This window comes from Anastrepha obliqua, chromosome 5, assembly GCF_027943255.1.
Source record: "Anastrepha obliqua isolate idAnaObli1 chromosome 5, idAnaObli1_1.0, whole genome shotgun sequence".
NCBI lineage: Eukaryota > Metazoa > Arthropoda > Insecta > Diptera > Tephritidae > Anastrepha > Anastrepha obliqua.
The window spans coordinates 53968705-54040793 of record NC_072896.1 but is presented as its reverse complement, the minus strand read 5'-3'; the positions used below and the strand labels follow the sequence as shown (position 1 = coordinate 54040793).

Sequence of the window (72089 nt, the reverse complement as noted above, 5' to 3'; positions counted from 1 at the left end):
CTTGAGATGTGTCCACGAACATATTTATTGTAGAGAAGCCGCTAAGGAGGTGTGGCCCATAATCCTTGGAGCTACCTATGACGGCAGGTAGCCGGAAAGCAGGGGAAACGGAGGAATGTGGCGTCCGTTGGTACTTTCAAGCGGATTGTATGCGTCGATTAACGGTTGGCTTTTATGTACATGGTGGCAGTAAAGCTAAACTGGAAGCGGTGAAAAAAAGGGTCTGTCTCTGAAATCCGAGTATCCTTTTCGCCAAGTGCTGATTCTGCTAAATGCAGAGTCTTTAGCACCTCTCGCTGAAACTGAAGGGACTATCACCTATGGCTTCGAGAGTGTATTCTTAAAAGTCTACCAAACCAATGCAAAGGGAGATGCCATCGTAGTCCTGGAGGTCCTGGGGGTGTACGCCTATGCAAGAGGAAGCTCAATTGAGCCAGCACATTGAATCTGTTATGCAAGATGGCGGCGGTGCTGTCTTCTCTCTTCAGTCCGCCCCTGTTCGACAAGGCGGAGGCGGAGAGGCTAGTGGCCTCGGATAGTATAGATAGATAGGGTGCTGACCAGGTGATATTGGATCGGGTTGTTGAAGAAGAATATTTTTCACATAAACCTTCAGATCTATAAGGCAGCTATTAAATTTACTTTCAAAACGTCAAATTACTATTGGAATCAGGATGAAAAGCCATTTACTGTTGGTGCATTGCGTGAAGGTTAACTCAGATCCTCCATGAACTAAAACCATTTAATTTGCGTAATTTCCGCAGTGGAGACATTATTACTGCAAGCTTCGAGCCTATACACAGTGGTCCCGCCGCGTAGGAAGAGCGGTCATAAGAACTTTTGGCGTGATAAATGACTTTTTAGTACGTTTTTAAGTTGAGAAATGTTTTTATTTGTTAAAAACGCATTAAAACATATAAAAAGTAATATATATATAATATAATAAGAATATATATGTATAAGATATAATAATAATAATATGCAAATTACAAATTAATTTCAAGGGTACATAAGATGTAACAATTAAACTTCCATTTTCCGTTCTCGGATCAGAAAAACTTTGCTTGTATTCGCTCTGTCCAGTGCTGAAACCCCATTTACCTACTAATTCATACTCAGTGCAACTTGATTGAGATATATTTACCAATACTGGTTTTTGAGATTCGAGAATTCGAGAGCAAGTGTGGTCCAACAAACATTGTAAATTAATTTCCGCAGATGATTCTGTAACGCCAATTCCTGTTGGGTAACACTGTTTTTTTGCGTCAAGAACTTTTTTATAAGATGATAAAGCGTTAGGCAATTTTGAATGAATAAAGTCTCTTAATAACAAATACTGATGTTTGGTGAGTTTTGCCTCATTAAATAGAGACAAAACTTCGTCCGTATTGAATTCTAAAGAATTTGAATTTGATTGGTACTATCAACATTAGCTAGATCGGACAACCTGCGACGCTTTGTCCTCTTGCTGCAATCCTCAAAATCTTTTCTGTGTCTCTGCCTGTGTTCGCTCGAAGAAGGATTCGTAGAGTTTGTCACCTCGCCCGACTCCCGCTTTTTCAACACACATAATTCGGTTTCAGTTAACCAATTACTGTACTTGACAATCAGCCTTGTTTTTCATCTTTGCACTTTTTTCCAGAGAAATCCGTGAACAGATCCAAGAAACACGATTTTCAACGTCTTCTAAGGTTAAATTTTCAGAGTTTGGTAAAGCTTGAATTATGGTCTTCAGTACGTGGCGTCATCTATCAACATCATTTTTAATTCCTATTTAACATAACCACGTGCCCAGAATATGCATGCGCGTAAATGAGCACTTCAAATTTACACCTAAAACAAAAAAAAATCTTTATTAGCAATCTGGGTAGAATCACAATCAAAATCCTACACATAGGTACAGATTAGACCCTATATCAAGCGCAATCGCAGGTCATCGCAGCTGGAAATTATTTTTCCTTAAAGAGGACATACGTAAGAATATTTTAATGTATGTTTCATTTGTGAAGATTCGTGCGAACTTAGTTAAAACTTTACAAACTTCTTATAAAAGAATAAACGGCAAATTTTAAAGTACGTATCTCGTACGGTCTGAAAACCTATTAAATAATAATTAAAAAAGATAACAAAACGTTTAACATGTCGTACATACCTTCAACTTGAACTTCCATTGTACAACAGGTCATAAACACAGTAATGCTTAGAAAAATAACACTTCCCGGAACTGCGTAAGTACGGAGCGGAGACCACGCTAACTATCACTTTTCAAATTCTCTTACTTTGGAGGCACAATTATAAGTGAATTGTTTGATCAGTTGAAATTTCTTTTATACTCTAAGTTACTATGACTAATGAACTAAAACTGAAAGCTAAATATTGCTGCATAATTTTAACATGACTATTCTCATCCAATGTCATATGGCGGAACCACTGTGCTATGTGACGCACAATGACTTTTCCCTTTGTTCTGTTTTTCCTCTTTGCTTTACTCAGTATGACATCACAAAGACGAATCTGATTTTTCGTAAAAATGGACCCTTGCAAGGGCAAGCATTTAACCTAACCTAGCCGACGTAAAATTTTTCAGCGATAATTGGTTCGCATCATTTTCTCATCTGCTGTTTCAAACTCATATGGAAATTGTATGTTATTTTTGATTATATTTTGCTATATATCAATTTTCTATCGACAATGGAACGCCGCGGTAAGCGTACAAGTAGAAGTATTCGAAAATTTATAGTTAAACAAATATAGTACCTATTTAGAAATTTGTCGAAATTATGTTTATCAAAATTTTGTACCGTTGTACCCGTATGTTTTTTAAAGTCAAAAGAAAATATGGTTCCACTGTGGCCAAAACGCATAATTGCGGCGGCACATCAAAAATTACACCAAACGGTTTGAGCATTTTGTATATGTACTTCATTAAGGATAAAAGTTCGGTCAAAAATGTGTCATGCCTAAGTTCTAATAAGATCAGGAAATAAGTGGGCCGTATAGAAATTTAGAAGCATATCTTAAGAATTGAATGGCATATTTTCAGCGCCAAAAATAAGTTCTTAACAGCATATTTTCAGTTGTCCTAAGTTTAAGTCTCCAGCGCGGCAGGCTTTTGAGAACATGTGGGGTAAAATGGGTTTTCACTTAAAATTCTCTCAAAATTATGAGCACTTTTGAACTCCAGCGCACCAAAAAAAAAAAAAATAGAAACCAGCCTCATATAGAAAACAACAAACAAATTGAGTATTGTAGACCTGTGTAATGAGTTGTTGTATGCGTTTGTGAATTTGTGGTAAACTGTGGTGTTTCTTTGCTTTCTCCTTACACACAGAAATAATTTATATATTCTAATCTCAAAAGAATAGTCGCATGAGCCAATATGAGCTCACACTTTTTATTTCGTCTAACCAAATTTCCTATCAACAGATCTGTTTGCCTAAAATGTATGATTTGTAATTCAGGTGTGAAATAAACGAATCTTGTAGAAAAGCCAAAGTTGTTTTGCACATTTATGACGTTGGTGCTAATATTTTGAACCACTTGTGTCAAGTGGTGAAAAGAGAAAACAAATTTCAGTACTTTTCTTTGACTGAAATAATAAAAAAAAAATTAAAAGTAGTCATGCGATAGATCCGAAAAATTTACTTGGTTGTCTCAAATTTTCCTTAAAAATGTGAATTGAATTACCGAGGTACCAATATTTCATGGTGAACAAATTTTAAAAGATGTGGCCAATATCAGACCGTTAACCGACTCTCAGCGAATTTGAAAGAATCAGCTGATTGATAAACGTCACCGGCGTCATGACAACCGTTTGTTTACGAAAAAACTGGGATTGTGTTGGTGATAAGCGAAAAAAATCAACGCAGTTTTCGTTCATCTTCCTTCGTTGCTATCTGAACAACGACTGATAGGACGAGTGTGTGATACGTGTGAAATAACGGGCAGAATTCGGCTGCCGAGTCCCTCATACGACGTGTCAGCCTAAGTTCCCCTCACAATTTTCTTTTTCACCACAGCTAAAGAGCAACCCTTGTATGTGTATTATTCGAGTCGTCTTCGCTGAAGACGAGTATCCAAGCAACTTATCCAATTTGTAAATGCAATTTAAATATACAAACTCAAAGATTTACAGAACAACTAAGCGGTTTAGGTTTTAGGATTAGCAGGATACGAAGACTAGGACGACAAGGAGGACCACGGGTGGTTGGTAAGCCAGGTGGTGCTCCTGGTGGTGGTCTAGGTGGCGTTTCTGGTGAGATCCAGGCGGTCTTCCACCTCCACCTTCATGTCCACCCTCTAATTCAACTGCCTTACCCTCGGAATCATCAATGTCATCTTCGACTGACAAATCCTCTTCTTTGACACCCTCTGATAATTCATCTTTAACAACGACGTTACATAATTCTAAAAAATACATTATAGTACCTGTTTTTTAAATCAAATGTTGCTTTAATAAAAAAAATTATTATTGTATTACAAAGGAATTCTTCTTATATCTAATACTAGCACACCCCGCCCCCTTCGCTGGGCACACTAAAATAGAATAGATATGGTTTAGAACAGAAAATATATGGTTTTCATATTATTTATTTCTTTATTCTTTATTCAATCGCTTTGGCATAAACAATATTTTTTGTTTTTCTATTTGTTTTTGAGTAAATATAAAATACAAATTGAAAATCAGGAAAAAAGAAGATTGTTTTTAAATTTCAAATCAACGCAAATGAATAACTAAGAAACAACCGTCTTTTTCCTGATCATCCATGAATTTTTCGTTTCAATTTATATGTTTTATTAAGCATTGGAGCTTTTTTAACCATTATCCATTTATATTTTTCAAAAAAAAAAAAACGAAAAAAATTGTTTTTTCCACGAACACATAATTTCATTCGGATTTCACATTAAATTCTCAAATTTCGTAAGAAATTATTCACTGTTCCAAAATCCACTCCAAAAAAATTCACAAACAATTTTTACATGTTGCACTTACGCTTTTTCCTTATGGCATCCAAATCAGAAAGAAATATTGACACATTGTAACTCACACTGTCAATTTGACAGTTCAGTTCCGCCCCAAGCGTTAAAAAAGTAAGCGACATTATGGCTGGCTCAAAAGAACGCTGTACCCGTTGCCAGTGCTCCGAATTACAACCAAACTTTACGAAACCCATTTTCAATACTTACTTAACAATGTGCGTAAGTTTGGTTTAATTCGGTGCAAAGACACGGCGGGTCCACGTTTTGGCATATATTTCGAGACCCTAGTCATCAATAGGTATGAAAATTACCCCGTATTAAAGCACTTATCAACAGCTTTCATTTGATATCCATATTGTACAAACACATTCTAGGGTCCACGTTTTGGTCTCTATCTCGAGACCCTAGTCACGGAGCGGATGGAAATACTCTGAACTAAAGCATTCACCAACAGCTTCCATTTGATACCCATATTGTACATACACATCCCAAGGTTACCCGGGTCCACGTTTTGACCTATATCTCGAGACCCTATCTACCAATAGGTATCCATACTATACGGAAACCATCTTCAATACCTCCTTAACAATGTGTGTAAGTTTGGTTTAATTCGGTGCAAAGACACGGCGGGTCCACGTTTTGGCATATATTTCCAGACCCTAGTCATCAATAGGTATGAAAATTACCCCGTATTAAAGCACTTATCAACAGCTTTCATTTGATACCCATATTGTACATACACATCCGAAGGTTACCCGGGTCCACGTTTTGACCTATATCTCGAGACCCTATCTACCAATAGGTATCCATACTATACGGAAACCATCTTCAATACCTACTTAACAATGTGTGTAAGTTTGGTTTAATTCGGTGCAAAGACACGGCGGGTCCACGTTTTGGCATATATTTCGAGACCCTAGTCATCAATAGGTATGAAAATTACCCCGTATTAAAGCACTTATCAACAGCTTTCATTTGATATCCATATTGTACAAACACATTCTAGGGTCCACGTTTTGGTCTCTATCTCGAGACCCTAGTCACGGAGCGGATGGAAATACTCTGAACTAAAGCATTCACCAACAGCTTCCATTTGATACCCATATTGTACATACACATCCGAAGGTTACCCGGGTCCACGTTTTGACCTATATCGCGAGACCCTATCTACCAATAGGTATCCATACTATACGGAAACCATCTTCAATACCTCCTTAACAATGTGTGTAAGTTTGGTTTAATTCGGTTCAAAGACACGGCGGGTCCACGTTTTGGCATATATTTCCAGACCCTAGTCATCAATAGGTATGAAAATTACCCCGTATTAAAGCACTTATCAACAGCTTTCATTTGATACCCATATTGTACATACACAACCAAAGGTTACCCGGGTCCACGTTTTGACCTATATCTCGAGACCCCAGTCACGGAGCGGCATGAAAAATACTCTGTACTAAAGCATTCACCAACAGCTTTAATTTGATATCCATATTGTACAAACACATTCTAGGGTCCACGTTTTGGTCTCTATCTCGAGACCCTAGTCACGGAGCGGCATGAAAGATACTCTGGACTAAAGCATTCACCAACAGCTTCCATTTGATACCCATATTGTACATACACATCCGAAGGTTACCCGGGTCCACGTTTTGACCTATATCTCGAGCCCTATTTCCAAAATAAAATATGATCCATGTTACTCGTGGATGATGTAGCTTTCGAATGGTGAAAGAATTTTTAAAATCGGTCCAGTAGTTTTTGAGCCTATTCGTAACAAACAAACAAACAAAGTTTTCCTCTTTATAATATTAGTATAGATTAATATTACTAGAGAAGTTGGAAGCTCGGAAACGAGCTGAGCTCTTTTCTTCTTTTATGTTTCACAAGATCTTCTGAAATTTCTGATCACTCGGATAGTGGCGCCTATTCCATAATTTCCTTCGAAACATTACCAATTTGTAGAGCCTGAATAACTGTTCGATTACACTTATCATTTATTAGCTGTAGAAAGATCCAATACCACCACTATCCAGTTCCGATGTAAGATTCACACCTTTTTTTTTGTTGCCTTCTTCCTCTCATAGGAAATTTTAGAACTTTACTTAATCAAGAGCGGTGGTCTTAGACGAGTGAGTTCAAATGTGACTATGAACATGACGAATCCATAAAAAGGAACATTTCTTTCTAATAGCACCCGACTTTCGGCAATCTGCGCTAACTATCACGGAATTAGTCTTCTAAACATCGCATATAAGGTCCTACAAGGCTTAACGAGTGGAAAACTGAAGACCACCATCCGCTAACTGATTGAACCTTTTTATTGCGACTTCAGATCTAAAAATCAACTATCGAAATAAGAATAATTTCAGAATCATCAAAGGTATTATATCAGGCCATTGTGGATTGAATCGAAAAAGATCAAACTGCCAAACATGTGCTGCCATCGTGTCCAGCACTGATTTATAAGCGGAACAAACACCTGAGTAAACATATCTTCCCAGAGGAGGAAATAAAACTCGTTAAAATAGGGTAGACACTAAAATTTATTGGGTAAGTTGGGCTCATATAAATACTCTGAATCTATAAAAAGGGTAAAATAGATCTTTCAGGTCTCAATGCCAAATCGTGTCATAATAATAAAGTAATCAGAGACTTTGCATTGGAAAAATCAGACGAAGAATGACTCCTTTCACTTGGTGTGCCCCACTGGAGCCGGTTAACGTAAGAAAGAAAATATTTGCACGGTTTGTTAATCACGATCAAAATGGCTTTAACAGTTATCGCGCCATTCAAGCGGAAGAGGGGGCCAATGACCAGCTCCGAGTATATTTCCGCCATGACAAAAGCTTCTCATAAAAAACTATAGTATTTGGCTTTCGGAGGCGACGTAAATTTGTATGTCCCTCCTTCTGTAGAATAAGATCAAGATGCTCACAACAAATTGGAGGAGGAGGTGGAGAAAAATATAACATTTTGGTCTTCTGTTTCTTTCTTGAATGTTTATTATTTTTGTAAAAAAGTGTAACTCATTGTCTAACATCAACCATATACGTATGTATGTGTGCATGTAAATCCAATATTCTAATTTTATTATTCTCTATAAAAATAGCGAAATTCCACAAACTATTTAAGAATTTCCTGAAAGTTTTTTGGTATACAGTTTTACAGTTTTTTTTATTAAATTCTGGTAGAATGTAGTGCAAAATTAAAGTGGATTAATTAAGTTCCGTTGATTTTCTATAAATTTCTTCTTTGACGGCTTTTGCGTATTTTGCGCTATGTAACGAATGTAATTTTTTTATATGAAAAAATTGGGTAAAATGTTGATGTGCTACCATTTGACGCGAGCTGTGTGCGAATACATCAAATATTGTTCCGACATGTTCTCTGGCATGTGATGATCACACCGAAGCTCTAAGATCAATCTGCACGTTCTTCTCTTGATATTCTCTTGAATAAGAGTTCTTTTTCGATTAGAGGTAGGACTAAATTTAGGTTAAGGATATCTTCTCAATTTTTTTTAGCTTTATTTCGACGATAAAATTAACGCAGTTGTAATTATCATTTGCAAATGGTTCCAATTCGTTTTCGTTCTAATTCCTGGCAATGGAATAAGAGCTCACATTTCGGTCCGACTCGAACTCGGTCCGACTGATGAACTCATGGAAATCAGTTCATCAACATTTTGAGCGATTGACCCAAGAGAACATTCCTTATCTGTGATATCGTTTCATATCATCATAACCAGAAGGCCTTCGTTGAAATCGTCGCTTTGGTGTTGCATTCGGCTCTGTTTTGGACGCATAAGTAGGAAACAGTTGTTGGGCACCATCTCCGACTTTCACATTGGTGGTGTGGATTTTTTATTATTTTACCTCAATTCTGGTAAAATAATAAAAATGTCGGAAATCAATGTTTACTTACCTAATATTTCACGTGAAACGGGAATGAGAATGAAGTGTGAGTTAACCCTTTGGGGACGCGTGTCGGCATATAGCCGTCCAAATTAGGCTGCAAGGCTCGCAACGTCTGTTGTTCTGATACGTAAAATACGTAAAAAATCACGTTTTCATTCAAAAACATTAGAGGCCATTAGCGATGAAGTCTTATCTTCCTTATAATGTAAACTTACGACGTTAGGCGACAGTAGAGTCAGAACGAATTTAAGTCATTCAGTTCAGTCTCTCAGTGTCACTGCCAGAAGAACCAGCAGGCTTTTTATATATTTTGTCCCACGCACGATGGCTAAGCGATCTAGAGATTATACGTTAGATAGTGACAGTTCTAAGGAATATTACTTTGAATCTGAAGAAGATGACTTCGTCAAGTGTAAGTGAAATATGTGCAGTACGGAATCCACTCAGGCATTTCAACATGAGCAGTGATAACAGTTTGTTTATAATTATTTTTTGATTTTATGAAAAATTTTTGTTGTTTTAATAAAGCCTTAGTTTTTATAACGTTCAACGTATTTATTTTCTTTACTACGCGCTCAATACCTCTCGTCCTCAGCGACGCTCGCCCGTCGAGTGGCTCCGTCCTCAAAGGGTTAAAGCACATTCACGACAAAAGACAAAGCTTATTTGAACACTTCTGACGTCGTTGCTTAGTAGCTAAATTCCGAACCGCGCGTGTGTCCTATTGAACAGGAAAAATGTGTTCAAAGCTTTTTTTGTCTGCAGTTTATTTGCATTGCAGTATTTAAGTTTGTTTTAAGAATTTGCCAAAATAAAGTTAAATAACTATTAAGTTGTTTGCTTACTCTTTCCTAAGTAAAATTATAGTATATAAGGCTTCCTAAAATAAAAGTGAGTATCAATTAGGAAAAGTTGAAATTCGTGGAAAGATGAAATTATTTACGGGACTATTTGTTATTGCTTTAGTAGTCGTCCTCGCTGAAGGTGAGTTTCCCAACATCTTATTCTTTTCGTAAAAGTAATTTAAGTTTACAATCTCAAATATTTTCAGGACAACGAGGCGGTCCAGGTGGACCAGGAGGCCTAGGAGGACCAAGAGGACAAGGTGGCCCAGGAGGCCCAGGTGGACCAGGAGGAGTTGCTCCTGGTGGTATTCCCGGTGCTGCTCCTGGTGGCAGCCCTAGTGGTGCTCCTGGTGGTGGTCCAGCTCCTCCTCCACCTCCACCTCCACCTCCACCCCCACCATCAAACTCAACAGTTGCTCCCTCAAGCTCAACCACTGTGGCGCCTTCCAGTAACTCAACAACTGTGGCGCCTTCCAGTAACTCAACAACAGTTGCATGAATGGTTGCTTTAATGCTTTTGATGGATATATGGAATTTTTATGGGAATCTGAAGATTATGTAAATCTAAGTTACGAAGAAGCACTTTAAATAAAAGAAATATCTAACTAACTTAAATAACGATCAATTAATTAAAACGTCCACACTTTCCCCTCAAACCTTACCAGCTCTTGCGTAGTGTTCCGGAATGGAGGAAAGTAACCTCCGCCGTATCTTTAGTTGTTATGAAGGCGGTAAGCGAAAATCTTAAACTTTCACCTTTCTGTGAGGGTGGCGGCTGTTACTGTGGTATTTACAAGCAATCTTAAAAGTTGACTGAGCCAATGCAAAGGGGATTAAATGTGCTTAGTAACTGAATCTGTAATGTAGGATGATACCACTTTTAGTGAAACCCCTAGTGGACCCCGTTAAGTCCATCTTTGGAGGTCGGAGAGGGTCGTGGTCTCGGAGACTAAGGAGAGGGTCGTGGTCTCGGAGACTAAGGATTAGCGTTCGTCTATTTTCTACTCAACCTTGAGCAAGGTGAAGCCAATGTTGCCCTGTTCCATGAGCGGTGGCTGAGTAGTAGCGGTATTTATGGATTTAGGACAAAAAACTATTTACTGTTGGTGCTTTGTGGCGCAGGTAAACATGGATCCTGCATAAAAAAATGAATAAAATAAATAATTGACACGGACACTTTTGTTATTTGTGACGTGTTATTCCAAAAATGGAGGAATTTACAGTTTTAAGCCGACTCCGACCGGCAAATGGTTTTTTATGAGAAACTTTTTCATGTTTCATGCACTTCCGAATGTATTCATGCACCAACCCATTCGACTTTGGCGGCCAACAGATCCTGCATACTCATCAGAAAAGAACGAAAACCATTTAATATACACAATTTCAGCATCAATAACATCATTACTTTCAGTTTGGAGCCTTGGAAGGAAAAACAAAATCGTCATTTGTACCCACGCGATTTTCTACCGCATTACATTAATGCAAGAAATGAGTGCCTTTTTGATTTTATTCTAAGTGAAGACTTGAGTATATGTAAAAGGGATAAGTACCCCACTTTCATTTCAGGTGAAAGTACCGAATGTAACGTGCCTCATGTACCGAATAGCTGATTAGAGGAATCCTGTGGCTTATTCCTTTTCGGGCCACAGGTATATTCAGTTCGCTTTCAATGAAAATAGAACGATAGATCCTCCTACAGGAACCTTAGTAGTACGGACTGGGATTTATACTGCAGAAATCAGCAAAAGAATTGCGCCGGATTGTAGAAACTGAGTAAGGTCGGATGCTCTTTGGCAAACACAAGACGCCGTGCTGCTACGTGATTTTTTTTTAAGAGAGCAACCTTACGAGGACTGCGAGCATATAATATATGTAATTTTGTTTTCGTAGCCTTCTTTTTACGGTATGAATACCGTAGGGCAAATTTAGTTCGACTCGCGTCGCCACAACCGACATACATAGTTGATCGATTTTTAACGAACTTAATTATTTTCCGTTCGTAACTTCGGAAAGTTTTTGTTTACAAAATTGCATTACGGATCATGGTGGAAGAACAGCTGATGTGCTTTTATATTTTCTTGTAGGTTTTATCACTTTGATAAAACAATTCTGCACATAAATGTTGTCCGTGGCCACCGTGGTTGAATGCGTTTGTGCATGAGAATTAAAAGCACGCATTTATGGGGCTTCACTTAAAATTTTCAAAAAACATGATATTATGAGCATACATTACAAACCGGACCCGTATAAAAAAACCTGCATAATGAATTGTTACACGCATTTGTAGTAAACTGTGGTTATTTGGAGGTACCTACAGTTTCAAGCCGACTCTGAGCGGCAAAAAATACACTCGGCGGTTTGCCATAGCCTGCCGAAGGGCGATAGCTGTTAAAAAAAGTTTTCTATCATTTTTGCTGTTTCGTGCACTCCCGAATGGTAGTCACGCGCCAACCCATTCGGCTACGACGGCTGCCGTATAAAAAGAATACTCGCATGAGCAAATATAATATAATATTTATTTTGCTCCATGTTTGCGACGCTATAACTCACGAACGACTAAAAGCAAACAACAATTAATCAAACACGTGTTAGCACGTGAAAAGAGCTTTCCAAAAAGCTCTAGCGTGAACCGATGCGACGAATACAACTAGAACTACGCGCTTTCAAAGACAAGCTTGCGGAAATACCGCAAGACTTTTTTGACAACCTTATATAAGACTAAACTGTTTATTTCGTCTAACCAAATTCCTTATAAACAGATATATTTGCATTAAAGGTATGATTTGCAATTCAGGTGCGAAACAAATTAGTTTTGCCACAAAGCCGAAGTGGTTTTGTATATTTATTTATGATGCAGACGCTATTATTTCGAACCACCTGTGTCAGCTGGTGAAAAGAAAAACAATTTCAGTACTTTTCTTGTCTGTTATTTATTTCTGCTGTCGTCTGCAAATTTGCACAAGGATTTGTTAGAAAAATAAATATTATGCTGTTAATTTTTTATTATACTTAGCTAAGTAAAGTCAGAGGTTTACCCAAGTGGACTTATGTATCAATTAACGGAAGTGGAACTACTTGAAAAGATGAAATTATTTACAGCACTAATTGGTATTGGCGACAGTCGTAGCCAAATGTGTTAGTGTGTGACTACCGTTCGGGAGTGCGTAGTTTCGAGTCTACGTGCATTTTTTTTATTTATTTTTATTTTAATTTTTTATTGCAACTAGCTCATAAATATTTACAAATGACTAACAAGCAACTTAATTATGATAACATTACACAATTTTCACTCTACATGACATAAAGCATTTCTATGGAGGTATGAGATCGCTGGGTTTAGTGCGTCTGAGCCTTCGTATTAATCCGTTGGTTTCAATTAAATTAAGTGATTCTTCATTGATGTGGTTTATTAGCCTTTCTTTATGGGCAACTGCAATCTTTGCGATTTCAGTGTTGACGGAGTTTATTTTAAGGTCGCGCTCAATGTCGGAACTTCTGCAGTACCATGGTGCTTTGGCAATGCACCTAAGGACCTTATTTTGGAAGTGTTGGATTTGGTTTTTCGTACTTTGACTGGCGCACCCCCATAGCTGCGCACCATATCTCCATACTGGCCTTAGTATCTGCTTGTAAATTAACAGCTTGTTTTCTATCGTGAGAGCTGATCTGCTACCATGAGCCATTGCATGTTTTTGAGTTTGATGTCCAATTCTTGCCTCTTTTTCTTGACATGCTCTTTCCATCGAAGTTTGCAGTCAAGAGTCATACTTAGGTACATACTTCGCATAGTTTGAATATGGGACCTGTTGATCATCTATGTATATTGTGTGGGATCCAACGCGAACAAATTTTTTTGACAGTCAAATGTGTATGCAATATTGTATGTATGCTGGTCCCACTAATGCCTAAGATTGTCTCAATCTCACGATAGGTCACATGACGATCTTGCAATATCAGTTCGCGTATAGCATCAATGGTTTTCGGAACAACAACTGATTTTGGACGACCTTCACGAAGTTCGTCTTGGAGTGAACTACGACCACGATTGAATTCACCATACCATCGATAAACACTGGTCCTTGATGGAGCTTCATCGCCAAAAAATGAATTAAGTTCATCCATGCAATGTTGCTGAGTTAATCCACGTCGAAAGTTGTAAAAAATAATTGCACGAAAATGTTCACGATTTAATTCCATTTTTGGACCGAGATGAATCTTTTAAGTTACTGTAAACAACACAAATAGAGCGGGTATTTCAAAACGTTCTGAGTACGTAAAAGCCAAAAAATTTCAATTGCGATACAGCTGTCAGTTGCCAGATTGCAACACTAGGGTTGCCAAATCCCGAAATATAAAAGGCACCCCTCGTATATATATATATATAATAAATACAAATAAGCTTAGCCCTGCCATAAGTTCTATTACAAGTTAAGTTCGTTATAGATATGAAGTTATAATACTTTTTTAATGATTTAAGTTTTATTTAATCATTTAAATATTAAGTAAATAAATTTAAATTTTCATTCCGAATGGCCACCAATTGCTTTAACACAAGCCTTCAAACGATTAGGCTATTCAGCTATTGCAGCACGCACAGTTGCCATGGATATTGACGTCGCTGATCGAATCAATTCAGAACTGTACTTCCAAACAGCCAATCTTCTGCAGCTATGAGCCCAGGCATATTGTTTTTTAGCCACCGCTGGGTGGTTTTTGCCGTATGGGCTGGAGCGGAATCTTGCTGGAAGATCCAACGCTCTCCATTGAAGAGAGTACTGCTCAAATGCTTCACCACGTCTTCTAAGACATCCTCCTGGTACACATTTGCCTCGGCATTAACCCCTTTTTCGCAGAATTGAAGAGATGTAATGTCTTTACAAGACACTCCCCACCAAACCATTGCGGAGGCTGGATGGGGGCCCTGCTGAACACTTGGAATAACATTTTTTGCGTCTTGATGTTTTACCATAGATTTTATTAAATACTTCTTCAACAGTGAACATTTTCTCATCTGTGAAAATAATATTTTCATGGCTGTTGCCGCGTTTCTCCAAAGAAGCCGCTTGCAATTGTCGAGTCTAATTTTCTTCAAGCGGGTTGTCAAAAAATGACCAGTTGAGCAACGGAAGGCTTTCGTGTGGATCATCTCTAATTAGTCTTGAGATGGATCTGGTCGATACATTCATTTCCCTAGATATGGTTTTCTGATTTCTAAGAGGATTTCTGCGAATTCTTTCTCGCACGGCTTTTATGGCTGCACTGGGTCGAACCACGCAAGAACGACCACTTCTTTTTTTGTCTGTCACTTCAGACGTTTGATCGTGCGGTAAACAAACATTCTCGAAGTATTAAGTTTTTTAAGCAATTCGCAAATCTCACAGTTTTTTTCCACAGTTTTGTAATGCAATCAGTGCAATGCGATTTTCCTTAGCTCCCCACTCCATTGTTAACAAAATTGAGTATAATTTGTGAGTAGACAATGCATACAAACGAAATCAAAAATAACGGAAATTTTTTCTGTCGAGTTGTTTTCGCCGCATGCATTGTACAATAAAATTTGTCACAGAATGGCAAAACAGTACAATCTCAAATATTTACAAGATGGAATAGGAAGACCTGCAAGACGGTTAAATCTACGATGAAAAGGAGGACCAGGAGGAGTTCGTGAACCAGTAGGGGCTTCTGGTGGTACTCTTAGTAGTAGTCGGAGGTCTTCCGCTCCGATTGGCCTTCAGCCTCCAACCCTATATCCATCTCCATCATTTAGTACGGTACCTTCAAACTCAAAGAAATCTCCATCGAAATGAACTGTTTAATCCTCAGACTCAGTAGCATCAACCTCCGCTGACGATTCCTCATCTTCAACAGCGGCGTAATAAACGATGGATAAAATAGTTTAGAAGGATATTTTTACTATATGTACCTGCTCTCAAAATCGTATTATAACATAACTCTAAAAATCAAATGTTTGCTTAAATAAAAAGTCGTTATTATTGTATTTCTAATTAGTTCTTATATTTACAGTTACAGTTTCCTGACACGAGCTGAGCTCTTCACGTTTTCTAAGTTTTATAAGCTCTTCTGAAACTTCTCATCCCTCCGAGTGGCGCCACTTCATCATTTCCTTGGAAATATTGCCAATTTGTATAGCTCTAAAAACTGTTCGATTGCACTTATCACTTATTACCAAAAGGTCCGCCAGAAAGAGCTTCACTATTCAATTCCCATGTAAGATTCACGCCTTTTTGGTACATGAAATTTAGCGATGGCCTTAGCTGAGCTGATGTGAATACCATTCAGTGGGTCTCGTTGAGTTCGAATTCGAAGCATGACAAATCAATAAATAGAAACATATAGTCCTATCACCACCACCAGACCGCAGCAATCAACTGATTCGACCTTATCGGTGTGCTTTCAGACGTGAAAACCAACTATCGATCATAGAACATGCGCTAAGTCTTAGAAAATATCCATGAAGATAATCAGCACGCGCCATCTAATGACGATTTTAAAGCAAGGAAAAGGAGATAGTCTGAATTTGGTATATCCGCAAGACTAATTTAGTTGTATACAATAACATTGTGTAATCGGTCAGAATTGTGAATGACTTCTCCCAGCCGTTTGAAACCAAACGAGGAAAGATTGCTCAAGCTGTCCAACGCAATCGATTAGGGGTTTGTTCTGCCGCTTTAAGCTTACGAAGTAGACCGGGTGAGTTTGGTGGTAAACGAGGACATGATGAATTGCCTTCTGGACACCAACGTCACTAAGGAATACCCTTATAGGTTCGAAAAATCAGGCGGAGACGAACTTGGTTTCACTGGAGGAAGAAACAACTGTCGCGCTTTGTTACACTCCATCCAAAAGCATTAAAATCGTTGCAGCGGTTGTCGCCTTAATCAAGAAGAAGAGGAAGCCTCTGAGCAGGAAATGACTAACTCCGAGCATGTTTCTGTCATGACAAAAGCTTGTCGTTCAGAAGGGATATGAAACTATGAGCCCTTCCAGGACTACGTAGGTCCACGGCAAGACGCACACCAACAATTGCAGGATAGGTATAAGTAAATTCACATTCTAAACAGGATTTAATAATTTCAGTAAATCTCTGGTTAACCTAAATTTTCGAACCTCGCATCGATGCAAGTAATCTAATTTGTGTTAAGTTCCATCAGCTTTGGACCCATAAAGCCATACTTTATAATGGCATCCTAAATATTTGTTTGCCTATATCTATGTGGCTGCCTACACATGCTGGATTCCTTTAGTCTAAGTGTCTTCGTCAAAACTATAAGTGGATTGAGGGGACAGATCATATTCATCACTTCCTGCTGCGTATTCGTCATATACTCTGACATATCGAGACATGCTTTTAGGAAGTTTCCCTTCTTATACCCACTCATAACTGTACCAATTCGGTGCACGTATTGTTTCCCATCTATTTTGTATCCGTAAACAATACTATTGAGAGCGGATAAAAACCACGCCCACTTTTTATATATTAGAACGTCCGACTGTCTGATGTTACAAGCTAAACTTCTCATGGTCTATGAGTTTGTTTGGTTAAAAGAATCAACAGTCAGCCCAAATTAAATTTTAGTAAAATGTGAGATGGGACCGGACCGAATTTAGTACTTCCTCATTTTTTGTAGTTGATTTTAGTTGAATATTATGATTTCAACTAACTAAGGAAATAAGAGAAGCGTGGGAGGAGCTCATCCAGGAGTTCCATATGTAGAAGTCCACGCAAGTTGGGAAATCACTGATTGTCATTCACTTGGGAGAGGCCAGGACGATTCTTCTGCATTCTTCTTCTTAGTCCAAGTATCCTTTGGGTAGCTTCCGAACAAACCTTCGAGAGCGAGCTATTGTGAGAAGGCGGAGCAACCCATGATAGATGGTTGTACGTTGGGTTTGGGACCCGCCACGTAAAAATCCCGCCCAATGAAAACGAAGCCTCGAATGAGAACTACCTATACTGATGAAGACCACTGCGAATGAGCTCCATGTCACTATTGACAGTTACGATTTCGAGGTTGTAGACGACTTGAATTATCTAGGAGCCAGCATTAACACCGATAACAATGTCAGCCTTTATAATCCAACGGGGAATCTCTCTTGCCAACAAGTGCTACTATGGACTAAGTAGGCAATTGAGTAGTAAAGTCCTCTCTCGACGAGCTAAGCTAACACTCCACAAGGCTCTCATCACGCCCGTCCTAACGTATGGCGCAGAAGCGTGGACGATGGCAACATCCGATGAAGCGACGCTTGGAGTGTTTGAGGGAAAGATTCTGCGCAAGATTTTTGGATCTTTGCAGGTTGGCTGTATGAGATCGATTCGGTACCAGCTGGTGGTAGCAGAAAAAGAGGAAGGTCTCCTCTGAGTTGCAAGGATCAGGTGGAGAAGAACTTGGTGTATCCAACTAGCGCCGGTTAGCACGAGAAGGAAACGACTGGCGCGCTTTGTGAAACTCCGCAAAAATCGCGTAATCCTCTATCGCTCCAATCAAGAAGAAGAAGCCACCTCCTCCAAAGTTATCAATTTTTTATAGACCATTTGATAAAGACCATACATTTTCAATAGGAATATTTGAAATGAAAAGCCCGAAAAGGGGTTCAACATCGCTATTTCATACTTTTGCAGTCTAACTAAAAAATGAATGTAGCGTTTTTCTCTTTCTATTTCATTTCTGTTCTTCAGAAACTTCGCCGGACTAACGTATTGTGAGGCCTTTGAACTCCAAAAAATCTCAATATTTGTCATTTCTGTCGGAGCCATTTAAATTAAACCTCTTCTCGTCCAAAAATACTACATAAATACTTCTCTCTATTCTTCATCAAATTTGTATTTTACCAATAGCCGGCCGCCGTAGCCGAATGGGTTGGTGCGTGATTACCATTCGGAATTCACAGAGAGGTCGTTAGTTCGAATCTCGGTGAAAGCAAAATTAATAAAAACATTTTTCTAATAGCGGTCGCCTCTCGGCAGGCAATGGCAAACCTCCGAGTGTATTTCTGCCATGAAAAAGCTCCTCATAAAAAAAAATCTGCCGTTCGGAGTCGCCTAAAAACTGTAGGTTCCTCCATTTGTGGACAACATTAAGACGCCCACCACAAATAGGAGGAGGAGCTCGGCCAAACACCCAAAAAGGGTGTACGCGCCAATTATTTATTTTTTTTTTTAATAGAAAAGACTGGGCAAAGCATACAGTCTTGACTATTTGTTCTCCTATTTTTCTTAATGCTCATTTATCTTTTTAAAAAAGTAAAGATTAGTGCCTAAGAAAAACCATATAAATTCACATTTCAAACTTTAAACAAAAGTAGAAAAAAGCCGCCAGATTTTCCCTACAGTCTCTCGGTTTGTAATTACAATTTCTAGAAAAATATTTGGTATGCAGTTTTATACTTTATAAAATTTTAGTCCAATAAAGTGCAAGTTACGTGTTCCTTTTTTTATAATTTTTTAGCTGTTACGTACTTTCTTCCATATAAAAAAGTAGGCAACGCACTTAAAAGCCACGCGATCGACGTGATAATCTTATGAATGCTTACAAAAATAAATACAGCTTTTATAATATTTAATGCACGTGCTATTAGTTGATCTAACTTCGTTTTATAATTTCATTCAATTATTGCCGAATTTGGCATTAAGCCCACCAAAGACGTCAGCACGAAATAATATTTTCTGCTACTAGTGCGAAATCGCGTCAAGGCGCCACGTTTTTTTTTAAGTTCAAAAAGCAAAGAAAAACAAACCAAGACGGGAACTCATTGCACAACCAGGTTGAAAATAAGTTTTAGGATAAATATACCCAAGTGTTTTGCGAACGAAATTTTTTGCAAATAATTAACTTATATAAACAAACACGAGCCAAATCATTCGCATATAAATTAGCTAGAATCCATCTTAAGCTCAAGTAGCTTCCGTAACTACTACTTCCAACACAATGAAATATTTAGTTGCCGTTTTATTTTTGGCCTACATGGTAGCTGCCAGCAACGGTAAGTTGAATAAAATATTAAAAATATTTATGCTAATATATCTACTTTTATGTTTTAAGGCCATCCTTCAATACAGTCCAGACAACTTAGTGAATATCAATTGAATGGAGAGCCCAATCAAGATAGAGATCCTTATGCTGCTTCAAATGTAGATGAACAACAGAGTTCATTACTTTCTAATTCGCCAGTAAAAGCAGAATTACTTCCCCCTCAACAACAGGGACCATTGGTTCCGAATTCGGGAGCAAAAGTTCCCCCCAAACATGAAGGTATTATTCCTGAGATCATTGACTCATGGAAAAGATGGTTCGATAGGCATAGACATCATAGCCGGAGGCCTGATAAGCCACCATGCGACCGCAAACATCGCCGTTGTCCTGATTGGCGCCATGAAACAACTATACCTGGACCTGCGATAAATACCACTGTTGTTACTCCAGCGACAAGCCCATCAACGGACGCTCAATCATCAACCAAAAAATCCGCAGAAACCACGGCTGCCTCTAAGGTGGAAACTACCGCTCCCGATGTAAGCTCGACAGCAGTTCCATCAACAACTAGCAAATCCAACGAAACTTCGGCTGCACCTGAGCTAAAAGGTGTTACACCTGATGTAAGCTCGACAGCAGTTCTATCAACAACTAGCAAATCCAACGAAACTTCGGTTGCACCTGAGCTAGAAAGTACTACACCTGATGTAAGTTCGACGGAAGTTCCATCAACAACTAGCAAATCCAACGAAACTTCGGCTGCACCTGAGCTAGAAAGTACGACACTTGATGTAAGCTCGACAGCAGTTCCATCAACAACTGGCAAATCCAACGAAACTTCGGTTGCATCTGAGCTGGAAAGTACTACACCTGTTGTAAGTTCGACGGAAGTTCCATCAACAACTAGCAAATCCAACGAGACTTTGGTTGCATCTGAGCTAGAAAGTACCACACCTGATGTAAGCTCGACGGAAGATCCATCAACAACTGGCAAATCCAACGAAACTTCGGTTGCACCTGAGCTAGAAAGTACCACACCTGATGTAAGTTCGACGGAAGTTCCATCAACAACTAGCAAATCCAACGAAACTTCGGTTGCACCTGAGCTGGAAAGTACCACACCTGATGTAAGTTCGACGGAGGCTCAATCAACAACTAGCAAATCCAACAAAACTTCGGCTGCACCTGAGCTAGAAAATACTACACTTGATGTAAGCTCAACGGAAGTTCCATCAACAACTAGCAAATCCAACGAAACTTCGGTTGCACCTGAGCTAGAAAGTACCACACCTGATGTAAGTTCGACGGAGGCTCAATCAACAACTAGCAAATCCAACGAAATTTCGGTTGCACCTGAGCTGGAAAGTACTACACCTGATGTAAGCTCAACGGAAGTCCCATCAACAACTAGCAAATCCAACGAAACTTCGGTTGCACCTGAGCTGGAGAGTACCACACCTGATGTAAGTTCGACGGAGGCTCAATCAACAACTAGCAAATCTAACGAAACTTCGACTGCAACTGAGCTGGAAAGTACTACACCTGATGTAAGTTCGACGGAAGTTCCATCAACAACTAGCAAATCCAACGAAATTTCGGTTGCACCTGAGCTAGAAAGTACTACACTTGATGTAAGCTCGACGGAGGCTCAATCAACAACTAGCAAATCTAACGAAACTTCCACTGCACCTGAGCTGGAAAGTACTACACCTGATGTAAGTCCGACGGAAGTTCCATCAACAACTAGCAAATCCAACGAAACTTCGGTTGCACCTGAGCTAGAAAGTACTACACCTGATGTAAGTTCGACGGAGGCTCAATCAACAACTAGCAAATCTAACGAAACTTCGACTGCAACTGAGCTGGAAAGTACTACACCTGATGTAAGTTCAACCGAAGTTCCATCAACAACTAGCAAATCCAACGAAACTTCGGTTGCACCTGAGCTAGAAAGTACTACACCTGATGTAAGTTCGACGGAGGCTCAATCAACAACTAGCAAATCTAACGAAACTTCGACTGCAACTGAGCTGGAAAGTACTACACCTGATGTAAGTTCGACGGAGGCTCAATCAACAACTAGCAAATCCAACGAAACTTCGGTTGCACCTGAGCTAGAAAGTACTACACCTGATGTAAGTTCGACGGAAGTTCCATCAACAACTAGCAAATCCAACGAAACTTCGGCTGCATCTGAGCTAGAAAGTACTACACCTGATGTAAGTTCAACCGAAGTTCCATCAACAACTAGCAAATCCAACGAAACTTCGGTTGCACCTGAGCTAGAAAGTACTACACCTGATGTAAGTTCGACGGAGGCTCAATCAACAACTAGCAAATCCAACGAAACTTCGGTTGCACCTGAGCTAGAAAATACCACACCTGATGTAAGTTCGACGGAGGCTCAATCAACAACTAGCAAATCCAACGAATCTTCAGCTGCACCTGAGCTAGAAAGTACCACACCTGATGTAAGTTCGACGGAAGTTCCATCAGCAACTAGCAAATTCAACGAAACTTCGGCTGCACCTGAGCTAGAAAGTACTACACCTGATGTAAGCTCGACAGCTGTTTCATCAACAACTAGCAAATGCAACGAAACTTCGGTTGCATCTGAGCTAGAAAGTACTACACCTGATGTAAGTTCGACAGCTGTTCCATCAACAACTAGCAAATCCAACGAAACTTCGGCTGCACCTGAGCTAGAAAGTACTACAAGCAAATCCAACGAAACTACCGTTGCACCAGGAAGATCTACCACTCCTAGGCCTCACCACGGCCCGCCAAGGAACACCTTGGCATTGCTGATATATTCATTCACTGGTGGTAGTAAAGGTGGATTTATGGGCAAAGATCCGTATAATTTATTTTTAAAACTTATATCTAAGCTCAAATTGAACTAAATTGGTCGTTGGCATATTCAACTTTTCCTAATTTTGTTTTTCTATTATAATAATACCCATCATCAAACAGAAATTTAGTTTTTTATTTATATTTTTGTGCCTACGTATTGGTAATTGAACTTTGGATATTTACAAAGAGTTTTGTTCGTTGATTTTTGGCAGAGGGGAAGGCGTTTAAGCAAACCATAAATATATTTTAAAGATCTCTATTTAAAATAAGCTCTGAGACAAACACAAACAGACTTAGCGAGATGTAAACATAAAATTGAAAAAATGCAATAGCCTACTAAGTATCGGTTATAAGCCAGTCAATTATCAAGCTGTTTTCTAAAGATGTGGCTTGTTCCTGGCGTTACCATCAGGCGTTTAGGTATTGCCCGATATAACAACTGTTTATAGACTTCTAATTTGACCGCGATGAAATTTCAGTAGTTTGCTGGAAAGATTTACGAATTCATGAACTCCCATAAGTGACGCTGTGGTCGAGATATTAAGAGAAAACCTATTTATGACACCAATTTGCTCACACTCGGATGTGTCTAGACACTCTCCAGGAATTTGAGGAGACAGAAGGATAAGCTTGTTGCCCTAAAATATTTTGAATTCACATGCGAGGGCCTGTCTAGCCTGTAGCAAAGTTTGAAGCACGCTTTGTGAAGGGTGATCAATTCCGAGGTATCGGATTTCAAATTGAAATAAAACAACGAAAACTCAAACTGATTGGGCAATCTTCATTACTTTTGTATAGAACCATTCATCACATTTATTTTTTAAAGATACTCCCTTTGAAATGTTGGCTGCAGCTGCCCCATAATTCGGTCATCCGTAAACATCGATTTTGAATGACTAGCTGGAGCACTTCATCCGGTATCTCGGGAATAACTTTAGTATTATTGGCTTCCAATGCCTCAATCGAAGCTGGATTATCCACAAAGCATTTAAACTTTACATACCTCCACAACTAAAAGTCTAAAGGTGTAATATCATACGATGTTGATGGTCAATCCACAAATCCCATGATGAGAGATAAATTGCTCACCAAAACGACGGCTCAGTAAATCCATTGTCTGGCTGTATGGCAAGTTTCGCCGCCTTGTAGGAACCAAGATCATGTGTAGCTCAATTCAGACTTGAATTTCCGGCATCAAAAAGTCGTTTATCATAGCGCGATAGCGTTGGCCATTCACTGTTACATTGGCGCCAGCTTCGACCTTGAAAAAATATGGACTGATGACCGCGCCAAACGACTGCTTTCAATGAATGTAATGGCTGTTCTTGAAAGGATTCGGGTTACTCATCAGCCCAAATATGGCAATTTTGCTTATTGACGCAGCCATTAAGCAAAAAATGTGCTTCATCGCTGAACGCCATAACTTGGTCTGATCGCGCAATGAATACTTTTCAGAGAGCATCGATTTTCATAATATAATTGTACGATTTGTAATTGTTGTTGAGGTGTCAATCAACGTTGTTGAAATGTCAATGATATCTCAAAAAAATTATGTATTTAATTTGACAGTAGTCATGCGTAATCTGTCAAAAAACCCTGTCGCAAAAAGTACCTCCAATCTGATCTCCCTTTACTTCAAAACGTAGTTTAGCTAATATTAATATTTATACTTTTGGGACAGTTTCTGATTAGAAACTTGGTGTTTAATTTGGAAGAAAAAATGTGTTTACTAAACTAGGTGCAAGGAAAAAGTGATAATATCTTAAAAGAAAATTCTTTGAGTTGAGGATGCAAACTGTTACGTAAATTTCTCCAGAACTCAATTATATTGCTTCCATTATAAAAATGTATCTCGCTTCGTAGGATTATTATTTATATTTGAATTTCAAAATCATGCAAACGGCATTGCATATCACCAAACGCATTTGAAATCATAAAATATCTATTTTTCAATAATTTTATTCATACATCCAAGCACCTATGTCTACTGTATCATAAGAAACTTATGTACCAGCATATCCACTACTTATGCTGCTTTGGGCCTCTTTTTTCGTCAAAACTTAGGAAGTAGCGAATAGATGAAGCAAATGAACATATGTCGGCAACACGGTAAGAGAGCTGCCTTAAATTACATGAGCTGGTAAGGCAGTGCGGCCTAATGAGCTATAGCCATAGCTATTGTTGTTGCTATCGCATGCAAATTTTTCGTTACGTTGATCAAGCATAGAAATAGCGAGCAGGGAAATGACGAATAGAAGAGGCCTTTTGCTGGTGTCAGATTGATTTTAAGAGCATAAGAATACGTGGTGTGTTGAGTGTACTGCTAGCACGAGTAAGCTTTGTCGTCCTCTGGTTTAAGCTCTCTTTGTATTTTCTGTAGTTATTTGTTGATATTATTCTGTCTAGCATTGCGAACAGAAACCCTTCAGTTTCCGGAAGCAGTCGGTCTTGTGCACCTGCAGTCCATTTCTGTAGGAAAGTTCTGTGAGTATTCTTGTATTGGTTTATGTTTCCATGTTTGTTTCTTTGTTTTAGTTCTTATTATTATATAGGGTGTTTTTTTTAGAGGTTAGGTTCTTAAGTTGGCACTACTTTTTTCGTAGATGGTCTTTTTGACAGATGTCACTTGATTTGTACTCAGTTTGGTTTGCCATTTCATAATGAATAGACTTACACCTGAACAACGTTTGCAAATCGTGCAAATTTATTACGAAAATAATGGTTCGGTTCGCGCGACGCATCACAAGAAAATTTTGTTCAGCGATGAAGCTCACTTTTGGTTGAATGGGTATGTCAATAAGCAAAATTGTCGCATTTGGAGTGAACATAATCCACAAGCCATTGTTGAGACGCAGTTACATCCCCAAAAAGTCACTGTTTGGTGTGCTCTATGGGCAGAGGGAATCATTGGTCCATATTTCTTTAAAAATGAAGCCGGCCATAATGTTACAGTCAATGGAGAGCGCTATAGAGCCATGATTAATGACTTTTTCGTGCCTGAATTGGACAATGTTGATGTGGACGACCTTTGGTTCCAACAAGACGGCGCTGCATGCCATACAGCCAACGCAACAATCGATTTATTGAAGGAAACTTTTGGTGAGCGCATTATCTCGCGCCGTGGACCTGTGGCGTGGCCTCCAAGATCGTGCGATATAACACCGCTGGACTATTTCTTGTGGGGCTATGTGAAGTCGCTTGTCTACGCAGATAAGCCCGAGACGATTGACGTCTTGGAAGAGAATATTCGGCGCGTTATTGCTGACATACGGCCCCAATTGCTGCAAAAAGTGGTCGAAAATTGGGCCTCTCGGCTGGAATTTATTCGAGCCAGCCGCGGCGGCCACTTGCCCGAAATCATTTTTAAAACATAATGGCATGCCCTTATCTTTATAATAAAGCTAAATTCTTGGCCATAACATTAAATTATATACGTTTTATTTCATCTTGAAAACCTAACCTCTAACAAAACACCCTTTATTTGTCTAGTGATGTTTTGCTGTTTTAAAGTTAGTGCAGTGAAATCATCATCCGATTGGGCTATTGCGTTTGCTCTTCCACCATCATAACTGAGCAGGTATCTATTAAAACAGATCTCTATATTAATTCGAATTTGTGCGAAAGATTAAAAATTTTGAGTTTTTAATAAGTGATTTTGGTATCAGCCTGGTTGCTTATGGTTATGAAAAGAGTTATGCTGACGCGTTCGGCTCTGTACATCTGTTGCATCTCCATTGAACGAACGGAATATTTACTAAATTTGGCAGAATAGGTCGACTGCATATTGCGATTAAGTAGTATGGCTACATGTACGACGTGTGTTCACAAAAGTTGAATTTTCATTTCTATTTTGTCTCCTTCAAAGTAGTCTCTTTAAGATACTATATAATACCCTTGTGTCAGCGTTTTTTCCAATCCTCGATCAGCATTATCTGGCTGATACTTAAAATAAAGTTGATTTTTATGTACAAAACCATATCGCGTTGCGAGTTCCATATGTATAATTTTGGCCAAATTGTTGTGACGAGATGTATGTTCCTGATCGTTTCTCCCCTTAATCCATATCTTCCGCACTTGTCCTCAACTCGTCCTCTATATATTGCTTTGCAGAAACCTTTTGACCTTGCGGAAATCTTTTGTATATAGGTATTACTTTATCTTGTAACGCTACTGCAAAACCTTCTGTTTCTCTAAACAGTTTTCCTTCTCTAAGCCAGATGTCTGAAGAGCTTAGGTCGATGTAATCTGTTTTTATCTCATGGGAATGCGTCTGCCTTATTTTATTGAGTTGAATTTTTCCTCTACATAGTAAAATATGTTTACTCAGGTGTTTGTCCCGTTACGCTTATGCATACACCAGACACAATGCCAGCACATATTTGGCAGTTTTATCTTTTTCCCTACAGAATTTGCGAATTCCATTGAAGTATATCCCCCGGTAGTGAGATGCTGAGTCAATCTGTAAAGCGCTGTTGAGAATTGTAATCGAAAATTTTTAATGCTATAGAAATTGGTAGAATTTCGAAGGAAGTCATGTAAAGGGAGCTACTATCCGAGTGAAGAGAAATTTAACACAATCTTGTGACTTCTTCATTAGCTGAAATAATATAAAATAAATAAACTCATTTGCAATACAACAATAACGTTTTTTTATTTAAGGAAACATTTGACTTAGCACACAGGCAATGCAATGTACTTTTTAGAATTATATATCCATAGGATTCTGAGAACAGATACCTATAGATACACCTTTAAACCGTCATAAGCCACACTTTATTCGTCCGCTGGTGAAGAGGGTGCCAATGAAGAGGATTCGGCAGCCGGAGATGACTCTGGTGGGGGTGAGCTTGATTCTGGTGGTGAAGCAGATGAGTTGGAGGGTGGAGGTGGAGGTGGAGGACCGCCATGACCACCATGAGGACCACCATGTGGACCACCATGATGAGGACCACGTGGACCACCTGGACCTCCTAGTTTGCCTACCAACCCTGGTCCTCCATGTCCCTGTAGTCTTCCTAGTCCACCTAGACCGCTTAGTTGGCCTGTAAATATTTGAGATTGTATTTTTAAATTTTATTTTGAATTGGTTAAGTTGCTGAGATACTCGCCTTCAGCGACAACGACTACTAAAGCAATAACAAATAGTGCTGTAAAGAATTTCATCTTTCCAAGTAGTTCACCTTTAGTGAATTGATACTAAATTTAATTTCGATTCTGCTTATATACCCAAATTTTACTTATTGAAATAGGCCGATATAATTATTTTTTGTACTATTTATGCAAAATAAATAAATAAAAGAATGTTTATTAAAATAGTGAATATTTGACATAATATTTACTTAAGACTTTATTTCTAACAAATTGTTACGAGAAACTAGATATACCAACGGAAATACCACTTTACTTATGGCTCTAAATTAAACACTAACCGTTGACGCAATGAACATTCCAAACAACTGTAACTTAGATGCAGATGTACGAGTATTATCTGTACGGAGAGATAAAGTTTGGAGTATATTAATTTTGTAGTACAGTAGAAGACTTTCTAAAGATATGATAGACCACAGAAATGAGCTAAAGTTTCACTACTTTCAATACCTACGAGAATTATGGTGCTTCTCTAGGGCTTCATAGGTGCTGATCGGTCTGATGACTATGGTGAACTTACCGCAGATAGCATTCAATGGGAGACCACAGATATTCATAAGGAGTACTTTACTGTTATACTTATAGTAGGGCTTATTTGTATGTACAATACCTTTGCAACAAAGTCACAGTTGATGCTTTCCATTTCAATTCAACCGGGCTATTCGGGTCATGTTCTTCGATTTCGATGTAACTGAAATATGTTGCTCTCTGGTCAAAATAATGAGATACGTATTTTTTTGTTCGCCCGAAAAAATTTTTTTTCAAGCTTTATCGGCAATTTTGTTTTTCGGCTCAAAATCGATTTTTTTTAATAATATAAGAAACTTTTTTTTTTTAAATGCTCATAACTTAGTCAAAAATGAACCGATTTTAATAATTTTGGGTTCAAAATGATTGTAATTACTTACACGAGCGACTTCATGTAGAAACAATTGCAAAAAAGTAATTGGAAATTTTTTATTTAGCAAAAAAGAAAAAAATTTAAATTTTTTCGAAATTCAATATTTCAAAAAGTGTATTTTTTTTTTACAACTTTTTCCAAATCAAAAGGACATCTCAAACTTTAATTGAGCTGAATGCCCAGTAGCTAAAATGAGTTGTTTTTGAGTAATGAATTTTTGAGTAAAAAACCTGTTTCGCACTTTTTGTTTTTTGCAAAATAAAAAATTTTGAACTAATTGTTTGCAACTGTTTCTACATGAAATCGCTCGTGTAAATAATAACGATCATTTTGAACCCAAAATTATTAAAATCGGTTCATTTTTGACTAAGTTATGAGCATTTAAAAAAAAAAGTTTCTTATATTATTAAAAAAAATCGATTTTGAGCCGAAAAACAAAATTGCCGATAAAGCTTGAAAAAAAATTTTTTCGGGCGAACAAAAAAATACGTATCTCATTATTTTGACCAGAGAGCAACATATTTCAGTTACATCGAAATCGAAGAACATGACCCGAATAGCCCGGTTGAATTGAAATGGAAAGCATCAACTGTGACTTTGTTGCAAAGGTATTGTACATACAAATAAGCCCTACTATAAGTATAACAGTAAAGTACTCCTTATGAATATCTGTGGTCTCCCATTGAATGCTATCTGCGGTAAGTTCACCATAGTCATCAGACCGATCAGCACCTATGAAGCCCTAGAGAAGCACCATAATTCTCGTAGGTATTGAAAGTAGTGAAACTTTAGCTCATTTCTGTGGTCTATCATATCTTTAGAGAGTCTTCTACTGTACTACAAAATTAATATACTCCAAACTTTATCTCTCCGTACAGATAATACTCGTACATCTGCATCTAAGTTACAGTTGTTTGGAATGTTCATTGCGTCAACGGTTAGTGTTTAATTTAGAGCCATAAGTAAAGTGGTATTTCCGTTGGTATATCTAGTTTCTCGTAACAATTTGTTAGAAATAAAGTCTTAAGTAAATATTATGTCAAATATTCACTATTTTAATAAACATTCTTTTATTTATTTATTTTTCATAAATAGTACAAAAAATAATTATATCGGCCTATTTCAATAAGTAAAATTTGGGTATATAAGCAGAATCGAAATTAAATTTAGTATCAATTCACTAAAGGTGAACTACTTGGAAAGATGAAATTCTTTACAGCACTATTTGTTATTGCTTTAGTAGTCGTTGTCGCTGAAGGCGAGTATCTCAGCAACTTAACCAATTCAAAATAAAATTTAAAAATACAATCTCAAATATTTACAGGCCAACTAAGCGGTCTAGGTGGACTAGGAAGACTACAGGGACATGGAGGACCAGGGTTGGTAGGCAAACTAGGAGGTCCAGGTGGTCCACGTGGTCCTCATCATGGTGGTCCACATGGTGGTCCAGGTGGTCCTCATCATGGTGGTCCTCATGGTGGTCATGGCGGTCCTCCACCTCCACCTCCACCTTCCAACTCATCTGCTTCACCACCAGAATCAAGCTCACCCCCACCAGAGTCATCTCCGGCTGCCGAATCCTCTTCATTGGCACCCTCTTCACCAGCGGACGAATAAAGTGTGGCTTATGACGGTTTAAAGGTGTATCTATAGGTATCTGTTCTCAGAATCCTATGGATATATAATTCTAAAAAGTACATTGCATTGCCTGTGTGCTAAGTCAAATGTTTCCTTAAATAAAAAAAAACGTTATTGTTGTATTGCAAATGAGTTCTTTGATTTTATATTATTTTAGCTAATGAAGTTACCATAAAGAAGTCACAAAAGCGTCTAAAATTTTTCTTGCATCGTATAGTAGCTCCCATTGCATGACTTCCTCCGAAAGTTTACCAATTTCTACATCCCTAAAAAAATTTCGATTACTCTTATCACTTATTACCGGTAGAAATATCCAAGGACGTCAAGAAGTACAAATTTTGCAAATTGATACTAACTTTTATTTTGGGAAGGTTTATCTACTAGAATTTTACTTAGTGAAATATTAAACAAACACTTCAATATTTATTTAACTTTATTTTGGCAATGCAAATAAACTGCAGATAAACAAAGTTTTAAACACATTTTACCTGTTCACTAGCTGACACACACGGTTCGGAATTTAGCAACTAGGCAAAAACATAGTAAATGTTCAAATCAACTTTGCCTGTTTTGGTGAATGAGTGAGGTGTGATGTGAGTTAAGCCACACACTTTATTCCCATTTCCGCTGTAGAATAGAAGCATGACAGCGATAACTCAGTAACAGTTTGACCAATTCGATCCCAACAAACTGCTTGTATGGGCTTATAATGTATGGGGAAAAATTTATTATGCGCAATATATTCAAAAAATGTGTACTCACCAAGCCAAATTTGTCTTGATAGCTGTTTGACCGTTCATATTTGTTTTTCTTTGAGTTGTGGCTTAACTATGGTCCACACAGTTTCAGCAGGATTGGCATCAACCGACTGTGAAAGCAATTCAACACTTCAATCCTCTTTGGCTGCTTCGATTCAACACTTTCCGCTTCGATGCCTGGGATTATTGTCTTCCTGTAAAATTCAAGGTTGGTTAGTTCTTCCACACATATTCGCAGCTGATAGTAAATTTCATTCATCAAAACTGCATTCAATTTGGTGGTAAACACAAATAAACGGACAAATTAGATTTCGGAGAAGCTACCCCAAACATGAACCTGAACTGGATGCTTAATAGTTCGTTGAAGTTGTTGATTATCAGCAGAATACCAGGACCGACGTATGCAACTATTCACCCAAAGGGAAGATCCATTCGTGAATATTTCGTTTGCCCAATTTCGTTTTGGATTTGGTTTAGCCCATGAAAGTCTTTTTTCAATATGACTCGGAATTACAGGTCTACTCCAAGTAAATGCCCTCGAATTGTGTCTTCGGATACTTTAACACCACTTTTCCTTAAAACTGTTTCAGCTTTACACAACGATAAGGGCGGTTTTGCCACAAAAAAAAAACACAGATCTTCGGATTTGGCTTTGGAGAGGTACTTTGTTTTGTGCCTCGTGCTGGGAAGTCGTCAACGTTTTTAAGTTCGGTTCACCGCGGCACTCATTTGTTTATGAAGGTCTTCAACTTGTTGGAATATTCTGCTCCAAATGCGCTCAGGCCAACTTATGGTGTACATAACCGGCCTACCGAACGCACTACAAACCATCGACAAAATTTAAGATCATTTTACTTTATTAGATGATACTCGACCGATTAGAGTGTGCAGAGAGTAATGCGGATGTAAATGAGAGTTTTGCCGAAGACCCGAAAGAATCGATTCGGCGCCGATCTCAACAACTTGGCCTATCGTATTTCACTACTTGGGCGATTTTACACAAAGATCTTGGTTTGAAAGCACATAAAATACAGCTACTCGAAGATTTGAAGTCGACCGATCTTACAAAGCGTCATAATTTCAGTTGTTGGATGCTTGAAAATCTCGCCAAAGATACGCATTTTGTTTGGAACCCAAACTTTATCCTGCGATGAGGCTCACTTTTGGTTTAATTCCTGCGTTAATAAGCAAAATGGCCATATTTGGGCTAAAGAGCAACCAGAAGCCATACAAAAACAGTCATTACATTCATTGAAAATAACCCTTTGGTGCGGCTATGAGGCCTATGGGCTGGAGGAATCATCGTCCCATATTTCTTCAAAGGCGAGGCTGGAGCCAATGCAGTGAATGGCGCCATGATAAACAACTTTTTGCTGCTGGAAATTCTAGCCCGTGATCTCCACAATATTTGGTTCCAACAAGACGGCCATGTTGTCCGTGAAAAAAATGTATTTACTGCGTCGTCGTTTTGGTGAGCAATTTATCTCTAAGATCGTATGATATCACACCTTTGGATTTTTATTTGTGGAGGTATGTAAAGTCTAAATGCTTTGAGTATAAATCAAGTTCGTTTGAGGTATTGGAAGCCAACATTACTAAAGTTATTCACGAGATACCGACAAGTTCTCCAGCGAGTCATTCAAAATTGGTGTATTGTTGTGGTCAGTATTGGAAAGGGTTTAACTTAAAAAAAATTTCATGCAAGGAAATAGCAAAATAATAAAAATTGCCCAATCAATTTGAATTTTCGTTGTTTTATTTCAAATTAAAATCCGATACCTCTAAATTGATCACCTTTACCTAAAATATTTTGAGATTATGGGTGAAGTACTTACTATAGAGATGGTTAACTGTGCATTCGTCACATGTTTTAACGAAATACGAAACGACTTGCTGCTTAAATTTGTATGTCATACATTTTATTCTAAAATTTATGGGTTTCTTGGAACATCAATTACCATATTTACACAACTCAGAGAATTGTTTTATAATCTCCCTATTTAAAATACATTATACTATTATATATGTACCCTTAGAAGTACATATTGTTGTGCAGAAGCACATATCTTTCGCAAAAACGATTATTTCAGATGATCATCCACATGATAGCTTTTTATGCACTATGTCAAGTGATAGAGTTTCGTATCGCCCACAATATCAACATCACTGCTCTCATCGTCATCCTCCTCATCGTCATCAACATCCGAGTAATCGTCCGTGGAGTAGTCATGTTGCAGAAAGCCCACGGCATTATCCAAATTGCCACCCGAAATGTTGCGCAACATTTGCAAATGCTGTTGATGGGGCGCTACAGCCAGATTTCCATGCATCAATGAAGGATGATGGTCGCCATTGCTCCCGCTGTTACTGCCACGTAATTGTAAATGTGTTTGATGTGCGTGCGGATGGGGGAGGGGAAGTGTATGTTGTTGATGAGTGGCGTGCTGCTGTTGCTGTTGTTGTTCGCGCGCATAAGCCTGCGCAGCGAAACTTTTTTCACTGCCATTTGTATTTTCCCCTCCATTATTACTTCTATTCGTATTGCTATTCTGATTGTTGTTGTTGTTGCCGCTGGTGCTGGTGGTATTATTGGCGTGAGATGATATCGAAGTATTATTGCAGCTTTTTGCACTGTGACTACTGCTGCTGCCACTCGCGCTGCCATCTGAACGTGAAAAGTCAACTGGTTCTGCAAATGGGATTTCATGAAGTTTAATCAAAGTTGTAAGGAAAGTTTATACTTTTGTGCAGTTTGCAAAAATGAAATTACGCAAAATATTTAGTGTTTCCAACAAATACAGTCCCAAAAGCGTGAAGTTAATGGAGAAGGAAACTTTGTCGAGTTTTCCTAACTATGTTGCCACGAGCAAATTGCATCATACTTTTGTTGTTAATATTGCAAATGTGGAGGAGATTCTTTATTAAAAGGAATTGTTTTAAAGTAGCGCTGTGCTTGGCTGTAACTACCTCGTTGCCGTTTAGATTTTTTTCCATCACTGAAAAGTAATCTCTCAAATTGACTTCAGGCATCTAACACGACATAATTTATTTTTGCCATTTTTTTACATCTTGTCAACTTTGAAAAAAAAAAAAATTCTAGTCTGGGCGCGACTAAGAGCCAATTTAGCGTCATCCTGGGTGGGTGGATAGTCATGCGTGTCGAGCTTGGGGGAAGTGTACTTATAGAGAAGTCTAAGGGGTGGGCATGCACGCACGGTTAGCGAAACCAAGGGGTCTTATTGACACTTCGGTTTCATCGTATTCACATTTTCGTATTTTTATTCAAGTATACCAAAATTCAAGTGAATGACCAAAGAAAATTTTCCGCTTAAACGTCAAAAAATACGGGAGATATTTTTTATGAGGAGCTTTTTCATGGTAGAAATACACTCGGAGGTTTGTCATTGCCTACCGAGGGGCGACCGCTATTGGAAAAAACTTTTTTCTTTATTTTGATCTTTCACCGTGATTCGAACCTACGTTCTCTCTGAATTCCGAATAGTAGTCACTTACCAATCCATTTGGCCGCAATCTAGAGTGAATAATATCCACCGTCGAAATGCAAAGCTGACTACACAAGGCGCGATCTTTAACGAAACGAGGAGTTACGATAGATGTGCGAAATCACTTACGTGGTAAAATGAAGCCGCAAGAGAAGAAAAAAATGGAGCCAGCATGTAAAGAGAATGGGAGGCGATCGGTTGGCAGAGATTGTGATTAAAGTTCAATTTAAAACACCACGACTTCCAGATGGAAAACCACCAAAGCGTTGGCAGGAGTTTTGCACGTCTGGATCCCGATGCGAATGATGCAATAATTAAAATTTTATTTAAAGAAACCATAATATATTGTAATTTTTTTCATTGAAAAAACAGGACCAGGGACTACAATAAAGATGAAGATGAAGAAGAAGAAGTGTGCGCCGAATAGTTCATTGAGGTATTTTCCAAATTGAATTTGTGGCATTACAATGACCTCTTCAACGTCTACGATTAAGAGTAGTGTCTTATAATAACTACATACCTTAAACATTCATATAATCAAACAGTTCGGAAGCCTCTTGAGTCTGTTACAAACATCTGGAAAATTATGACAGACCGCCACAAATCCCTGCGAATAGGGAGCCTTGCTTACAGGTACGAAAGTTCTACTTTCATTTTCTACAAACTCATTAGAAATTAAATTTTTCTTAAAAAAGAGAGTACAGAATGAAAATGTCTTATTGCTTGGAATACTACCAGAATAATAGGGCCACTATGCTACAAGAAACGATGGAGTGCAAGTAAAGGTGTGATAGTTGCAGGAGTTTGAAAGACATCCTTTAGACGTTTCAATCTCTCAATATTAATGATAAAGTAAGTGCTGAAACACCTCCAACCACATACAGAGTACGTCTATGACATGTACGTCTATGACATGTGGCCTTATAAGTTGTAATTTTATCTACCGCACGGAACGTAAAGCTCTAAGTCGGATTGCATGTGATGATTAAAATGTACATCAGTATATGCTATCCGCTAGAGCTTTCGAACGTATCGATAGTGGGCATTCTATGATTTACTACGCCGTGGCCGAATAGGTTGGTGCGTGACTCTCAATCGGTAGTGCCCGGCTTCGAAATCCAGGTACACTGTGAACACGAAATACCAATTGATAGAAAAGGTTTTTTCTAATAGTGGTTGCCCCTTGATAAGCAATAGATTTAGATTTATTGGAGGTCTGCACTTCGACCTCACGGCCTTTTGTGTCCTCTACTCATCACAGTACCACATCCAGACCCAGTTCTCTTATTAAACTTAAAATAGAGCTGGGTTAGACTGAGCGTATGTGCCTTTCTTCTGGCTGCAAATGGCTGAGAAGTCTTAATCTTCTCCGTACTAAAGCGCTGCATTCAAGGAGAAGCTGCATTGGAGTCTCGTGGGATTGGTGACAGAAACGACAGGAGACAATGGACCATATCCCGATCATGTGCAGATGACCACGCAGTCTGCAATGGCCTGCGAGAATGCCCATGAATGCCCTCTTTTGGTGGCATCGCCCCAGTATGGATTTCACTTGGTGTAGCCTATAGTTTGGTGCCAACTAACCTCCCTTAGCATTAGCTCTTCACTTCTAAGCTTCTCCTTAACAGTGTGTTATCCCATAGCAAGCGAGGGCTCGGGCCCTATTAATGACGAGGCCGCAGTCTCTTGCCAATGCGTTCGCTATTTCGTTCCTAGTTATAAGCCTATGTCCTAGGACAAAAATTAGCCGGATTCGATTGTGTCTACTTAACGAATTCTATTTCTCGATACACTTACGGACTACTGATGACTTAAGCTTACAGGATGGCAAAGTCTTTAGTGCCGCTCAGAATGCCAATTCGCTCATTCCGAAAGTTTCTATCTAAGTTAAACTCTGCACACAGACAGATGGTATACACCTCCGCTTGGAAGATGCTTGCCAAAGTACCCATCGGCACAGAACGCATGGTTTTGCAAGCAATAGCAAGCCTACGAGTGCATTTTTGCTATGAAAAAGCTCCTCATAAAAATCATCTGTAGGTCCCTTCCCTTGTAGAAAAACTTCAGAATATACACCACGATTTGGATAAAATACCTTATTTCTTATTTGTTTACATTTTTATTCAAAGTGACGGAAAGCCAATAACAGCCGCTGTAGATTTAGGCAAGGACATGTCTATCCGTGTATACCCCCGTCTTCAGTTAAGTCTGAACGAATTTTCTGCTAGGCGGGTTTCATTATAAATAGCCAGCGGTCAACTTTGAAACCTAAAATGGTTCATGCGCTAATTTTTCTTGAAAAAAATTAAATCAGATTTACGTGAGCGAAAATATATAACTTTAGTATATAGTGCAATGAAAATAATGAATTTATTACTTTATTTTGCGTTCAATTTTAATTGTATATCTGAACTTCTATACATGAACTTTGAATACCTCGTGAACTAGTTTGATAGCTCTAATATCCGCTGAAATAACGGATATTTCATATTATCCAATGGCACACTTGGTTACAGGGTCGCTACTAAAGTATTTTACTGCCGGTCTGTATATGAGATGCGGTTTTTTATAGGCATAGGTACACTGGTATTGAACAAATTCTGCATAAAAACCAACAGCCAGTCGCCATCTTCGAATTTCTTTTTCGAACGCAAACCAAAAGGTTTCATTCCAGCTTCAGGTTTTTTTTCAGCTTCGCTGGGTCCTTGACCAAGAGATGCGACATCTAAGGTGATAAGTTTAACACCAAGACTAAGCGTCGGCTCATTCCAAATTTTTCATTAGCTAAGTACAGCATCTAAGTGCGAGATCTGCTGCCTTATTCACCGGGCAGTTGTGCAACTTTAAAGGCATGAATGGTCATGGATGAGCATTAATTTTTAGTCCCGACGATGTTTATTCACGCACGTTCGCGTTGAAATGAAGTACCGTAGCCAGAGTTTTGTAGAGATGCCGTTCTCTTGCGGTAAGGCATGAATATGCGATTTAACATCACTGGATTTCCGAAATCTGCTTAAGAAGAATTCGCTCGTTTGGCCGATGAAAGTAATAGCTCATAAAATCAGTAATTTCGTCAATAATGAAAAAACGGCTTCGGAGTTTACAGTTTACTACCTCAATTGAGGAGGCTCTTGGTTTTTCCTAGAAACCATATATATTAGGCCGGGTCAATTTGTGGGGAGGCAAAAAAATCGCCTATTGATCTATGAAAATCATATTCTAGGGATCAAAATAAGAAACTTTGCCGAAGGAACCATACCTCTAAAACGAATTCTGATGTCCCCCAATTTGGGTCGAACTTTTTAGTTTCTTTTCTCATGTAAAGGCCAAAAATGGTGATATTTTGAAATGATTGTATGGGGAACCCCCCAGGGGAGTTCCAGGGGGTGTGCCACTGGCATGGGTGGATCGGCCGTCCAAAGTTAGTGGGGGCCGGTCATACATTTGGACTCGATTGGAGCACTCTAAATGGGTCAAAGTGGGATTTTTCGTTCTTATTTTGATCCCTAGAATACGATTTTCACAGAGCAATGAACGATTTTTAAATCGACCCGCCCTAATATATATAAATATATACCTCCCTAAGCAAAAGTAAGGAAACATTCTCACCTATAAGTTAGATATCGAAGGGTTGGAACTCATTCTGGCGAATTTTTTTGGGTTATGATAATCTTGCATCAAACGATCGACTTCTTGAAATGAAAAATAAGATTCGGTTCTATTGATGCCAAAGAGTTATTGAAAATTGAATCAAAGCATCAACGTTACAACGTTACGATCTGCAGGTTTAGGTGAAAAGAGTAACTTTAGGGATATCATAGTGGGTCTGTAGTAGGCCAGAGTGTCTCACCTTACTTAACCTAACCTATCAACGTTACGTTATGACCATTTATGGACTATTTCAGCCTATAAAAATCGTTTCTTTATTGCAATAAAAAAACAGCGAAACTTTTGAAATAAAAATTACTATTTTTTTTTTAATATGAAAAACTAAACCTAGCCATGTCATACCTTCATAAAAATACTCCATAAATGTTATGTAGATTGAAAATTGTATAAAGTTGTCATTATTTAAGTTGCTTATTAGTCATTTGTAAATATTTATGAAAAAAAAAAATCAAAAAAGAAAAAAAAGAATTGAAACTGGTTAATTTTACCAGACTTATATTATAATAAAATAAAAAGGAAAGCTCACCATTTGTGTGGTCCCGTCGTCTCATCTGTTTCTTATGCTTCATTCGCCGATTCTGAAACCACGTCTTCACCTGTGTCTCACTTAAACCCAATGCGGTAGCCAGCTCGACACGTTCTGGTGTGGATAGATACCTTTGTGCCTCGAAACGTTTCTCCAGCCCCGACAGTTGTGGATCGCTAAAGACAGTACGCGCTTTACGCCGTCGGCAATGCCGCAATGCATTCACACCCATACCCAAGCCCAAAGCCAATTCGGGCACACAGCCGGCGCCACCAAAAAGGTGCCCACCACCAAAGAGGCTTGCTGAAAAAATACAAATATTTTTATGAAATAATGTCTAATTCAAATTTAGGGTTTAGTTGTCTAATTGAATCGGAAAAGTTTGGTGTTTTTAATTTGTATTTAAGTTTATTTTTATCGAATTCACATACACACATACACTCACACATTATGCATGTGGTGTTAATTACATTATTCCTATGGTTGAAAACTTACCCTGCGACAGAAAATAAGGGTCCACTGATTTGTAGGCACCCGAGGAGGGCGACAAGTAGCCCAGCGTCATTTGTAAGAAGCCATGGTCACTGTATGCCGCACTTGGATACAACACCGACGCTGGATGCGGATGTTGTGGTGCAGGTGGTGGTAGTGGTGGCGGTGGTACTGTCACTTGTTGTGCGGATTGTGTCAAATAGCTGCTGGCTGTTGTGGGTGAAGTGATTTGATGTGTCGAAACCAGTGTTGCTCCGTTGTTGTTATTGCTTGCATGTGCGTGTGTGGCTGCTGCATGCAGGAGCGTTGGCGATGGCAGTGAAGCGGACGAAGATGATGAGATCGAAGAGGGTGCGGTTAAAGCGGAAGAGAAATTAGGACGTTCGGTTGGCTTGAAGCTGTTGAAGAAGAGTGAAAATGGAAATTACTATACATAAAACTCAATTTTATATTTTTACTAATTAAATAGTTTACTAGCGGTCGTTGGTGGCCCAGCCTGCCAAAATGTCAAAAACTATGTAGAAAAAGAGGTACCGAAAATATTCGTAGGTGTTTTTAAAGCGCTATTTTCTTATTATTTCATTCACCTAGCACAGGGATCGGCAACCTGCGGTTCGCAAGCCACATGCGGCTATTCACCACTATGTGGCTCTTGAGTTCTACATGTACAGATGGAACATACCAATAGCAGATAAGAAAGTTTTGTAAGCTTTCGAGAAATAATTTCTCCGTAAGATCTTTGGTCGCCACCACTTTTGGGGGAAGTATTGTGATGGGTGGAACAGCGAGCTGTATGAGCTGTGTAAAGAGCGGCGCTCCAGCAAGGCTAGTCTACGACATGACACCCCAAAGAAGAAGGCCAGGAAGGGGAAGGCCACATCTTCGTTGGAAGGACAACATGCTACATGACCTGTCAGCGCTCGGGATTTCTAACCGGCACCAGCGAGCGCAGAACAGAAATAGCTGGCGCGCTATTTTGGATTCAGTTTCGGATGGATTCAATTGGATTCAATTCGCTTAAGAAATAGTTTTTTATATCCATAGCCAACGACAGACATATCACTCTCTAAGTGTATTAATACTCTTCCTGCCCAAGAATGATGGAAAGAAGTTTGCGCCCATCAGAGAGTGCGTGACGTCACGTTTTTCCGAGTTGTGCAGTATTGTCAACCATTTGCTCTTCGCAATAAATTTAGTGCTTTTTTATACTCAAAATGCGAAAATTTTGAAGTTTCGTGTTTGTTTCTTTTTTTTAATTTAAAGCTACCGAAACTTTAAGTTAAAAAAAAACTGTATTATTATACAAAAGAAGGTTAAAAAGACCACTCTGAGAAGATTTTAGTGCTAATGAAAATTAGTTGGTTCTTATAAAATTTGATATTTTGAAAGTGCAAATTTAATTTTTGGCTCCATTTAAGGTTATGCAAAAATATTAAATGAGATTGAAAAGATTCTTAAGATTGAAAACCTTTCTACACATTTTAAAAGACGTTTGAATTTACTGAATGCGGATTAAAACCATAGAGGTGTAATCTTTTTTTTTTTTTTAAATAAGCCACAAAATACCAGAAAATACTAAAGAAACTATACTGACATTTTTACAAAAAGAGTACCTTATATAGTTACATAACCTCAAATGGTCTCGCTTAACAAAAAAAACTTATAAATTAAATTGTACATAAGCATAACACATTTATTAAAAGAAAAACGCACATTCTAAAGACAATTTGTCACGCATACAAAGTTCTTTAAGTAATTCAATAAAAATTTGGTATTTTATTTTCTTTAAGTGGGCATTTTAGTGTTTATATCCAAAGCTAGGCAACACTGCAGTAGTGAGAGAGAGATTTGACTGCTGAAAGCAGAAGAACACCAACAACAACTGCAATCGCGACAATGCTACCAGATGTTAAAAAAAGTAACGCTAAATAAAACTGAGTAAATTATTGAACTAATTTTTAAAAAATTCATATTTTACAAAATTATAAACATTACATTTTAATAAGAACAGCTAGAATTAGAAATTAGCTAGAAAAATTTCATGAAGAAAGAACTAAAACTCCGAGACTAAATAACAAAAAAAAAATGCTAAATCAAGTTACGAAAATGGCCATACTGCTGCTAAAACCACGTAACTCATTGTCAAATTCGCTGAGCGCGAACGATAGGCGCCATCTTATTATTCTTTCCATCATGTTTCCTGCCAATTGTAATACGTTTTCCATAAAGTATCCGGGCAACAAGATTCAACAGATTGCTGAGCAAATGGCACTTCGGTGAGTCTACTTCTAAGTCAAGGAGGTATTCAATGTATGATAGCTACTACTGGTAACAAGAACTTAACTTCAATCTTTTGTGTCAAGCAAAATATAATCACAATCTGGCCACTCTAACTCAAGATTTTTAATACTGACTAGCTTATCGTCAGTGACCTACATTTTGCACCCTGACTGCACCTTTTTTGGGTGTTCGGTCGAGCTCTTCCTCCTATTAGTAGTGTGCGCCTTGATGTTTTCTACAAATGGATGGATCTTCAGTTTTACGCCACGTCTATTAGAAAAAAAGTTCTAACAATAGCTACAATTTCGTACATCTGCACTTTATAATGGTATTTACGCACAAACACGCTCGGTTACGGCGGCCGCCCATTTTCAGAATTCAGCAAACAAATTCGACAGATTCAATGTTGAAATAATTCCTCCTGTTTGCGGCGATACGCGAACCAACACAATTTCTGGCATTTCAGTGTTACAGCTGTGCGCCTCAACCAAGTTGACGCCATCGAACGTAACAAATAGAAGACGTAATGAGCAATATTTGGACTAAGTATTGAGCTAGGTAAGGCATCCCATTTTAAAGTTGTCCGGTCTGAGTTGTTTTAACCACCTGGCCAACATATTACCGAGCGTTGTTGAATTAATACGACCAGATATTTCTCTGGAAACAGCTTGGATTTTACTTGCAAATAATCGAGGCAACTGGCTCATGGAACAATTATAAAAATATTCTTTATACGGATAAAAAATATTTATAATAAGAGTTGGCATTAAAGCAAAAGGCGATCATTTTGAATAAATTGTAATTTTACAGAAATATTTTAATATTATCAATGATGAAAGGAAACTAAACTGGGTCCAAACTAAACTTTATATGCCCGCTCATATTTTAGTAAAATTTAATTTCGGCTGGTTGTTAATTTTTGGAATCAAACAAATTCATAGGCAACTATAGTAATAGCTTTTACAATAACATCAGATAGGCGGGCGGAAATTTAGTCTCAATATATAAAAAGTGTTCCCAATCAGAATAATAATATGCTGTTGTTGTTGTAGCAGCAAAAACATTTCCGATAATACGTTGTACTAAGTTTGGGTGAAATTTAAGTAATTTTGCATTATTTATAGCAGATATATTTTTCAAAATTACCATTAAATTTGAGGTGAGTGTGGTTATCGACCGATGTCGCCCATTTTCATTACCAAGCTCTCTTGGGTAAATAGTAATATGAGTACCAAGTTTCATCGAAATATATTAGTTTATGCACGAGTATTCGTGCGCACAGGCGAACAGACAGACATGGCTAAATCAGCACCTCCTATCCTTCTTAGTGGCTTACTCACATATGGATGTAAATATTTTGCATGTGGAGACAAGTAAGTAAATATTTAAATTGTTGTATATTTTTATAATTTATTTTTACTACCCATAAATTTCACTTCCATTGTATATTTATTGGTAGTTAAATCAAGCAAAGGCGGCCGCCGTAGCCGAATGGTTTGGTGCGTGATTACCATTCGGAATTCACAGAGAGGTCGTTGGTTCGAATCTCGGTGAAGGCAAGATTAATAAAAAAAAAAACATTTTTCTAATAGCGGTCGCCCCTCGGCAGGTAATGGCAAACCTCCGAGTGTATTTCTGCCATGAAAAAGCTCCTCATAAAAATATCTGCCGTTCGGAGTCGGCTTGAAACTGTAGGTCCCTCCATTTGTGGAACAACATCAAGACGCACACCACAAATAGGAGGAGGAGCTCGGCCAAACACCTAACAGAAGTGTACGCGCCAATTATTTATTTTTATTTAAATCAAGCAAAATCCATTATCACTGAAAATTTAGTGATAGTGAAAAAAAAAAAATCTTCTACTTCTTGGTTGGCGCGATAATCGCTTAAGCGATTTTGGCCGAGTTTAACAAAGCTCACCAGTCCTTTCTTTCTCGCACCAGTCCTCTCTTACTGCTGACCGGCGCCAGTTGGAACCGGCAAGTGAAGCTAAATTTTTCTCCACCTAATCTTTCCAACGCAGAGGATGTTTTCCTCTTTCTCTGCTACCACTAGCTCTGTTACCACCAGCCAACGTGGCTGCTGGATCTTTATTCGCTGCACTATGTCTATGTCGTTGTAAAACTCATACAGTTCATTGTTCCATTCCCCGCGATACTTGCCGTCACCGACGTGCAAAGGTCTAAAAATCTTCAGCAGAATCTTTTTCTCAAACACTCCAAGGGACGCTTCATCAGGTGTTGTCATCGTCCAAGTTTCTGCGCTATACGTTAGGACAGGCGATGCGCGAGTGCGCCGACTGTTTGTTTGATGACAGAAGGTACTTCGTTTCGCCTCGTTCACCACCATTCGCTTTGCTTCTTTATCCAGTTGGGAAAAGGCAGAACTCTCAGCGCAGTTGTTAAGACTGATGCTTTCAATATCATCGGCATACGCCAACAATTGTACGCCCTTAGGAAAAATTATAGCTGAGTGATTAAGTTCTGCGGATCGCACGATCTTTTCCAGTATCAAGTTAAAGAAGAAGTGAAAAAAATTAACAAACACTACCATTTTTGGGGGTGGTAAAAAAAATAGCATTGTTACTAAACCTTTAGTGATAATTAATTTTTTTCAATATCACTAAATTTTCAGTGAAACATTATCTTTAACCTTCAGTAGAAACACCTTTTTTTTGACGTAAACGACACACTGCGGTTAATTTCACCCCTATTCATGAACTTTTCCCCACAAAGACAGTTAAAGTTTTTATTTACACCTTTTTTCGTAAGTATTTAGATAAAATAAATTTAAATTGCCTAATTTAATTTATTCGAAGATATCAGATAATTTAATAACATGGCTGGATTTTATTCACATAAAGAAAATCCTTATCAGAAATAAGCTTTTCATACGAAAAAGAAAATATATATCTATATCGGAAAGTTATCTTGGACTATGGAAATTTGTATGATTAACTTCCTCTTTTTAGATGAAAATCAAAATACTCGTATACTCCCATGGCGGACTTATAGCAACCGAAATAATCTCATACTTGAATGACGATGATACGAGCATCTTATAAAAAAATGCTTTCCTTTTATAAAGAAAAATGTTTTTAAAATACAACCCACCCCTTACTTCGTCCACGCTAGTGGACTCTTTTGCCAGAATTCTCAATTAGTCCACAAGCAAAATATCACTGACGGTAATTGTGAAAAATTAGAATTAAAAACAGCAAAATAAATCTTACGATAATTATGTTTTTCTACTTGTGGTGCGGTAAAAACTTCTAATTACTCGAACTTATGGTTTATTTTGAAAACATTTTGTTATACTGTTTCAGCTCAGCGAGCCTCGGGCAGAATCTTGTGGCACCCCTCCAGATACTTCATACTCTTTTACGCTTCCTTCGTATCATATCAGTACTCTATCCTCCAAGTAGCTTCTTATATAATAATTTTTCTTAAGTATGTTGAAACTTCCAAACCACGGAGAGCTTCGGCAATTTTGTTCCCATTTTGCGAAATTGAACAAGTTTTTAATGTCTAAGGTAATAATCAAAAAGTACTCTTCTGAGCTGCGCCTCCCCCTAAAACTAAACTGTGTCACTGAGAAATTATGGGTATGTATGCATGTACGAGTATATAATTTCTTACGTTTCCAAGCTTCCACTTGCTGGCGGCCCTTGCGAAGGCGCAATCTTGTATTCTACCACTATTGGAATTAAATTAGGTGTTGGTGGAGCAATAGAAGCAATTCTTTAGTCACTTAAGTTTTTTTTCACTATGTTATCAAGAGCAGAAATTATGCTGTGTTTGTGCACAAGTTTGTTTGCATTTCCACGACGAACCTAACTTTTTCGAGCAAAGCATCGAAAGGGAAGAAACGAGACAGGTGGAAGAACAGGAAGAAGGGGCTTTGGATAAGAGGCTGACGACCAACGGTGGCAATATACGTTTGTATTAACCGTTTCAAGCTGTTGTTGAACTTCACCAGGTGTATGGTATTTACACCCGCAATATCCGCTGGTACAGCAAGCAACAGTAAGATCCCAGATGTCTAAATCTTTGCCCGATGAGAGCAGGGCAGCTGAGAAGAAGGGGCTGAGATGATTCCTCCTCATCCTCCAGACAGCTTCTACAGAAAGGACTTGAGTCAATCCTAAGGATCCCGCATGGACCCCTAACAGACAATGTCCAGTAAGAATTCGCACCCAATTCGAGAGCTGCTGCTTTGTTAGCCTCAGAAATTCCCTCGAGCGTCTTTGATCTACACGGGACTGGAAAGATCTCGTGACCTTGCATGTTTCCGCATTAGCCCAGCGCTCGCTGAGTTGGCGCGAGGCCCATGCTTACAGGAGTAGACCTCAAATTCTCCAGAAAGCATGAGCCTAATATTGAAGTATTCGAATGCAGTCGAGAGGGAAGTCAGTCATTCCCCACTAATTTCGAACGCACAAACAACTAGAAACAGAAGTAAGCAACCAATCCACCACTTCCTTAATTGCGCTGCCTCCGCTTGGAAAACATTGCAGCGGGTGGGACTAAGTATAAGGTTGGCCAAAAAGTCTTGCGGTATTTCCGCAAGCTTGTCTTTGCAAGCGCGTAGTTCTAGTTGTATTCGTCGCATCGGTTCACGCTAGAGCTTTTTGGAAAGCTCTTTTCACGTGCTAACACGTGTTTGATTAATTGTTGTTTGCTTTTAGTCGTTCGTGAGTTATAGCGTCGCAAACATGGAGCAAAATAAAGAGAAAATACGGCATATTTTACAGTACTACTACGATAAAGGCAAAAATGCATCTCATGCTGCCAATAAAATTTGTGCAGTTTATGGACCCGATACAGTTTCCATTTCCACCGCACAACGATGGTTTCAACGTTTCCGTTCTGGTGCAGAGGTGATCGAAGATGCGCCACGGTCCGGAAGGCCTGTCGTCGAAAATTGCGATAAAATCACTGAATTGATCGAAAGAGACCGGCATAGTAGCAGCCGTAGCATCGGCCAAGAGCTGGGCATGAGTCATCAAACCGTTATAAACCATTTGAAGAAGCTTGGATTCAAAAAGAAGCTCGATGTATGGGTGCCACACGACTTGGTCACGATGGTCACTTACGACAACGTGAAGCGCAAACGGTCGTGGTCGAAAAGCGGTGAAGCTGCCCAGACGGTGGCCAAGCCTGGATTGACGGCCAAGAAGGTTCTTCTGTGTGTTTGGTGGGATTGGCAAGGAATCATCCACTATGAGCTGCTCCCCTATGACCAAACGCTCAATTCGGACCTGTACTGCCAACGACCGCTTGAATGCAGCACTCATGCAGAAGAGGCCATCTTTGATCAACAGAGGCCGAATTGTCTTCCATCAGGACAACGCCAGGCCACACACATCTTTGGTGACGCGCCAGAAGCTCCGGGAGCTCGGATGGGAGGTTCTTTTGCATCCACCGTATAGTCCTGATCTCGCACCAAGTGATTACCACCTATTTCTGTCCATGGCGAACGAGCTTGGTAGTCGGAAGTTGTCCACAAGAGAGTCCTGTGAAAATTGGCTCTTCGAGTTTTTTGACAATAGGGAAGCGAGCTTCTATAAGAGGGGCATTATGAAGTTGGCATCTCCTTGGGAACTCGTCATCGAACAAAACGGCGCATATTTGACTTAAATCGCATTATTATAGCCAATTTTATGAACAATTGAAAATTCAATAAAAATACCGCAGGACTTTTTTGACAACCTTATATATAAACAACACCCACAACTACTGGTCTTTAAAATAAAAAAAAGAATAATTGTCGCGTACACTTCTCATCCCATTTGTGGTGTGCGTCTTGACGTTGTTCCACAAATGCAGGGACCTACACTTTTAAGCCGACTCCGAATGGCCAATGATTTTTATGAAGAGCAGAAATACATGCGGAGATTTGCCAATGCCTGCCGCGGGGCGACCACTGTTAGAAAAAAACTGTTCCTAATATTTAATGTTCATGCACGGAAATTCGGACCTACGCACTCTGGAATGGGGGTCACGCACCAACCCATTCAGTTACGGCGGCCGCTATTTACTTTCACTGTTACCTTAGTTCTAACTGTCAAATAATAGCAGTATCAGCTTGAATATAATTTTTCTTTCATGACGATGAGCAACTTTTCATCTAATTTTAATAGCCTTCATCGAAGCGAGCATTTTCAGTCACTTCCTTCCCGACATAATTTTGAAAATAAACAAAGCCGTAGGCTAAGATTCCCCCTGTAGAACTTGATTGCCTTGAGCATGACAGTGAATCTTAATTTACGCTCGAAGGTGTGAAGAGTAGCATGATAAGCATGAATGAAACTCTGATCGTCACTTGAAATCTCTTGCCTTAGCCCTCGCACCGCCATATTTTTGTTTTGTTTTGAGAGAGATGTCCCAGTATGGGTCTAAAACCTAAGGCTACTCTTGGGTACTGAAAATTGTTGGCGTTGTTCCCAGGTGATCTTACAGGGGGGTACTACTCATACTCAGCAGATTCTTTTTGAAAAAGAACGCACTGGCATGTAACACTTGCAAGCAGTTTATTAAAAAAAATGTTGCAGATAACCTATGGGGACTCTGCTCTATCGCGTGCACGTGTTTTCCAGTGGTACAAATCGTCCAAAGAGGGCCGTACATCAACCCAAAAAACCACGCCAAAGTCGCTCAAAAATTAAGGTTATGCTGACTGTTTTTTTCGATTACGAAGGTGTGGTGCACTCGGAGTTCCTTCCGCAAGGCCGATCGGTTAACGCTGAATATTATTTAGACGTTTTAAAGCGTTTGCGCGAGAACATTCGTCTTAAAAGGAAGGAATTGTGGGACAACAAGCCATGGTTCTTGCATCACGATAATGCACCAGCTCACACATCACGTCTTGTTCGCGAATATTTGAACAAAAATAATGTTAATATCGTTTGAGACAATTGAAGTCATAAAAGAGAATTCGAAGAACACACTTGAACTTGACTTGTTTACAGTAGCACAGAAAACAAACTATGTGATATATCACGCTGAAATTTGCCATGTAAGCTTATAACAGTCCTACCAAAAAACAAAAAATTTATTTTTGCCATATGTCATCCGCGGACCGTTTTATGGATACCGTCTCGTTCATATTTGAGTAGAAGGTATATGGCGGGATGAGAGAACAAAAACAAATTTTAATCATCGAAAATCACTTTATTGTTTTTCAAAATATTCTCCATGAAGATCTATACACTTTTGCATGCGTTTGAACCAATTGTCGAAGCACTTTTGCCACTCTGAATGAGGTACCTCCAAAACATGTATTCTGAATGCCGCAACCGCTTCTTCAGGTGTCGAAAACGTTGACCTCTCACTTTATTTTTTACGTACGGGAATAAAAAGAAGTCATTTGGTGCCAAGTCAGGACTATACGGCGGATGACCCATTAATTCGATGTTTTGGGTGCTCAAAAATGCCGTTGTTTGAGCCGATGTGTGAGAGCTCGCATTGTTCTGGTGAAGAGTGATCTGTCTTTGGCGATTGGTTTTCCTAATTTCTTGGAAGACAACTGGCAAACAAATGGTTGTGTACCACTCAGAATTTACTGTTCTGCGTTGTTCAAGTGGTACGATTGCGACATGTCCAGTTTTTCCGAAAAAAAACAGGCGACCATTTGCTTATAAGTTCGTGCGTGAACAACTTTTGTTGGATTTGGCTCATCTTGAAACACCCATACAGTCGACTGCTGTTTACTTTCGAGCTCATACGCGTAAATCCATTATTCATCACCTGTCACGATGTCATAGACGTGTTTCGAAGCCCCGCGATCGTATTTTTTGAGCATTTCCTTCGACCAATCGACACGAGCCTTTTTTTGAGCAATTTCTCGAGAAACACTGGTCCTTGATGGAGCTTCATAGCCAAAAAATGAATTAAGTTCATCCATGCAATGTTGCTGAGTTAATCTAGGTCGAAAGTTGTAAAAAATAATCGCACGAAAATGTTCACGATTTAATTCCATTTTTGGACCGAGATGAATCTTTTAAGTTACTGTAAACAACACAAATGGCGCTGGTATTTCAAACGTTCTGAGTACGTAAAAGCCAAAAAATGTCAAACTTTGCGATACAGCTGTCAGTTGCCAGATTGCAACACCAGGGTTGCCAAATCCCGACATATAAAAGGCAGCCCTCGTACATATACGAGCATACAGTGAACCAAAAAAAAAACTGGGGTGCCCATATTCAAAAAATTTAATTTCAATATGCACAATCGTTGTTTTAATGGTAACGGGAACTCCGTTTACGTTATTACTTAAATAACCGCAATAGTATTATTTTTCAAGGTCAAACAAAAAATGGGACACCCTAGCATATTTAAGTTACCTAACTGTATTCCGTTATTTTTCTTTTATAACTGAACTGCAGAAGTTAGTTTTATTTCTGCATTTCGGAAGGAAAATTGTGCGTCCAATCCCGTAAATTTTAGAAACCCCAAGTCGACAGAATTTAATATATTGAAAGAATACAAGAAAAAGTGGTACTGTAAGAGTCCCTAAAATCAACTCAAATGTGACCAAGAGAAGAATTATACATTTCATAAACGAGAACCCGAACATTTCGGCAGTTAATTTTGCCAAATCATTTGTGGGCGTACACCCACAAACTTTCAGAAATTTTCTGCACATTAACGAATGCAAATCGTACACTCGAAAAAATCACCTTCTTTCAAGGATTCATGTGACTAAAAAGGTTGAACTATACTAAAGAATACATTAGCAATCCGAATGAATTTTGGAGCAACGTTATTTTCATCGACGAGCTGAAATTAAACTCATTTCCGCCGTTTTGTCTGGAAAAGGTAAGGTACAGCGATCAATTCGTCTAATGTGGTCGGTACTGTGAAACATGGTGACGACAACGACCCAAAGCATTCTTTGCCGATTGTAAGGGCTGATTGCTTTACATTGTAAAAAAAGTATTGCCCCATCCTCCTCAGAGCCTAGATCTCAGTCTCATTCAGCATTTGTGGGCTCATATTGAAAGATAATTGCACAAACGGCAGATTAGTGGTAGAAAAATATTCCAATAGATGTCATCAAAACTCTATGCAACGACGTCTACAAGCATTTCGATATTTTCATTACTGTCCCACTTTATGTTTGAGTTGTAAAATTAAACTATTATTTTATTTACTGGAAAACTTCCAGATAAATTCATAATATATTACTTTCTCCTTTTATAATAAAATACTGAATTGAATACTTTATATTGGCTTTTGTTGTTTGAAAATTGATTGAACCTTTCTCAAGTTACAGAGGATTGAAGTCAGAACAAACAAGTGTCCCAGTTTGTTTTTGGTTCATAATAATCTAGAGAAAGTATGACTTGTCAGACTTGCATGCCAAGCCATATATTTATACAGGGCCCGGCACTCGAAGTGTAACCAACTTCAGACCACTCGCGCAGCTGATGCACGGGCATCGGCTGTCTGTTAGTTGGCTAATGAGTCCAGAGAGTAAACGCGAAAAAAGAGAATCAGTAATGGATTTCAAACGTAACAGTGCGATTGCATTATATTGGGATGGAAAATCACAACCAGTGATTGTTTGTAAGCTCGAGCACTTTAAAGTTAATAAAAATTTTGTTTAGCGCACCGTTATTCGTTACAATGATACTTTTAGCATCACGAAACGTCATGGAGGTGGTAATCGAAAGATTGCAACGTTACGTCAAATGGTTCAAAAAATGAAGAAGCGACTTAAACAAAATCCCCGATGAAGTGCTAATCAAATGGCATAAGAACTGAAAATATCTGACCGTAGCTTCCGTCGTATACTGAAAAATGATCTCAAAGTCAAGCCTTACAAGACCCAGAGGGCGCATGGTCTCACTCTAAAGCACCAACAAGTCAGACTTGTGAGAGCGAAGGAGTTGTTTCGCGTGGCCGTGGTGTTTTCTGACGAGAAATTTTTTCGAATTGAGCTGGGAGTTTACGAATTGCTAGCGTTTATTGGGATAGGGTTTATTTGACCGACTGTTCATACGAGAATTTGAGTCATGGATTGGTCACCAGTAGGCAGCACTCGCCACAGGTAATGGTTTGAGACGCTCTAACCGCAGATGGGCGATCTCCAATCGTTTTCATCGAGCCTGGCATGAAGGTAAATGTGAAATATTATCGGGAAATATTCTGGAGGTTGCTTTGAAGCCATGGGCAGACAAACATTTTGCTGCCAGACCATGGATGTTTCAACAGGACTCGGCACCGTCTCACAAAGCTCGAGTGAATCAAGAATGGCTAAAAAACAACGTTCCGAACTTCATAATGTCCATAGAATGGCTCTGAAATTTATCAGGCGTGAATCCGATGGATTATTCTCTTAGAGCTGTTTTGGAGAGCAAGGTTCGAACTAAAAAAATCACTAGCTTGCGATTCGTTTCTGTACCGTCTCGAGGCCAAAGGTGGTCATAACAAGCAAAAGTAAAGTGGTTCTTAATTTTGTATTATTTTCACACATTATTTACTTTGAATTGAATAAAAGTAATTTTCCAAACTAAATGTGTATCCTTTTTAATTGGTTACACACTTCGAGTGCCGAGTATATATATAATTGGCGCTTATACCCTTTTTGAGTCTTTGGTCGAGCTTCTCCTCCTATTTGTGGTGTGCGTCTTGATGTTGTTCCACAAATGGAGGGACCTACAGCTTCAAGCCGACTCCGAACGGCAGATATTTTTATGAGGAGCTTTTTCATGGCAGAAATACACTCGGAGGTTTGGCATTGCCTGCCAAGAGCGACCGCTATTAGAAAAATCTTTTTCTTAATTCTGGTGTTTTACCGAGATTCGAACCTACGTTCTCTCTGTGAATTCCGAATGGTAGTCACGCACCAACCCATTCGTCTACGGCAGCCCCCCATGTTCAGCCATGCATTTCGATAAAATTTCATGAAACAATTGTGAAAAACGATTTCATAAACAGCACACAGAAGCAGAGCTGATTAACAAGTTTAAAAAATATTTTACAGAAGCTTTCAATTCTCAGTCCTAAAGAATTTGTTTGGAAACCCCGTAGAAGTTCTTTATAATGGTAAAGCTGTTTTTGCCATTTTTTTTTTATTGTTTCATAGAGTTTGTTGCTCTTGCCAAAATTGTCGAGAAAAATTATAGACTCTGAACTTGAAATAATTTAAGTTGAGGCACTAGCGGCTAAAATAAAATACTTTCTTCTGTTGATGTAAGAAAATTTTGAAAATTGGGAATTATTATTTTATAGGCAGATGGTTGTAGTATCCGATCTTTCGTAAAGTATCGATTAAACAATTTAAAGTTTAGGCTCGTTGTCAAGGTGACCTTTCACACTAAAAAAATATTCTGGAATGCCAATATAATTACAGAAATAATCCAAGTTGCACGGATATCAGTAGTCGTAGCATCGCCCAGGAGCGAAAGATCGACCATAAAAAAATTTTAAGCTGCAATATTTTCCCCAAACTAATATTAAGATTTTAAATATTTTTTTTTTCTTTAAAAAAATTTCGTCATGATATTAAGTGTGATTTCGAAAATTACCGCTGCTGTGCCACAAGCCGCATATACTCCTCATGCTCATCTAATGGGCTTAAGGGCGAATGCTTTGGATGCTGCTGTTGTTGTTGCTGCGACGGCTGCTGCTGTTGCGATGCACATTTCAACTTTTCATTATCACAATTATTTTTGGCAAATTTTCCGATGGCGGCTTTCACTTTGACGCCAACATTATTACTATTATTATTATTACTATTATTATTGCTGTTGGTGCTATTGCCACTAGTATTACTGTTGTTGTTGTTGTTCAAATTTTGGCACAAAATATGTTCAATGGAGAATGGCGTCTTTGCCGTGACAATTGTAGCGATTTGCTGCTTGCTGGCGTCCACACCATTGCTCTGGACCACGGCAAGACTATTACCACTTGCGGTGGCCATTAGTGACTGCGGCGATTTTGCGTTGCGTTCACTAACTTGTATGGACATTTTTAATTGTTGTGTTTCCCGACGATTATTTTTATTTATTTTTTATAGGTCTTATATATGTATGTATTTTAATTGTCCAACAAATTATTGTGAAATAAGTAGTTTTGCGAAATTATTATTTTTAATTCAATTGACACTGAGCGCTTAACGCTGAAGAGCCGCGTTGTGACAAATTCTTTGGCAGGACTACGAAATGCGCGCGTTCTGCTTCCGTCGACAGTTGAGCGCGATTTGTTGGCTCAATCACCGCACAACAACCGTAAATCACTCTAAGTTGCTAAGATGACTGCATTGACTGCCATTGCAGGCACAGGAGCAAGAGCAGGAGCAGCAGCAGCCAACAATCATCCTGGCAATAACAACAGCAACAACGGAACCAAGTAACTACCCTTCCCTTTACCAGCTAGATTTGCAGTCTTTCTTGTTGTTGTAGTTATTTTGCTGCGCTTATGTGCTTTTACGAGTAAATTGCAATGCAAATTGTAGCATCAAAGCGTTTACTCCCCGCTCCCAAAAGCGTTATGAGCCACAACGCCACCCCAGTTGTCAGCAGCATCGGAACGAACATCACCCCATTGGCATCATCCACCATCACCATCAGCTATGACACAAAAACCAAAACAACAACTACATTTAGCTACCCCACTCGCTGTGCGCTATGATTTGAACACACCCACTCGGCGCTGCGCTCAACACAGCATCTACAGCTTTCTACTGCAAGCCTCTATTTGTCCTTTATTGGCGTCCTTGTCGCACATTGCCATGCCGTTGCACCACTCGATTTCCTCATTTAGTCGCATTGCTACACCGCATTTTCCCCATTGAGTTTACAAGTAATTTTCTCAAATTAACAAGAAAATTTAGCCTTAACTGCGCTATTATTATTTTTTGCAATAAACAGTTACACGTAGGCATATACACACATACATATGTATGCGTGTGCACATGTGTGCATGGGTGCGTGTTTATTTGCTTATAAGCATTATGAATCTGAAAACAAACAGTTTGTCAGAAAAGTGTCTTTACAAAGGCAATAAAATTCTATTTAAGTGTTATTTTGTAAAAAATTAATGGCGTATATGACTACATATTTTTTTAAATGGTAGGACTACCCTGATTTTTTTGTTTGTTTAAATTTAAAGTACATTTTCTTAGGAAAATTTTAAGTTGTTTTGCATGAAATTATCTGTATAATTAGTGCTGCTTTGATTATTTGAAAATATTGAAATAATGCTGCAAAAAAAAAAAACGCATATGGCTTTTTATACAAGGTGGCGCAAAAGTCACCTTGCGATGTTTTTTGGCTGTAATTAAAAAAAAAATGAAAACTTTGATTCTTCTTGTGGATTATTTTTATTTGGTCTTTTAATTTTTTTTACATCAAGTCGAGAATATGATGTCATGTAAATGGCCGCCGCCACAGTTGATTGCCATTTGAGCCCTTTTTATGGCATTTTCCATCACTTTGGCCAAAACTTCCGCTGATAGGTCCTCACATTCTTGACGGATATTGTCTTTAAGAGCTGCAAGAGTCTGAGGCTTGTTGACATAAACCCGCGACTTCAAAAAGCCCCACAAAAAGAAGTCTGGAGCGGTCAAATCAGGCGATCTTGCTGGATCTCGGCTGTGGCACGTGCAGTGTGCGCCGTCGCACCGTCCTGTTGGAACCACATGTTTTCCAATCCCAATTCATCAAGTTGGGGCAAAAAGAACTCGTTGATCATTGCTCTGTAGCGCTCACCATTCACAGTAACCGTTTGGCCCGCGACGTCTTCGAAGAAAAAAGGTCCGATGACTCCTCCAGCGAAAACAGCACACCACACAGTGACTTTGAGCGGGTGTAATGGCTCTTCGTGGGTTACACGCGGATTTTCAGTGCCCCAGAAGCGTAAATTTTGCTTATTTACGTACCCGCTAAGATGGAAATGGGCCTCATCACTCATGATTATTTTTGATGAAAAATCATCTTCCTCTTGGTGGTGATTAAGGATGGCTTGAGCGTATGTTAGACGCGATTGGCGGTCAGCAGCTAACAGCTGATGCACCGTCTGGACTTTGTACGGAAACATCTTCAAATCTTGTATCAAAATTCGCTGTAAAGACCGTCGACTGATACCCATTTGCGTGGCACGTCGTCTGGTCGATGTCGACGGCGCTTCCATGACATCCTCGGCTACAGCAGCAATATTCTCTGCAGAACGGCTACTCCGGGGTCTGCCACGCCTGGCAGCATCTCGTGTTGTGCCAGTCTCTTCGAGGCGAGCGGCTAAACGTCGCAGTGTTTCACCAGTAGGTGTTGGACGGCGAGGAAATCTGCGACGAAATTCACGTTGTGCCAAAGTCACCGATCGATTATTGGTCAAATAAATAGTCAGCAATATTCCGCGTTCTGGAGCAGTGTAGCGTAACATTGTTTATTAACGTGTATTTCGCATGTGTTTACTATACAAATGTGAAAACAGAACTAACATTAGGGGCCAATCGCAAAATTTATATCATTTTCTGATAGGAGGATTACTTTAGCGCCACCTGTTATATATTCTTTTTCATTTTTCTTGAAACCACATTTTTCACGGTCTGGAACACTTCTTCCTAAATACATTCACACAAAGTGACGTAGACTTTTTTCAATTGTTTAATATAAACATTTTTTTTTTATATACTTTTCTGACTACTGGTTTTATTTAGCAATGAAGAAGAAATTGAGTCGGTAAACTACTCTTCTGTTAATGGCATTCAGAAAAGCCGTACCAAATATCTTGGCGATTGTTTCTTTTAAGACCTGGGAAATTTGCAAAATTGAGGGACTAGATCCGAGTGGTTTAAGTATCTTAGTTAGGTGATGGAAATCAAAAGCAAGTATCACAATGGGCCTTTCACAATAGATCAGCTCTGGTCGCAGTGCGTAATGGCCTTCTAATAATCACAATGGGCCTTTGGACCACCGATTGTCTTGTTTTAGACAAGCAACCTGGCGAACCTAACGTTTAGCAAAAAGAGGTACCTCAAAAAAATGCCACACGCGGAGCAACGTATCTCCGCCACTTAAAAGTTTTTCTTTTTTGATGTCGCAAAATTAATGATCCACCTGATAATTGTTTTGAAATTCAGGTGCGTTGGAAGTTATCTCCCTACCTGACTCCCTGTGAAAGCTTGGTGACGTTCGGTTCAGTGGAAGCGAAGTTATTGCGTCTAACGTGTCAGTAAGTTTGTGACATCGGTACAAAAATGAGTTTCGAACAAAGAGCTAATATCAAATTTTGTTTTAAAATCGGTAAAACGTCTACCGAAACATACATGGATATACACAGCACTTATCAGACCAATCATTAATTACGCTTCTGTGGTCTGGTGCATCACGGGTGCCATGAGTACAACCTGTGGTGATGCCCTTAATGCTATGTTTGATTTGCTCCCCCTGGATCTTAAGATACAACAGGAAGCAATAAAAGCAATGTGTAGACTCCATAAATATGGTTTCTGGCACGAAGATGGAACTTCGGGACACAGAGAAATCTTTAAGTTGCTGTCGGAGCAGTATCCACTGTTTTTGGCACCTAAAGACGACCTGATACCCACAGTTTCATTTAGAAGGAAATTTTATGTCAGATTTCCATTGCGTGAGCAATGGAGCAATCCCGAAGGCATGCAGGGAGGTTTGACGGATATTTTCTTTACTGATGGGTCCAAGAATGAAATAGGGTCTGGAACCGGATGTAATAGTAATAAGTATCACTATGCTATGGGGGAAATGGCAACGGTATTCCAAACAGAAGTTATTACCACCCTGAAAATAGCCGAATGGATAATCGAGAGGAGATGGAACGGGAAAAAGATTGGAGTTTTCAGTGACAGTCAGGCGAAGCAAACCTCAAAGATTGTTCAATAATGTAAGTAGAGGCTTAATTCTGTCGCAAAACAAAACAGGCTTGTACTTATATGGGTTCCGGGGCACTGCGGTGTTGAAGGAAACGAAATTGCCGACGAATTGGCCAACCGTGGATCAGCGGTTCCCCACAAGGGCCAGAGCCAATAATTGGAATCAGTTCCGCAGGAATCATGAATTGGATCAGCAATTATGTAGGCAATCTACATAAAAAGCGATGGTCCGGTCTGGAACGCTGAGGACCCAATGTGCCTGTCATGCTTGGAGGAGGCGGATAGCACTGAGCACTTTTTCTGTGAGTGTCCTGCATTTACTAGAGCACGGCTACGAGTTTTGGGTTCCGATGTCATGAGAATGAGTACTATTCCTTCTCTAAAACTGGAGGATATTTACAGATTTGCCAAAGAATCTGGAAAATTCTCACAGGACTAACTATCTCTATCTCTGTCTCTATTCTTTCCTATCTCTTTCTCTGATACTTTTCTCCTTCCCTCCTTGACTATCTACCCCCTTTCCAGAGCTTTAAATACAATGGGCGTTTTGGCCTGAGTGTTTTAGGAGCCACCAAATTTCAACGTGTCCCCCAAGGGAACCTCTCAGAGCCCTGTTTTTTGTAATTTTTATCACATAAGGAAATGTTTTTCCTTTTCGAATTTTTTGCTCTTCGCGGATGAATTAAAAATTGTCTCATCTTTTAAGGATTCAGTAAACACAAGACATTCAACAACGTTTGAGGCATTGGAAGCCAACATTACTAAAGTTCTTCACGAGATACCGACCGAAGTATTATACCCCAAACTGACCACTTGTGTTTTTGTCGTATGTTCTGTTATTTATTATTATGCTTCTGTAATTATTCGAATTTAATATGAAATAAAGAACATGAAACAACAACTTTATTAACCACGAAAATTTGTAATGGTAAAACAATGAAAATTAATTTTTCTGTTTTGGAGCAGGTCTATAAATGAAATGTGCATAGTAAATTGTAATCTTTATCATTAACTAATTTTTACTGAAAATGAACTTACAGCGCTTTCAAAGAAAATGGCCCATATATTGCTGAATATTACTCATTCGCACTATGTGGCGTACCAATCCAATATTATTTGTTTACTTAAATAAAAATCGTAAGGCACTGCTATAAATATAAGCAGATTTCACACATAATTAGCTAAGAGTTCTTTTTTCAAGTGACTTTTAAAATTTAACTGCCTTCGAAAAGGGTTTTTCTGAGCAAAAAAAGAAATGCAATGTTCTAGTAAATGAATAAATAAGCATCCATGCTGATTATACCGTCAATTATTACTTACACACGCATACAATCAATACTTACACATACCAACATACATACATATTGATGCCACCATCTGCATGCGCCCAATTGTCAAGGTGAAAGTAAACTAATTTTGTATATCCCATATACACACACACATCCATACACACAAATGCAACTGTTGTGTCTCCTATCGTCATCATTAATTCACAATTATAAATTAATTACAATAATTGTGGTATTTAATGAATTTAATGTACGCATTGACAACGCAACAGAAACGTTAATTATGGTAAACTTGATGCAAAATGGCTGCCAGCTGTTGACTAGCTGTTATTTCTTTCATTTAGCTCTGTGCTGGCTGTACTCTCAGTTCTACTGCGCTGCTCGGCCCGACGACGAAATCGATTCGCACTACCACTGCGTATCAGTATTGACGCAATGCTTGTGTGTGTGTTTTGCATATTTCCTGATTAAGCAGTTATTCGTATGCAGCAAAGAAAAATGGTGAAAAATGTCAGCTATTTTTGAATTTTTTTACACATTTTTTTATTCATTATATGTATGTAGTATATAATTTAGCATTTAATTGCACTTCATTATGCATATACTCGTACATACGTACAGCGACGGACACTGCGTTCAATTATAGTCATAGTGTCATAGAAAATTACAAGTAAAAAAGTTCTTCTTCTTCAATTTTTTTGGCAGGGATCTAGGTGTGATGGTGTGAGTGCTTGATCATTTCGCTTGAGCGTATTGGCGGGATTGCTATGCCTAATTAGAATTTTTATAGTAAAATTAAAAGCAATGGAATATCGACAAAAACAAAAATACAATATAATATCTTTGACTTGGAAAATTTACAATAATAAAAATTTTCAATATGTGTCTTAGCTGTAACAATGTTTTTTATTGAGAAATATCTATATTTGTTCGACAACTTTTAAATTTTTTGATACGATTTTCTATGAAATTTGTTACATAAAAGAGCGTTGAACTTCGACGAAATCGAGTAGGCTTAAAATTTTATTTGTGCCACTTAGTTCACATACTTTTTTGTCCTTATTTGAGTGTGCGATTGGTAAGTCGTGAAACAGGTGGAAAAATGCCGAACCTTCAAAAACTGAGCGAATGGGATAAAACTAAGATTTTTACTTTAAGTCACAAAAATCAGGCTGTAATTTTTCCTCAATCTAATTTCAACTTCCAGGCAGCAAAAATGATTACTTCAAAAATACTCTAATTGAAGGCTACTAAAATCTTGTTCAATAAATAAATTACAATTTCCATCAAACACTCTATACACTTTTTTGGAATTTTATATTAAAACAGCTAAGACCAAAAGTACTATATGAGGCACCCCACTAAAATACATTGCTCGTTAAAAAACAACCCGCGCAATCTGAGTGAAAGGTCGAAGCCTTTTAACAACTGACTATGAGCAGTTGCAAAGATGGAAAGAACACTTTCCAACACAACCCGCGCAATCTGAGTGAAAGGTCGAAGCCTTTTAACAACTGACTATGAGCAGTTGCAAAGATGGAAAGAACACTTTGGCGAAATTCTTAACCAACAAAATAGCTGAAGTGGTCCGCTGCTGACATCTTTAAGCCATAATTCCTTCTCGTCGGCGAAAATATATCTTTCTCCAGCGTCCAAACAGGACAAGCTGCCGGCTGAATTTTTTAAAGCTTGCCCAGAACAGACTGCAAATCTTCCACAGCCTATTTTCAATGTAATATGGGACGAAGAAGAACTCCTCGATGATTATGCAGTCGTCTTACTCCAGATTATGTAGTCGTCATGCCAAAGAAAGGTAACCTATCGCTGAGCAAAAACTACAGAAGAATTATGCTGTTGTCAATAGCATCTAAGATCCTGTCCAGCGTGCTGTTAAATCGCATTAAAACCGCTATAGATAGCTCCATGGGAAAACAGCAAGCAGGCTTCATAAGCAACCGTTCCTGTATAGATCAAATTAACACCCCTACGTTAACAACCCTCCAGCTTATCTTTGTAGACTACAGTACGGTTTTTGATTGTGTTTCTCGGCGCAGCATATGGGACACGTTACACGCTCGAAGGATCCCGACGAAACTAATATTTCTCGTACGCGCGCATTACAACAACTTTAAATACAGGATTTTGCATTGACGGGAGAAGAAGAGGTATCTATTGGAACTTCCATTAACAAAACGAAGACCTTGTCTACGCTGATGATATATGGACTCTCTCCGTCAAACACACCGACGATCTGTTCTCAACCTCATTGAATACAGAACTAAAAATAAATCACGAAAAAACGGAAGCCATGAAAATTCGGTCCACAAGCAGTTGCCCGTTCCTCTTAAATGGTGATAGTATCATTGCTGCTAAAGATAGTGCGAAACTAGACGTTCTTACCAGAATAAATAAAGCGACACACAGCACAGCTCCGATATATTTGGTCGTCCAGCATTTTCAGCGTACATACACACAAAATTACGGATTTTTAAATATACCATCAGTACTCTTGTGTGGATCGGAGACCTGGCTCACAATTAACTGGATTGAAAACGAAATTCAAAGCTGTGTAAACAGATTTTTACGCAGAATATTGAAGATCTGGTGGCCCTACACCAAAGTAACGACGATCTATACGAGAGGTGCAAAATTCAGCCGATAAATAATACGATAAAACTGCGAAAGTGGAGGTGGACTGGGCATACGCTTCGCAAAAACGCAAATGAAATCTGTCGTCAAGCATTGGATGGAGTTCACAAGGTGTTCGCAAGGTTGCCCGGAGGAGAACGATCCAGAAGGAAATTGAAACTTTAGGAAAAACTTGGGACGAAATCAAGCTTCTTGCGAAAAACAGAAGCAGATGGAAGTGTATAGTGGGAGACACAGGAACCGATGATGATGACTAAAATACAAGTAATTACAAATGTGGCAATCAAAGTGACCACTACTTTTTTCAAATGAGTCGTTTTAAATCGTTTCAAATGAGTGTTTAACTTTTGATTACAGGCAAGGCGAATATATTAAAGGCGGTAAATGAGCTGATTTGTTTTCTTTTTTTTTCGTCGTGTCCATGTGGCTGTCAGCACAGAATGAAACAAGGCGAATTCATTCTTTGTTTTTTTACTTTACCAACAATTTGCCATCACAATCAAACGTACCAAATATTGCTCCATGACTCACTTGATGCGTAAAGTTGAAACATTTTCATTTTTAAAGGTATACTTAAAATATTTAAAGGTATATATATGTATATATAATTGGCGCGTACACCCTTTCTGGGTATTTGGCCGAGCTCCTCCTCCTATTTGTGGTGTGTGCCTTGATGTTGTTCCACAAATGGAGGGACCTACAGTTTCAAGCCGACTCCGAACGGCAGATATTTTATGAGGAGCTTTTTCATGGCAGAAATACACTCGGAGGCTTGCCATTGCCTGCCGAGGGGCGACCACTATTAGAAAAATGTTTTTCTTAATTTTGGTGTTTTACCGAGATTCGAACCTACGTTCTCTCGTTGGTAGTCACGCACCAAGCCATTCGGCTACGGCGGCCGTGTAATAAATTTGATAGTCAAAGTGTGAAAAATCTTTAGAGCAAAACTGTCAAGCGAATATAAATAAATAAATAAGTCAATTTTGTTACGGCAAAAGAATGAGAATTCAAGCTTTAAGTGCGGAAGGGAAGTCTGAAGTTGAGATTGCCGACTCGGTGCGATGTTCGCGGTGCGCAGTTGAATGAACTCAAGACAAAATCCCAAAATAAAAAATCAAAAAGTGGAGGGAAACGCTTCACTAGTGTACAGGAAGACCGTTAACTTATACGCGAGTCTCTCAAAGATCGTAAAAATGCTCTACTGTCCTGTTGGAAGAAATTGGAAATGCTCGAACAGTTAGTAGAAGGCTTCTGGAAGTAAGTTTAAAAGAATACAAAGGTCGAAAGAAGCTGTGGCTTTTAGAAAAAAATCGGAAAAAGTGTTTGCTCTACGTAGGACAATTGGAACATTTTACGGAGGAAGTAATTGGTCGAATGTTCTGTGGTCTGATGAGGACTGTGGACTTCGAGGGAGGCTTGGTTTACATCAATTTAATATATCAACCACCATATCTTCTTACCCTAGCCCAATTTCAAGGAAACACAAATCTTAAAAAACGATTTGTTTCCTTTCCTTATTTGCAACTTGTGATGCGACGTTCGTGAGGTGACGAGTTGCAGAGGAATACCATTCAGATTAGCAACTGTTAAGTATGCTATATGCTGTTAAGCATGGCTGCTGATGGTGTCGACGAAATGCTCATTTACGAGAGTCGCATGGACAGTCAAAAGAGCATAAATGTATAAGAAACTGTACTTTTGCCTTTCTTAACGCGCATTTTCAGCGACACTTATTTAGATAGAGTTCAATTCCAACAAAACAAAACTTCTTGTTAAAAATCAGGGACTACGATGCGTTGGGTTAGAGACAATAGCATTGATTGTTAGAATGGCCAGAGCAGTCTCCAGATCTAAACCCCATACACCACATGTGGGCTATTTTAAAACGTAAGATAAAGGAACACAGCATAACATGGCAAACAGCGCTGAAAAATGCTTTAATTCACGAGTGGAGCGCCTTGAGTACAGCTAAATGTGTAAAGCTTGTACGCGGCGTACCACAGGTGGTTGCTGCTATTATCAAAGCAAAGGGTGGACCTACTTTTTTTATCACCAATTCCTTTTATTTGTATTGATTTATTGATAAAAAATAATTATTTAACTTGTTAAAACGAAAAATTTAGCAATTAATGGGGGCCCAATACTTTTGGCCAAGACTGCAAATCCATATGGCATATCGATCCTCAAACGTAATTCCGTCGTAGCTTTCAGGTGAGCAAAAATTTAATAAAAATTGTGTGGATTTTTGAGAGTCCAGCTTTCAGTGTCCGCTACTGTATGTGTGTGTATCTATGAGTTATGGTTGCTGCTGATATAGTGCCACATAATTACCATTGATTGTGCATTATTTGCGTACAGTTTTTGATGATACAAATCGTATTGAATTCAATGCATATTTCATAGCAACAAATGTTTCAGTATTTGGTGGTCAAACATTTTATTGCCATTTAAATAATTATGTAAGAACAAAATTTGTATGCATTAAAAAACAGTTAATACGGTAAATTTAAATATTTAATTAAAATAAAATAAAATTAGTCTTTTTCTCTTTTTTGTTCCGAATGCCTTTCGCACCAGGTGTCCATAAATCATGTCCAAGCATTCAACTTCGCTGTAGTTAACGGTATACACAAGCCAAAGAAATTGTTAAAATCACTATTTTTACTAATATCACTGCATTCTCTTTGACACCTACAGAATATTGCATTCACCTTGTTTTATACTTCATGAATGACTCTTTACTGGGGTGTTTGGCACTATTTTCTATTGGCACTAGATTCGGAGCTACATACAAACTCTACACATCCACTTCAATAGATGACAACTTCTCCGAAGTCAAAAGCTTTCTATGCATTGTCTAGTTGGAAAGATTGATTAGTTTAGATCAGGAGATTCGAGGGATAAGTAAGGGTAAACTTGATATACTCAAGAGCAGCTCACTTATTCTAACTACGCCTTTTTTGCCATCGAACAGAATTATCACAATTTTTACTTCTTTTAACTGACTCTAACAGACAAACTCAAACATACTGAGTTAAAGAAATCCATTATTTTAGCGCAAAATGCAAAAGTTTATATAAGGTGTTTCGGATTGTCTGATTTGCGTCAAATATGCCCCATTTTGTTGCACATGCAGTAAGATCAAAGGCTGCACATGAATGCCGGGCAGCCCTAAATGATATTAGTGTCGTATTCAAGGGCAGCCTTATTTGGGTTTCGGGGCACAGAGTTATTGAGGGAAACTGCGTCGATGAGCTAGCCAGGAAATGTAATATTCTTCAACTCCTCAGTGATAGAAGTACGATTGGGATGCCTATGGCCACGAGGCAAATAGGTTAATAGGCTAAGAGGACAATAGGTCATGGAGAGATTAAGGCACATGCGTAACAGCTACACTAATATGGCCGCAAATAAACAAGAAAAAGGTAAAGGAACTGCTTAGCTTTTCAAGAAAGGATATCTCGAAAGTCAAGGCTTGTATAAACTGTCATAGGACTAGGAGTTTTCCCTCATGCATATTGTAGAAGTTGTAGAGATGAGGAAGAGGAAGATGCAGTTGAGAATTTATATATTGTCCGAACAGATTTTGACAAAATCAGATCAGATTTTCTAAGTCGATACTTTTTCAATTCTCTTACGGAACTGTCCGGCATGGGGGTTGAACCAACCCTGTGCCTTATAAGAGCCTCAAAATGGTTTCACGAAGATACAGTCGACTCTCGTTAATTCGAAATTCGAGGGACTCTTAAAATATTACGAATTATCGAATGTTTGAAATATTAACTGGTGCGAAATTTTTGAGAGAAAATAAATAAAACTTCGAATTATCAAGTATTTTTATTTAACTGCTAATATTCATAAGGTGAATTAATTAATATTTGAAAATAACTCATTTATAAGGGTTTGCTTCGAAGCACATTGCTGCTGCTCCGACTTTTCAGTAATTTTTTTAAGGAGGAAAAGTGCCTGACATGCTTTTTCATCAGTTTCGTTTTGTAGACAAAAGCTTTGTTAGTTATCGAATGATGCTCTTGTTACCTTAACTGACACCTCTGCCAAAGGTTCTGATGTATCGTCTTCATATACATCGTTGATCTTTTGATTCGTATCTGTCACAGATAAAATTTGGCCATCGGTTAGTTCATCCACTTGAACATAGTCAGAAAAACTAACACCGCTGATGTCAACTACTGGTAGCATTGATGGTCCTCTATACTGTCTAAGCCAAATGATCAGGTTTTCTTCCAGACGAGGAAATTCAACTTTAGTTGTTCTTTTCTGTGCTCCAGCAGTTTGAGCAGCAGTAACTTTCTCCTGGTTTTTTATTATGGTTGCAAGGGTACTGAAAGGAACTTAAATTCTTTTGAAACATCGCTTTTCTTCTTACCTCCTTCTATTTTTTCAATTAATTTCTTCTTTTCAGCAATCGTCAAACATTTAAACCAGGTGGCGCTAAAGGAATCCTCCTATCAGAAAATTCTATAAATTTTGCAATTGGCCCCTAATGTTAGTTCTGTTTTGACATTTGTATAGTAAACACATGCGAAATACACGTTAATAAACAATGTTACGCTACACTGCTCCAGAACGCGGAATATTGCTGACTATTTATTTGACCAATAATCGATCGGTGACTTTGGCACAACGTGAATTTCGTCGCAGATTTCCTCGCGACGTTTAGCCGCTCGCCTCGAAGAGACTGGCACAACACGAGATGCTGTCAGGCGTGGCAGACCCCGGAGTAACCGTTCTACAGAGAATATTGCTGCTGTAGCCGAGGATGTCATGGAAGCGCCGTCGACATCGACCAGACGACGTGCCACGCAAATAGGTATCAGTCGACGGTCTTTACAGCGAATTTTGGTACTTAATTTGAAGATGCTTCCGTACAAAGTCAGCTGTTAGCTGCTGACCGCCAATCGCGTCTAACATACGCTCAAGCCATCCTTAATCACCACCAAGAGGACGATGATTTTTCATCAAAAATAATCATGAGTGATGAGGCCCATTTCCATCTTAGCGGGTACGTAAATAAGCAAAATTTACGCTTCTGGGGCACTGAAAATCTGCGTGTAACCCACGAAGAGTCATTACACCCGCTCAAAGTCACTGTATGGTGTGCCGTTTTCGCTGGAGGAGTCATCGGACCTTTTTTCTTCGCAGACGTCGCGGGCCAAACGGTTACTGTGAATGGTGAGCGCTACAGAGCAATGATCAACGAGTTCTTTTTGCCCCAACTTGATGAATTGGGATTGGAAAACATGTGGTTCCAACAGGACGGTGCAACGGCACACACTGCACGTGCCACAACCGATATGCTGAAGGATGCATTTCCCGGGCACTGGCCATCAAGATCGCCTGATTTGACCGCTCCAGACTTCTTTTTGTGGGGCTTTTTGAAGTCGCGGGTGTATGTCAACAAGCCTCAGACTCTTGCAGCTCTTGAAGACAATATCCGTCAAGAATGTGAGGACCTATCAGCGGAAGTTTTGGCCAAAGTGATGGAAAATGCCATAAAAAGGGCTCAAATGGCAATCAACTGTGGCGGCGGCCATTTACATGACATCATATTCTCGACTTGATGTAAAAAAAATTAAAAGACCAAATAAAAATAATCCACAAGAAGAATCAAAGTTTTTCATTTTTTTTTTAATTACAAACAAAAAACATCGCAAGGTTACTTTTGCGCCTCCTTGTACTTTTTAGGACTCATATTTAATACAAATTTTTAACCTGTATACCAACGAACCGATTCGTGCAGAAGCATGTGTCAAAATGTGCCTATGTTTTATGCATAACACGCAACCACGCACAGTAAAGGTATTTTCAGGGGAGTCCCAAAATTCAAAGCTCTTACTAACACACCAAGAAACTTTGCAAATTTGTATTGTCGAGTGTTTAATCATATGAATTCGAATTACCGCGTCGTAGCAATGATTTTTTCATTCGAATTACCGAGTGCATAAAAATGTATGAACATAATTCGAAATATAAAGAGATTTTGTAGGGGACTCGTGATAACTTTGAATTAATGAGTGGTTCGAAATATCGCAGGTTTGAATTAACGAGAGTCAACTGTAAATAAATGAGGTTTCCGCATCGCACAGTTGTATCACAACCTTTAAGGTCTAAGAGAGTTGGACGTGCAGACGGACTACCACCCTAACCTAACCTAACTTTAGGTGAATATAGTAAAACTATGCAAATTAATTGATTTAACGATGTTTGGTATGTATTTCAAATGCTTAATTTTCGAATTTCAATCTATTATTTTTGGCATTTATTGGCCTTTTGACATTTTTTTTTGTTTTGAGTGGTTTTGTTGAATGTTGAACCCTTCCGCTTTTCAAAGTCGGTAATCTGTTCTGTAAAATCAGATGATCTCAGCTGGTTAAAGTTTTCACAATCAATTGGCAGATATCGTACATACAAATGTATATATCTAAATATGTATATGAAATAGTTTGTGTTGATATGGGAAGCAAGTGGAATGCGAAATTACCCTATCGCACATGCAAGATGTGAGTCTATTGATGACGTCAACTAAAATTAACTTAAAAAAATTACGCCAGTAAATGCGCCTCCGTTTTGAGTAGAGTCAATATTAGCATTTATGTTTGAATAGCAGCACGTTTTGCTATGTTTGTTCTTTACTAATTACTTGCTTTACTATTTTGTTCTTGATACAAATGTAAGCTCAAGCTGAATACACACAGCAACGCGAAAGCGTTAGAAAAATATGTTATGCTTATCTGCTTGTTAAGTATTTATATTCATGAACAAAAGTTGATGTATACATGTATGTGCTTTTGCATATGTATATTCTCTTCAGCCTTCCTAGGCACTTAATCGAATTTGAGAAAATTTTCCCTTCAAATGCTACTAACACATATTTGAATTTTCAAAAACTATCAAAATATATTAATTAATTAATTTATTTATTTGAAGAAGTAAAGAAAACAGAATTTCAGACTCACTACTGAAACTAAAGAATAATGAAAATATATACAATTTCAATTACAAACTTACACTTAATTAAAATATACCAACTTACCTCTAACTAACTAAAAGATAGAGTTCATTAGGACAGAATAATTCTTTCTTATAAAATGAGAAATCTGGCACATTAGAATTGGAGATCTCATTAAACTCACGAAGGGCACGTTTAATCGGAGCATTGCGAGCATAATTGGAATTGAACTTATTTAAATAGAAAGGAAGAGCGTTACGAAAAATTCTGGGAGGTGTAATAAAATGAATACTTTGAAGCAGAAAAGGTCAGTTAATGTTGTCCTTAATAACATTGAAAACAAACAAGAGTGAAAGAAGCTATCTCTACTTTCTAAGGACTTTATGTTGATCAAAAGCAAAAGTAATGTGTAAGATGGGATATGATCAGAAAATTTTACTGATCTTAGTGTGGTAATGGTAATGATTATACGGGTTAGGCTAAGGCCTTATGCATTGCGACCACATTGATCTATTGTGCGCTCCTAATTACTTAATTATAATTATTTAGTATACCGAGGAATCGAACCAGCTCCTTAGAACGGAGCAATTGCAGGTCATCTTCCTCGAGTAGATACGAGCCCAGGATTCTGTGTCTCCTGTGGCCTAATGCCTTACAGCTGGTGATTAAGTGTTCCATAGACTTCTCTTCATCACAACAGAGCCTGCATAATCTTGTACTAGATAACCCTATTGTGTTAAAGTGTTTATTACAGGCAAAGTGACCTGTCCGTGCTCCACATAGTTATCTGAGGCCCTTTTTATTTAGGGTTAGAGCAGATTTTGCTCTGTTGGCGTTGAAGTTCAAAAATTTTTTGGAGTGATTAAGGCGGCTTGTGCCGTTCCAGTGTTCCCTGATTTTAGTTTAGATCCATTTTTTGGTTTCCTGTTTTATATTATTTTTGTTAAAGCCTAAAAATGGGGTTGGTCCAATAAATAGCCCTTCTGGCTCTTTTTTGACATAAAAGCCTGCCTTCTCGTTTTCTTCGTATCATGTCCTGGTACCCAAATCAGTGAGACCTGATTATGAGTGGCCAGTTTGTTGAGTGCATTGTTACACTCTATTAGGACTTTTGACTTGAATATGAAGCTATTCAAGGCTTTGAGAACCGATTCGCTGTCCGAAAATATTTTAATTTTTACATTCTCGAACCCTATTTTGGATATTATTACCACTGTTTCCATTATGACGAAGAGCTCCGTATGGAAAATTGTGGTATCTGTAGTTAGTTAGGGATTTGTGTGCTCTAGCCCCCACTGTTCCAGCTCCTACTCCTTGGAGCGTTTTGGAACCATCTGTGTACCATTTTTGTGAGTCACCATTTATCCATATTGAGTTAGTGTTCCACTCTTCCTTTTATAAAATTGAGCACGGGTTTCATGTGGTCATTCGCCTGGGTTATGCATGCTGCATGTTGAACCCTCTTCAAGATATTGAAGTGTCCAGTAAGATCTCCTGGTTTTTTTTCACATGAAAAGAGAGTGCTTGCATAGTAGCCTCCTCTTGTACAGCAGTTGAGGTAGTTCTCATGGCCCTGTTATGCTTAGGCACGTCAGCCTTCGTAGTTTACACAGTTTTGATAAAGCAGTAGTTTGATTTGTTTTAACCCACCATACCAAAGCCCCATATAGTACAATAGGTCTTATCATTTGGGTGTAGGTACAGAAGGTCATTTTAGGGTTCAGACCCCAGGATTTACCCAAGAGTTGTTTTGTTGTCCAAAGGTTTTTCGTTGCCTTTTTTATTACTGAGTTAAAGTGGCCCTCCCAAGTGAGTCTTTTATCCAGGATAATTCCTTCTTTAGAGGTACGTCTATTCCATTTATTCCCAAGGTGGGTATATTTAGAACCCTGTTCCTGACCACACCACTCCCAGGTTATATTTAAGGCATCCTGGATTAAGTCCTTTATGGTCCTTTCGTGGTTGCCTTTAATTATTACAGAAATGTCATCGGCATACCCTATTGTTTTGTATCCTTTATTGTTAACGACTTGTACCAAATCGTCAGCCGGGATAGACCAGAGCAATGGCGAAAATATTTATTTGGAAAGGAGCTACAGCTGACCTCCAGGAGCTCCTCTCAAAAAAGACGTTTTGCGGTGACCACTATATCTCTGAACTGGATCCTCTGAAATGAAACAACCAAACAGATTTCGTTAAAGTAATGTTAAATCTAGTAATTAATCGAAAGAATAAGCAAAATAAATTGTTTTGACAAAATGGTGGTTTCTCAAACAAAAAAATCGATTTTTGACCGGAACGATACGAGTATTAAATTTTCTGTGTGTATTCTTAAATATATTTACATTAAGAAAATAAAAATTGATATTTTGAAAATTCTAACTGTATTTCCGTTTTCAAAAATTAATCAGCTAAACATTCACGACATTTAGTTCCAACAAGACGACGTTACTTGCCATATAACGCGCTTAGCAATCGATTTATTGCTATATTCAAGCCACCATTCACACCATACGGCCATATTTATTGGAAAAAGTGGTCAAAAATTAGACGGATCAAATGGACCAAGTAACTCGTGGCATCGGTGGGCATATGCCAGTTATCATATTCACAAAATAAATGCCAATAAATTGTCTACCAGTTTACAATGAAAAAACTAATTCCAACAAGATTCCTGTTTTGTATTCTCACTTGAACACACGATACATTCATATATTTTTGTGCTACGAGTGCAATAGCGAAATGACAGGGGCAAGAATAAGTAAGTATTGAGTACTTTAATATTTTTGTTGCTTATGTTTTAGTAAAAAATTATTTTAAAAAATAAACTGCGCATACTGGCCGCAATCATCATCACGATATGAAGAAGGTTAATTAAAGGTTAATTAAAAGAAGAAAGGGTTAATTAAAAGAAGAAAGGGTGTTGTACATAAATGCAGTAATAGCTGTTGTAGTTGTTGTCGCACTTTTCAAAACCCTAAACAGTGCAGTGAAGTCATTGGGCGTCGCGGTCTATCCCATCTAGATTAGATTAAATTTGTGGAGGGTTGGACAAGTCCAAGCACTCAGTCACGAGACCATTGTACTCCTAACAAAAGGCACATGCAGCAGATTGTTTCAACATGTGAAGAAGTGATTAGTGGCATGCGCAGTAACTTTACATGACGGACATAAGTTGAGTTGGGCCAGGTTGAATATGCCTGCCCTCGTATTTTCACGGATTTTTGGCATGACTTTGCATACTTCTTATAGTATAGCGGGCTCTGTCTTACAATCTGTGGCCCTAAATAAGGACCTTGGCCATGTATTTGATCCCAATCGGACATAGACATGTTTTAAATTCTTTCGCGCTCGCATTCAATGTTAGCTTTTATCCATCGAAACTGTCAAGCACTTACGAACACCTACACTTTTACATCTCTGTATTGTGCATTGGTTAGGCCAAGGCTGGAATAGAAAACCTTTGTTTGGAGGCCTTACATAAAAATTCAATCTAACCGCTTTGCGCAAGTACACATTTTTTCTAAACTTTGCTCGCCGCTCACTACATTTTTTTCTACCGTTACTTTCTTGCTATTGTCGTTGCCTACTAATTAGCCTTCCTACACTTGAGGACGGAATTTGAATTTTGAATTCACGCAATCAAGACCTTCTTTATTTACATATTTGCGAGTGTTTTTCCTGCGCCCCATTACTGCGCATTTTATCTTAACTAATGCATTTCATATTTATCTTAATTTTAAGACCGAGCGACTCCAAGAAATAAATCCATTATTTTTGCATAAATTTTTGCGCAAATGGTTTAAGGGGTTAGGGGTAGT

At 38.6% G+C, this 72089-nt stretch overlaps 5 protein-coding genes across 5 annotated transcripts; 3 read left to right on the top strand and 2 right to left on the bottom strand.

Annotated features, from left to right (window-relative positions):
- The first annotated feature begins 9826 nt into the window (after positions 1-9826).
- On the top strand, positions 9827-10241 carry LOC129248758 (cuticle collagen 2-like). Its single transcript, XM_054888376.1, has 2 exons — positions 9827-9881; positions 9949-10241. Exons 1-2 carry the CDS (start codon positions 9827-9829, stop codon positions 10239-10241), a joined length of 348 nt encoding a protein of 115 aa, XP_054744351.1.
- A 9487-nt stretch (positions 10242-19728) lies between these two features.
- Positions 19729-22640, top strand: LOC129248757 (mucin-2-like). Its single transcript, XM_054888375.1, has 2 exons — positions 19729-19747; positions 19807-22640. The coding sequence occupies exons 1-2, from the start codon at positions 19729-19731 to the stop codon at positions 22638-22640; spliced, it is 2853 nt and encodes a 950-aa protein (XP_054744350.1).
- Positions 22641-27363: 4723 nt separating this feature from the next.
- On the bottom strand, positions 27364-27753 carry LOC129248756 (uncharacterized). The gene is made up of 2 exons (XM_054888374.1): positions 27699-27753; positions 27364-27632 (listed from the first exon to the last, which is right to left on the bottom strand). Exons 1-2 carry the CDS (start codon positions 27751-27753, stop codon positions 27364-27366), a joined length of 324 nt encoding a protein of 107 aa, XP_054744349.1.
- Positions 27754-29842: 2089 nt separating this feature from the next.
- On the top strand, positions 29843-30256 carry LOC129248755 (putative polyketide hydroxylase). The gene is made up of 2 exons (XM_054888372.1): positions 29843-29897; positions 29964-30256. The coding sequence occupies exons 1-2, from the start codon at positions 29843-29845 to the stop codon at positions 30254-30256; spliced, it is 348 nt and encodes a 115-aa protein (XP_054744347.1).
- Positions 30257-33019: 2763 nt separating this feature from the next.
- Positions 33020-53481, bottom strand: LOC129248754 (brain-specific homeobox protein). The gene is made up of 4 exons (XM_054888371.1): positions 53039-53481; positions 39229-39623; positions 38734-39036; positions 33020-33724 (listed from the first exon to the last, which is right to left on the bottom strand). The coding sequence occupies exons 1-4, from the start codon at positions 53479-53481 to the stop codon at positions 33156-33158; spliced, it is 1710 nt and encodes a 569-aa protein (XP_054744346.1). The 3' UTR covers positions 33020-33155.
- Between the last annotated feature and the right edge of the window lie 18608 nt (positions 53482-72089).

Excerpts from the sequence above, each read along its gene's own strand:
- LOC129248758 (XM_054888376.1), top strand. The coding sequence starts at position 9,827 with ATGAAATTATTTACGGGACTATTTGTTATTGCTTTAGTAGTCGTCCTC. Across the intron at positions 9,882-9,948 it reads AGTAGTCGTCCTCGCTGAAG|GACAACGAGGCGGTCCAGGT; the intron begins GTGAGTTTCCCA and ends AAATATTTTCAG.
- LOC129248755 (XM_054888372.1), top strand. The coding sequence starts at position 29,843 with ATGAAATTCTTTACAGCACTATTTGTTATTGCTTTAGTAGTCGTTGTC. Across the intron at positions 29,898-29,963 it reads AGTAGTCGTTGTCGCTGAAG|GCCAACTAAGCGGTCTAGGT; the intron begins GCGAGTATCTCA and ends AAATATTTACAG.
- LOC129248754 (XM_054888371.1), bottom strand. The coding sequence starts at position 53,481 with ATGTCCATACAAGTTAGTGAACGCAACGCAAAATCGCCGCAGTCACTA. Across the intron at positions 39,037-39,228 it reads CCCTTATTTTCTGTCGCAGG|CAAGCCTCTTTGGTGGTGGG; the intron begins GTAAGTTTTCAA and ends GTATTTTTTCAG. Across the intron at positions 33,725-38,733 it reads ACGACGGGACCACACAAATG|AACCAGTTGACTTTTCACGT; the intron begins GTGAGCTTTCCT and ends TCCCATTTGCAG.
- LOC129248756 (XM_054888374.1), bottom strand. The coding sequence starts at position 27,753 with ATGAAATTCTTTACAGCACTATTTGTTATTGCTTTAGTAGTCGTTGTC. Across the intron at positions 27,633-27,698 it reads AGTAGTCGTTGTCGCTGAAG|GCCAACTAAGCGGTCTAGGT; the intron begins GCGAGTATCTCA and ends AAATATTTACAG.